The following is a 54,326-nucleotide window of genomic DNA, read 5'->3' on the forward strand; positions in this document are numbered from 1 at the left end:
TTGGGTGCATCCCCTGAACCAGCGAAGGAGACAACAGGGTGATTTTTATCATCTTGTGGCTGAGCTGAGACTGGACAGCCAACGCCATCACCAATACTTCAGAATGAGTGCAGAGCAGATGGAAGAACTGTTGTCCCTTGTTGGCCCTGAACTCACTCGACAGTCAACAAACTACAGAGCTGCAATAGAGCCCAGACAAAGGCTTGCTGTTGGACTGAGGTAAGCAACAAATTTCACAGACAATATGAAGTTAAAGCAAATTAAAGACTGACCAAATGTGAACACATTTTTATTGCACAGCACACAAAAAAATAAAAACACAGGGAATTATAACCACCCCAAAATATATAGATATAAAGTTTGTAGAAAAGTACAAATGTAAAACAAACAAACAAGAAAACAATTTACAAACTTAGATGTCAGCATGGACAGATTCACCAGGGGTCCCCTCCTCCCATTGCTCACCAATGAGCATTTCCATGAACGGCCCCACTGGTCTGCTTTGCGGGGGATGTGCTCTTGATTGTGAATGTGAAGGTCTGGCCTGATGAGATGGTACACTGAAAGTGGGGAGAGGTTGAGCTGTGTGTGTTGGGGGAGGATGATAACTTTGCCAACCAAAAGGAGCTAGTGGGGCAGAAAGTGGCAGCTGTTGTGATTGCTCCAGATTATGTAAGGTATTCAAAAGTTCGAATTTAGCCTGCTGTCGCTTGTTCTTGTCAAGACGGTTGAGCATGGGAACAAGGCTGAGTGCGAAATGATAACATTCATCCAGCTCACCGTCAGGCATGTGAGGTTTGGGGACAGGCTCTTCTAATAGTGATATTAGGCGTTCACTAATGCCTGTATCACCATGCCGCCTTTTGTCCCTTGAGGTTTGCGGGGTGCTTGACGTGGTCTGCTGTCTTGGACTACTGGATCTGGTGGGGATCTCTTTATCCCTGGTGGGGGGCAGTAAAAGGGATGGGGCAGGAGATGGGGTAGATTTTCTTGTTTGAAGACCTGGGTTGCTGGAACGATCCTCTGATCCAGAGGAATATGCAGGGGTTTCCTCTGCAACCTCCAACTGGACCACCTTTGCCAAGTTGCTCTTTGAGCTAAACAAGAGACAAGACCAATATGTTACATTTTTATTGTAGAATCTATAAAAACCTAGACTTCAAATATTAACATGTATAATGTAACGTATTAAAAACAGATGGAATGTTGTGACATCATTATTACTATTAAATATTATAGAGCCGGGACCTCCAGCATGTCCTGGGGCGGTTTGCAGCCAAGTCTGAAGCGGCTGGGATGAGAATCAGCACCTCCAAATCCGAGGCCATGGTTCTCGACCGGAAAAAGGTGGCCTGCTCCCTCCAGGTGGGAGGAGAGTTCCTGCCTCAAGTGGAGGAGTTTAAGTATCTTGGGGTCTTGTTCACGAGTGAGGGAAGGATGGAGCGTGAGATTGACAGACGGATCGGTGCAGCGGCCGCAGTAATGCGGTCTTTGTATCGGTCTGTCGTGGTGAAGAGAGAGCTGAGCCGAAAGGCGAAGCTCTCGATTTACCAGTCAATCTACGTTCCGACCCTCACCTATGGCCATGAACTTTGGGTCATGACCGAAAGAATAAGATCCCGGATACAAGCGGCCGAAATGAGTTTCCTCCGCAGGGTGGCAGAGCGCTCCCTTAGAGATAGGGTGAAGAGCTCTGTCACCCGGGAGGAGCTCAGAGTAGAGCCGCTGGTCCTCCACATCGAGAGGAGCCAGCTGAGGTGGCTCGGGCATCTGTTTCGGATGCCCCCGGGACGCCTCCCTCGGGAGGTGTTCCTGGCATGTCCCTACGGGAGGAGACCCCGAGGAAGACCCAGGACACGCTGGTGTGACTATGTCGCCCAGCTGGCCTGGGAACGCCTTGGGGTCCTCCCGGAAGAGCTGGAGGCAGTATCCGGGGAGAGGGAAGTCTGGGTGTCCCTGCTCAGGCAGCTGCCCCCGCGACCCGGCCCCGGATAAGCGGATGAAAATGGATGGATGGATAGATATTATAGACCATTATTTCATGAAAAGAAATTACTAGTGTATGAAATGTACTTCATACCTTCTTGGCTGGAGGTGGGATAAAAGGTAGGACATAATTTTTTCATATTTCCATTCCTTTGTTGGTCCAGCTCCAGATCCACTTGGCAGATTTAGCTTTTTTTTGTTCTTAACAAAAGCATCCCGGAGAGTTCTCCATCTTGCCTTACACAGGTCAACTGAAAGAAAGCCCACAAATGAATTACTTAATTTTGCACGACACTTATTTTTTTGTTTCTTTCTCTACTTATAGGTACTTGGCCTCTGGGGACTCAATGATCAGCCTGGCTTTCAGCTACCGACTGGGGCACACAACCGTCAGGAATTCTGTCCATATGGTGTGTGCGGCTATTGAAAATGTCATGATGGGGAGGTTTCTACCCAGCCCGACAGAAGAGACATGGAGGGAAGTGGCCAAGGGATTCTTTGAAAAATGGAACTTCCCCAATTGCCTGGGTGCAATAGATGGAAAACATGTGCACATCCAAGCACCGCCACTGTCTGGGAGCCAATACTTCAACTATAAGAAAACATTTTCTATTGTGCTCCTGGCTCTCGTAGATGCAGACTACAGGTTCAGGGTTGTTCAAGTGGGGGACTTTGGGAGAACAAGTGACGGTGGGGTGTATGCTGGATCTGATCTGGGGAGAGGCATGGAGAGCAGAGCACTTCATGTGCCACATGCTGCACCATTGCTCGGTGCTGCTCATCTCGGTGATGTGCCATTTGTCATGGTGGGTGATGCGGCGTTCCCATTAAAACCATACCTCATGCGGCCATACCCAGGACGTAACCTCAATCACAACAAAAGAATTTTCAATTACAGACTGTCCAGGGCAAGAATGGTGGTGGAGAATGCATTCGGCATTCTGGCCTCCAGGTGGAGAATATTTCACCGATGAATTAACCTGCATCCACAAAATGTGGACACTGTGGTTGTCGCCGCCTGCATCCTCCACAACTTCTTGCTTGCACCAAATGACAACCAGAGGATGTTGGATGAAGCCGAGCAACTAGGGAGACACATGGCTCCTGCTGGGAACCTTGGAGGAAACAGAGCTTCAAGGGAGGCCTGTAACGTCAGGGAAATCTTCACCTCCTACTTTAACTCCCCAGAAGGCAGTGTGTCTTGGCAGGATAGAATGGTGTGAGATTGCCAAGACATTGATGACAATGATGTGTAGCTACATACTCACACAGCAGTTTGTAAATAGTTGTTTTGAAGTTCTGTCTGTATGTGTGGTTTGTGTTTGAAAATAAAATATTGCACACAATATTTTGTTGTTTACATACTTTTTAAATAAGTTTGAGACCACCCCATAAAATTACATTAAAAAACATTCCAATAGAAAATTTATGAATTAATGCAGAGATGAAATAGAGATTTGCTTAAAATGTATTCTTTCTTCTCTTCAAATCCCACACAACACAACTTGTGATTGAAAACTACAGGCAGCAATCACAAGAATAGCCTAAGTTTATTTTCCAAATGAGTATGTGCTTTCCAGAGCTATAAAACCAGGGGTGGTCTAGGGGGGCCAACAGGGGCCAGTGCCCCTAGTCCAGACCCCCCTGTGGCACCCCCAAGAGGGAGTCTGCATCAATAATACAATGGCAGATTTCTTGAAATGATTTTTGTTTCAGCAGTTTACTATCCAATCAAAAATGTTGAAATAGTAAACACTGCTTTGTCTGAATAGGGGATTTGTCTTTTTTTCCCGGGTTGTATGAGCCCTCCAACAAAAAAGCCGATCCCAACCTGGCCCCCCTATTAAAACTGGTCTAGAACTGCCACTGTATAAAACAACATCATAATCTCTCTCTAAAGTCAACTGATTTTGAGAAAATCTCTGTAATTGTAATGCATGGGTCCCCAACGGTTTCCTAGACTGAATAACATGTTAACAAGCACTTAATACAATTTGCACTGATTAATATAACAGTCATTCGTGGTAATTTCTTTGTAGGTTAAACTTACCATCCACTCCCAAAACTTCGGCAATTTCATTCCATGCCTTGTCCTTTCTGTTTGTGTCCTTGTAGTGAGGATGTGAGGTGTCATACAAAATGTTGTATTTCTGCACCTCGATAATCAATGTCTCTTCGTCCATCCTCTCGGGACCTGTGGCTTCTGGCATCGGATGTGACGTAATGTTAACAAAGTGGTGTTACACAATCGGGAGTTTGATTATTGTGTTTTATTTTGAAATTTACCGGATGATTTGTACGTTTCACTTCCTTTGTGGTGCGATCTAATCGCTGTCGATTGATGCATGACGGCTCCGTCATCCGGCAAAAATAGACCTCTTGCGTATTTCTGCCTGACGCCGGAGCTATGAAGGAGCTGAGACGGAGCTGAGACGGAGCTGAGACGTGCTGCAATGCACGCGGTGGAATAACTTTAATTGACTTTAATGAGTCCGAATTGCTCCGGCGATTGCAACGGAGTCAGAACGGAGTGGAGACGGATCCAGTGGAAATTTGGGGTTAGAAAGGGAGGGTTTGATCAGAGATGACATTTTGGTGCCTCATCTGATATCAGCTCCATGTCTGCTCCCCTTCAAGCCACAGAGGAGAGATGTGCTTATCACATTTCAAGTGAACTTACAGTTGCTGCTGCCTTGTGGTAAGTGGCTTATTTAGCTTAGGCCATAGTGTGAGACCTTTTGGCTTAAATTGTCCCTGAGACTGTCACATTTGATACCCCTCTTTTTTTTCTCCAAATTTCAGGATAAAAATTAGCTGTTTGTTAGCTCCATGTGAACCATTTCCCTGTTGAGTACAACGTGTGAGAATAGCTAAGTGGGACATTGAGTTAATAACACATTACTTCTTTAATTTTACTAAAATTCCAACACTGCCAACATCTCACTGCACTGGGTTGCTGTCCAACCCATTTTGGCCATTCTGACCTTTGTTTGGGTTCGATAACTGTCATCTGGAGGGTGTTGCCTTTTAGTTTTTTCGTATTTGCCTCTGTGCAGGCACCTCACCGATATCACAGATATTTAATGAGATAATAAGATAATCATTCACTGCAGAGCCTCAATGTCCTGGGCCAAATCTCTTTAAGAGCTGTTTGTGCAGTGTTACACCTCCGCTCTAAATTAAGTACCATGTCCAGAATCGTTAGAGCAATCATTGCTACGATTTGACTTAAGTTTATTCACATATAATCAGTTAATTGGAGTATGTTCTGCATAAACACTTTATTTGAGGCACACAGAGACAGGCAAGCAGGACCATGTAAGGTAGCCAGAAACCTCTTCTGTGGGTCCTAAGAACATCATGGGTTAACTAAAACAAAGTTAGAAACCAGTTTTCACTCAACATCAACTTTACAGTTTCATGCACAGAACTCAACAGCATAAACCTACTATGGTATCAAACATAGTTATCTAGTGCGTCTTTTTTCAGTGGCTAAAACAACAGGCTCTCTAATAAACCTTAAAAACTCTTTTCTTCATTTTCCTGTTACCAGTGTGTAATGTTAATTATCTTAGCTGTGAATGACAAGGGTTATAACAGACATGTTGTTGGAGTTATATGATTGATAAATATGTTCATTTTAAGCTTTTGTGATATAGTGCAGTAATAAACTGTTACCAACCTCACACGTAACCAGTGTGGTGTCCTGTTTTGTACAGGGAAAGCAGAGACAGGAGATCTTTAAATACAGAATTCATCTCTCTCTTTATTCCTTCATATATACAGTTGTACATCTTCCATTTACATTACAACCCAGGTCAATAAAATTAATGACTGGAAAATCAAAACGTCTTGTGAATGTACAAATCCTCTTTTATATTATGCTGTAAAGTCTTCATGCGCACTTTGACTCGCATTCACTGCCAGCTGCTCACCAGCTCTAAAAGTATACCTAACCAATAGCTTTAACGCTGTAGTTAGGCCTACTTATCTCACAGTTTTACTGCCTACATTAAACACCTTTGTAAAAGATAAATACAGTACAATAATTGCATAGATATATTTGGATCTTTCACATTAGCGAAAGATAGCCACAACCCATTTACAGTCTAATATGACATTCTGTGAGTGAGCAACTGACAGAATTCAAGTGACTTTACCCAAACCATTTATTTCACTAATCCATCCACAATTTACCATTCATTAATTCACTTGTTTGAACAACTGGTGTAAGGTACACATGTCTAGGAGCTTTAGTGACAAATAGAACAATATTGAAAGTAAGGCCACCATCATATTACATTGTTGACACTGAAGCCAGGAACACCATTGCTATGGGCAGGAAACTTCTATGTTTATGTTTACCTCACTAAATGTACTATTTATAGCACCAAACTTCATCAAAACAAGACACAGAAGGTTCTTGGTAACGTTTTACGATGAGATAACACACATTACTAACTAATGTTTTGCTCAGGAAAAGCAGAGACAGGAGACGTTAGTTGTGTTCAGTGGGCTGTTCTCTGTCTGAGGAGTGGAAGCCTCATGCAGCCTGACCACAGCTAGCGCTCACTAATGTAGATTGCATGGCACAATTTAGCAACTGCACCTTCAAAAGTAATACTCAGAAGCATTACAACAAGTGGCCTTTTCACATATGAATACATTAATACACATCTTAATGTGTGTATGTATAAGATTAAAGTCATTACAAAGCAGTTATGGGAGAAGTAGGCTATTTCAGACTTGGTTAACTGCCAACTAATAGTATTGTGAAGTACACTTCTTGCATAAAAAATAGGAAAAATAATGCTTTTTTCATGTTTCAGCAGGTACAGGAAGAGTAGTCTTAGCTAAAACTAGAAAGGGCAGCAGTTAGGGGTTGGGTTTCTTGTAGTCAGACCCACTGAGAGCATTCCTTGGCTTGTTTCATCACAGATCAAACACTACTGAGGAGAAGCGTCTCATGATTCTTACAGAAATTTCCCCAGTGTGGCAGATTTTAAACATGACCAATAATTCAACACCACTTGACCTGTTATGAGAAAACACAAGTCTTGCGTAATTCATGGTAGAACTCAGTGGGAGAAGGTGTTTCCACTTTAAAGAGGCACTCTCACACCATCTGGCTTCCATCTATGGTGACTCATGTTTCAAAGACTCCCCAGCAGCCAAGTGGTCAGTAGGGCCCTGAGGACAATTAAAAGACAAAGACATGCAATATGTCCTCAGTCTGACTATGGAACATGCACTGCAGCTTTACTGAAGCTAGAAGTGCACAGATTCATCGACAAATCTGGCTGCAGCAAACTCAATCCATCGAAGAAGACTCGAGGACCTAATAGAACCTCCCCTCAGCTTGGACGGGCTATTGAACCAGAGGAACCAGTCGTGCTCGTGGTAACAAAACTGTGTGTTTTTAATAAGACCTCAGGACATACAGCAGTGTTTGTGACAACCAAGTGGTTTTGTGCTTAGCCTAAACTTAAGCAGGGCAGAGGCACATTTTTGTAAAAAGATAAAAATAGCATCTTTTGTTTTAAGTTAACTTTTGTAAAGACACTACTTTTTCAATGGTCATCTAACTATAACAACCACAACAAAAACACAAACAGAGACCGCTTCACAGACTCGCGTACTGAGAAGTTGATGCGTGTTGATTGGCACTGGACCAAACCACCGTGAGGCATATGAAGGGGGGGGTACATTTTTTAAACTCAATGCATATTATTATATAATTCAGAATTAAATGTTTTCAATGATATAAGTCAGAGGCCACCAATAGGTGGACCGTGATCTGACGCTGTCCCATCCAGACCTATAACCACTACATTATTGAGAATTATTTGATTTTAATGGAGCTGATCACAGCTGGATCAGCTGTCAATCAGCTTTAACAGCTGTACAGACTTCAGATGAATTCATTCCAAATTGCCATTATCTATATATAATTAAATGATAACATAGAACTAAAACTGAATCATAATGCAGTCAGACATTGCAAGGTTCCGGCCCTTCACTTGAGAGCATTTTCTCTAACTGGACCTCTTTGAATTTGAATTGAATACCCCGGATATAGATTATTGAGGGGACAAATTTTCCGCTGGAAGACAGTGGTTGGTGCATTTGCTATCAACCACAAACTGCACCAGAGTTTTAAGCGCCATTGTAAAAAGTCTCAGCGCTAATGACCAATGAGTGTCATCCTTGTCAAAATACAACCAGAAATACTTACATAAAGTGATGCATCGCAGCTAGTGTGGAGCAGCTGAAATCACTGGTCCATCCAAATAAAGAATAGATTCTTTATAAAGCAATGACTGTGACACTTTGCTCATGTAAGGACCCAAAAAAATCACATCACTGGCCTCTTACTCTGGGGTGGCTGTGCTTGAGTTATGTCTAGTTAAGCGTGTAACAGGGTTGTGCAACCTAATTGCTTATATAATAGGTCATTTAAACTGGTTAATTGGTTTGGTTGTACGTGACGGCAGCCAAGTCCAGAGTGTTAGTTTGTGTCAGTGGGTTTCCAGGTCGAGGGGCTGAGAAAGAGGCTCATTAAACCCAGAAATGTCAGGCTCATCTCTTAAGACACCAGCAGTGTTTACCTTCCTCAGCTGATTACTCACTTCAGAGATGTAATTGGTAAGAACTAGCCAGAATTCAATGACAGTTCTGACGTAAAACTGTAGGAGCCAGCATATACACTTATGGCTGCTCAGTATACTGGAATGTAGCTGAATTTGGCTGTTGCAACTAGCTATCATTAGCAAGTAGCTCAGCTAGCTATGTGGCCCTATCTAACAGAAGTCTGGCCACACCACAATCTTGATGAATGGGAGAGTCAGCAAAGGCAATAAGAAGCCACCTGCTGAACAAAGTGGTATATACTAAGTATTCTGAAATGATGTGCTGGTCAAGTGGACAAGGTAGATTACTTTTGTGTCAGCGACCACAGTTTGTGTCCCATGTGGCAGTATAGTTTAGTTTTATGGCTTTTTACCACAAGACTGTCTTTATTGTTTTCCATGTATTTAAAAGAATATTTCCATTATTTCCAATATTTCTGTTTGGTAAGGCTTAGGCATTAAAATGACTTTGTTGGGTTTAGGAAATACTGGTCTGGATTTAAATTAATAAGTCAGTGTTCACTTTTTGTTAGATTGTCCTAGACTGTAATGGGACTGTGATAAAGGGAAGTTCAAAGTTTATTGTAGTATAGTAGTTTTTTTTTATTACATGATTCCCACAGCTCGATGTGTATTTAGTGCAAGGCTGATGCACCGTCTAGTGGCTGACTGAATTAAAACCCCTTGTAGAGAACAGAGCAACTGAGGCTTAGCATCTGGCATGTGGCTGGAGTTTTAGGGAGCTTATCCAGGTGGTGTTGTGCGTTCATGTCCTACAGTAAGTAGTTCTTGTTGTTCTTTGGTCGCTTTGTAACAACTGTCAATGTCTGTCCTTCCCTTTTACTTTCTTATTTATTTATTTGCCCTAATAAATCCCATGCCATGCCATTTGTTTCACACTATGTTAACTACTCCTTCATATGCAATTGAAATAAAAAACAAAATTGTATTTTTTCTTAGCATTTAATGTTACACAAAATACGTAATGGCAAAGATTATGCACACGTTTGTGCAGTTTTTGATGAGAACAGGGCCGACAAAACATGGAGAACAATATTAAAGTTACCAGGGAATCGAGAGGAAACACGCTGATACATAGAGGACTATCATCTCAACAAGGTCTTTTCCATAAAGCAAAGAAGGATGCTGATGCTGCAGTTGAAGCAAGTTATGTGGTGAATCGATTAATGGCCATTCACCTAAGGGCTGTTTCTGGAGGATTGCATGTTGCACGTCACTGCTTTTCTATGTCCAGAACAGAAGACCTTGTTCAACAATATCACTCTATCAGCAAACACAGTGGCATAGCGAATTAATGAGTTATCAAGGCACATTTATGAACAGTTTAACTACATACTCTGTGGTGCTTGAAAGCACAGACTGCACAATGATTTTTCCGTTTTCCTCAAGGGTATTAATGATAAATGAAGAGTTGCTGTGTTTGGGAGGTTAAAACTGAATTCAGAGAAGCACAAGGAAAAGCAGACATGACAGACAGACATTGGTCAATTTACCAAGAGAACTTCCTCTATCCTTCGCAGAGCTGTCCAAAGTGTTGAGTCAGGTAATGTGCCTTTTTGGAAGCACATACCCGTGTGAGAAACAGTTCTCGACAAGGAACTTTAATAAATGCAAGTACAGGTCCAGGCTTACTGATGCCCATCTTGAAGCTGTACTTAGAGTTTCAGCTGTGACCTCCATCAGGGCAAATGCGACCCAGCTATGTGAGCAGTGGTGCTGCAGAGTGTCTGGCAAGAAATAAAGTACCAATCTATTCAGGCATTTTTTGATAGAAATAACACTCAATTTTCAGAAATATAGCACTTTCTTGTAGTACCAGAATGCTAAAGTTACCCTCCTACAAGATAACATTACCAGCAGTTTCCTCCCCAGCTCATTTGAGTTTGACACTCCTGATTCAGGTGAAATGAGATGTGCCCAATGTATTATATGATAATAAAAATGAAGCATGCAAAATTAACACAACCACACACACACACACGCACACACACACACACACACACCCTTGTACCGGTTGATATATGCTATATTGTGGTGAATGTAGCCTACAGTTTTAAGTAGAGATGTCCCAATCAGGTTCTTTTTACCCCAATCCGAGTCCTCTAATAATTAGTATCTGTCGATACCGAGTCCCGATCCGATACTTAGCCTTAACTAATATTTTCCCTGGATAATACATCTGCAATAAGAAACAAAGTACCTGCATCCAAGCTGTTCCTTAATAGGTTTTTATTTTTTATTTTGTTGAAACAAAGTATATACTTTCATATGGCACTTTCTTATTCTGTCTATGCTATTGCATTATTGACCTACCAACTTCCTTGTGTTAGCAGGTGAGTCTGTGACGCTGCACCGTGACAGCAGACCCTCGTGTACAGTCAGCAGAAGTGTGTGTGAGACGCAGCCCACGCTTGGTACCTTCATATCATCCACGTTTTTTTTTCATATTCCTTACATTGTCAAGTAAAATGACGTGGACGCGTTGCTTGCCTATTTCACAGTGTTCAGCATCTCCTCGATTGCCAGTTTTACATGCTCTGCTGTATGAGACCCACGAAACTAGTGCACATACCGGCACGTTGTAACTCGAAAGTGGAGTCAATGTAATGTAATGCCGAGATGGTAGGGCATACCGGGGATTCAAAAACTCCAGGTGACGACGAAAACCCTGATCCTCTATCACGGAGATGAGCTGGTTATCCAGAGCGAATTATTTAATTACCTTCTCCGTAATATTTAAGGCCATGTCGCTGTCTCAAGGATATATTGTCTTTCCTTTTGAAAGTATCTGCGAGTGTTTGTCGCTTCGGTGCCTTTGCCTGTGTTGCTTGAGTGAACTCGCTGTGTAACTTTCAGTGTTTTTTTTGTGTGCCATATCAAATTTTTAGTATTAAATGCAGCTCTTTTGTTACCTCTCCGCGCATCGATCATATTGCAGATGTTACATTGGTATGTTATGTAGCCGTTGGACTGCTTTCGCTTCATAAGTTGTTGTTTTTTTATTCTATTTATAGAAGTTTTTGTACAACAGTGTTAAGGCAAACAGTTGAAAGTAATAGAACAAATGATACCAGACAACAGCAGAGACAAGCACAAAAAACAAAACAGAAAAACGCTCAAAGCAAAATCAAACACACAAAGAACGCTAGCACTTTCAGTACAAAGAGAGGGAAATGTATGTCTACACATGTCGATTCATTTAACAAGGGGCCCCAGAGTGTCCGCTCATAGGGGTAGAGAGTAAATAAAAAATAATTATAAAAAAGGAAGGGAGCAAGATTGAGGACCAGGAGGGTGGGATCAAAGAGGTCCGAGGCAGGCACTCTGGCTGGCAGCCTTTCCCTTTAAATATGTTCAATGAAAGGGCCCCAGATCTTCATGAACTTGGTGTGGGAGCCAGACAGAGTATATCGTAATTCCTCAAGGTATAGACAAGAGACCATGTCGTTCAGCCATTTTTTAAAGCAGGGAGGGAAGACTGACTTCCATTCTCTCAGAATGACCCGTTTTGCAATGACCAGACCAAACATGAGGGCTTGCTGTAAAGCGGAGGGGAGGACTAGAGAACCAGTAGAACAGCCCAATATCACTAGGAGACAGTCTGGGGCCACATGTCTGTTATATACAACACTATATAAATGAAAGATGTCAGCCCAAAAACTTGTGAGCATAGAGCAGGACCAGAAGAGATGTCCGAGCGTCCCGTCCGCTGACTTACATTTATCACAAATGGCAGAGACAGAAGGGAAGATTCTGTTCAGTTTGGTTTTAGAAAAGTGCAATCGGTGAAGTACTTTAAACTGAATGAGCTAAAGTCTAGCATTAATAGAGCATGCCTTTATACTCATTAGCCCTTTCTCCCATAAGTCATCTGAGATATTTTCACCAGTGTCCTTGGTCCAAGCCTCTTTAATCCGAAGAGAGGGGGCTGCCATGTGGAAGAGGTTAACAAGCTGGGTGATCAGGTGTTTGGAGGCAGGAGCTTTGGTCATGGTGTCATAAAAAGCATGTTGTGTTGGGATCGATTCAAGGCGAGGAAAGAAATGCTTAACAAAGTTTCTGATTTGCAAATAACAAAAAAATTGACCAGAAGGTAGGTTGAACTTTGTCTGAAGCTGGGCGAAAGAAGCAAAGTGGTTATCAATGTAGAGATCCCTGATGGTGGTTAGCCCCTTATCTAACCATTGCTTAAAAACTGCATCCATCAGTCCTGGCATGAAACAGGGGTTATGGCAAATGGGGGCATTAATGGACAAATCTGGGAGACCTAGGACGCCCTTAATTTGCCTTAAAATTTTAAGCGAATTGCATAACAAAAAGTCATTATTCAACAATTTGAAATTGATATTGGGTTTAGAAAATAAAACGGCATCCAAGGAGGCTCTAGTAAGCAATATAGCCTTACAGGACTCTATCTCAGGCCATCTGGGGTAGAGTCCGTGCTCCTCACCACACCCAGCCGCAGACCGACTTCAGAAGACCCATGCTCTGGCGTTACAGGCCCAGTAGTAATGACGAAAGACGGGGAGACCTAGGCCACCTTCCTCAGTGGGCTTCTGTAAGTGTGCCTTTGAGTTACGGGGGGGCTTGTAGGCCCAAATGAAGGGCATAATTATAGAGTCTAGAGTCTTGAAAAAGGATGATGTGAGAAAAATGGGCACATTCTGAAAGAGATACTGTAAGTAAATTTAGGGAGCACTACCATTTTAATTATGTTTACTCGACCTATTAATCAAAGTGGAAGAAGTTTCCAATTATCTATCATGGTCTTAAGCCTATCAACCAGATCCAAATAGTTAAGTTTAAAAAGAAGCTTTGGGTTTCTGGGGATGTTAATCCCCAAATAGGTAAAATGGTCATAGGAAATTCTCAAAGGCAAGTTGTTGAGAAAGCTGGAATCGAGACCATCAGACAGAGGCATAAAGACAGATTTTCCCCAGTTTATGGTGAACCCAGACAGTCGCCCAAAGCCATCTATTAGATCAAGAAGGAGGGAGGGATGTCCGAACGTCCGACAGAGTCAGAATCACGTCATCCGCATACAATCCAATGGTACATTCAGATGTTGCATAGCCTATTCCAGAGATTTGGGGGCTGGCCCTGATGGCTATGGCCAGAGGCTCGAGGGCAAGAGCGAAAAGCATTGGAGAGAGGCAGCAGCCCTGCCTGGTACCGCGGTGTAATGAGGATGGGGGGGACCTTTCATGGTTAGTTATAACAGAAGATTGGGGACGAGCGTAAAGCATCTTTAAGATATTCATAAATTTCAAACCAAAACCAAATTTTTCAAGAGCAGCAAAAATGTATTTCCACTCCACTTGGTCAAAAGCCTGCTCGGCGTCTAAGGAGACAACAGCTGCGTGGGGAAGTTTAGTTGAATACATTACGTAATAAAACATCTGGTGTTGGAGAAAGAGTATCTGTCAGGGATGAAGCCCGATTGATCAGGGTGAATTAGCGAGCCAATATATTTGTTTAATCGGTTCATCAGGACTTTTGCAATTATTTTTTGGTCAGAGTTGAGCAAGCTCGAAGGTCGATAGGATGCAACATTTGTTTCATCCCTGTCTTTTTTCAGGAGGACACAAATGTGAGGATCATACAGTGTATGTGGAAAAGTACCAATTTCCACCGAGCAATTAACCATCCGGAGCAGAAGAGGGGCTATGATGTCTATGTGATTCTTATAAAATTCTATTCCAAAGCCATCAGGGCCGCATGCTTTGCCACTGGGAAAGGAACGGATAGCAGTTTTGATCTCCTCTAGCGTAAAGTTAGAATCGAGTTCCTGTCTCGCAGCCTCCGTGAGGACTGGAATATCTAGTGTATGGAGAAATTCTGCAATATCCGAATCGGTGGCAGTGGATTTAGAAGCATACAGCTGACTGTAAAAACTAGAAAATCTATTAATCTGTTTATGGTCTGTAAGTAGGTGACCAGAGGATGAAGAGATTTTATGAATTGCCCTTTCAGCTTGGACACCCCTCAGCTGCCTTGCAAGCAGTTTATCAGCCTTATCACCTAACTCGAAATGCTCCTGCTTTAATTTGCGGATATAGTTCCCGACCTGCTCACCAAGGATATGATTGTACTCATATTTTACTTTCAAAATGGAGCTAAGTGTGTCATCAGAACCTGTGGTATGGTAGGAGTCCTCCAATTCTAATAGCCTTGCCTCGATGTCCATTAAACGCTTCAGCCTGGCCCTTTTACGAGACGACTGGTACGAAATGATGTGTCCTCGTATGACGACTTTAAAGGTCTCCCAGAGAGTAGAATCTGAGACAGCTCCATTGTCATTTATGTGCAAAAAATCTACTATCTTGGCTGAGATGTAGCTACTGAAAGGAACCTCTGAGTATAGACTAGGGTTGAGTTTCCAGTTATACTGAGGAGCACAGAGATTGAAATCGATCGCCATTGAAAGGGGGGCATGATCAGAAATTAAAATGCTGTGGTACGTGATATTTATTACTTTTGAGATTAGTCTAGAGTAGGGCTGTCAAAGTTAACGCGTTAACGCAACATCCTCTTAACGCCGTAAATTTTTTTAACGCGCGATTAACGCTCGGTATTAAAAAAAGAAAGAAACGCGCATTGTTTGATTTACGGCCGTCGGTGGCACCTGTAGTCTTGATCCAGAGGGTCGCAGAATAATAAGAAAGGGAATCAGAAGAAGAAGAAGCAGGGTTGGTGTTCGGGAAAAACACGGACTGAAAAGCGAAAGTGAAAGGAAAAGGAGGAAGGACTTATGAACGGCAAATTCATTTTCAAAACACTGCCAGATGGTTCGGTCGATAGGACAAAAGTTATCTGCCTGTACTGTCGACATGAAATGAGTTACCATTGAAGTACGTCGAGTCTCAAATATCATTTGCAAGCCAAACACATGGCAGATGCAGAGAGCCCCCCGCCCCCTCACCAAAAGCAGACATCACCATGTTTTGATCCCATTTAGGGTGAGGGGATATTTTTTGAGCCTTTTATTATCCTGCATGATTTGAAGTGTTGAACAAACATTTTCATAAAGCAAGCATATTTTCCCTTTCTTATGTTTTAAGAACTAGTATTAAGAACATGAAAAAAATACATCAAGGTACATTTAGAACAGAAAGAAATGTCCCAAAAAAACTGAGATTAATTTGCGATTAATTGCGAGTTAACTATGGACAAAATGCGATTAATCGCGATTTAAAAAATTAATCGTTTGACAGCCCTAGTCTAGAGTCAACCAACAGATAATCAATTCTGGTAAAACTACCATGCACGGGGGAAAAAAAAGAATATTGCCTCTCTAAAGGGTGCTGATGCCTCCAGATGTCCACCAAGCCCAGTGATTTTGCAAGATTATTGAGGACGGGGACAGATTTCAGCAATTGGGCTCCTTTTGAGGAGGATCTGCCAAGCAGAGCATCAAAGTAACAATTAAAATCCCCGCCAGCAATAATATTATGACTACTATGTTCAGAGAGAAGGTTAAATACCTTACAGAAAAACTCGGGGAAGTCAAAATTAGGAGCGTAACTATTTAAGAGAGCTATTGGAAGTGAGTTGACCGTGCCGGTAACAAGGATGAACCTCCCACCTGGATCAGTAGTCTGAGATTTAAGTACAAATGGAATCGATCTGCGAACAAGAATGGCAACCCCCCTCGCCCTGGAGGAAAAGGTGGACTGGTACACCTGGGACACCCACACGGCCCTCAAGCGCCTCTGCTCTGAAGGTCTAATATGGGTCTCCTGAAAAAAAACGATGTCAGATGACAGGGAACTTAAGTGTGAAAATACTTTGCCCCGTTTGAGGGCTTTCCCCATACCCCTACAATTCCACGAGGTAAAAGTGATGTGGCTCATTCCTGGTTAGAGTGAGTGGTTAGCATAAGTTTAAAGAGAGGGACAAAAAGTGAGAAATGACATGTGGCATACAAAGGGCTGGCAGAGCAACAAGTAAAATCAACAACAAGGGAGAAACAAAGGACAACATATACAAACCCCAAAATGCTCAGGTCCACTAAAGGGACCAAGCGGTACATCCCACTGGTTAACAAGGAGGCTGCCGGGTAACAGAGCCAGCCAAACTGCACGCTGAAAAACCCACTTGAACTAAGCGCTGCATGCATCTCCAACATTAACAGTAACTAACATTAACACTGCACAATCAGTATCAAACAGGTAGTAAAGGAAATTTCCAGATCCAACAGTTGGTAGGTTGTCCGGGAAGGTGGCATAGCTGGAGCAGCACATAAACATACAACTTAGAATTAAATTAAATTACTGAACATGAAAATAAATTAACTCACTTAAAGAAAGAAAAGAAAAGAGGATACCCATCAGGCTGGGCGGCCAGTATTGAGTCCAAAAGATAGTAAAGTGTCCTAGCACATAATGTATTTACCTGGGATAAACGCAATATTACCTGATAAACTATACTCCAGCATAAACAGTGTGCTACTTCATACTTAATATACAACAAGGATATAGTATGAAGGTAAGGTAAAAAAAGACAAAAATAAAAATAGTAAAAAATAGAAAGTAAATACATAATCCCAACTTGGCTCATCATGGGTCATGCCAGTTTAAAATAAAGAGAGAAGCTGCCTCACACAGGGCTGTCTGTGTGTGTGCCATGTCCATGATTTAATAACAAGAGTCAGGGTGCATAAAAGGTGCTCCAGTGTAAGTATAAACGGCTGAGTGTCCCCTTCCCGGTACAAAAGCGTTTTGAGAGCAATAACGCTCCACCAATGTAGGTTTGAGTGGTAAACTGTTAGAACTGGTCATTGGTTATGTAGCTGCCTAAAAAGACGGTGAAGCTACGAAGACGATATACCAAGACAGCAAAGATTTGTCCGTTGAGTCTAAAGAGTTAGCATACCGTTTAGCATCCGCAACTGAGGCGAATGTCTTAGATGCGTTGTTATGGTCGACAACTAGCTTAGCTGGGAACGCAGAGCCGTTGGCCACCTGTAGCTCGCTGCATGTAGCTTCCAGACTTGTGATGCGGTTGTCAGTGGCTGACAGGGCCTCATCTATGTCATTAATACGACACTCCGTTTCGTGGTGTTTCTTCTGAAGCGAGGACAAACAGGTTTCGATAGAGTCGAGGCGGGCTTCCAGAGATTTCTTCAAGTTGGTGAGGTGTCTGGATGGCAACACATTCTGATTTTTGAATTTACTTAGTGTAGGTAAAATTATGATTAATTGTTTCTCCCCATGTGAGTTAAAGAGTGCAGACAGTGAGGCTCACAGCCCCAGGGGTCCTAAAGTAGTTTTTCAACTGATGAAGGCTAAAGGTTAGCAGACAGCAGGCCATCATAAAGTACTAAAAAACTTAAGGTTGGCCTCGCCAAATGGTGGGAGATGCCCAAACGTTTATGTTCCCATAGAGGGATGGGGAACCCATTTGGGTCATTTTTGGGACAAGACCTACAGTTGACCGCAGCCAGGTCAGATGAGTTAGGGGAGAAGAGCAGGGAAACAGGTCAACTCCTCTTTTAGGCTATTGGATAATATGCCAAAATGACCAATTAGAAGAAGTGGGTGTTTACTGGGAAAGGGACTCTAAAGGCCGGTGCAGGAAAAGAAACAGGAGGGTGGCACTTGGAAAAACCTCCTAAGAAGCCAAGGCTGAGGTTTTGAGGGAGCAGAGGGCAGAGCTTTTTGGCATTGTTTTGTCCACAGATTTGATAATATCAGAACACGGCCACTTCTGATCAGGACTCAAGGCGCTAGATTTTGTTTCAATAAAGATTGCTTCTTCATTCCACCCACCTTGACTCCGCAGACTACTTTTATGATCAAACTACACGCCGACACCTTAAAGAGGGGAAGCCCAGAAACCACATTGGCAACTCCTTGGTTAGCAATGGCTGCTAAAATAGCTTCATCGGTAGCAGCGGACGCACTCGGCTTCTGACTTTCGTCTTTCTTTGGCATTTTGAAACTGAATCGGGTCCGAGGGATTGTGGCACAGCTTAGGCGACGACTCAGCGGAAAATAAAATGCAAGTGCAGTGTTTTAAAAATAAAATAGAGGAGATGACACGGAGCACTTGGGAAACACGTCTACTCCATCACTGTGCACAAGCGACCCCCCTTTCGCTTTCTTTTTTTAAAGTATTTTTTTGGCCTTTTTATGGCTTTATTGAAAGTACAGCTGAAGATATGACAGGAAACAGGGGGAGAGAGAGGGGGAGTGACACGCAGCAAAGGGACCCTGGCCAGGAGCCGAACCCAGGTCAGCTGCAGAGCATCGGCACATGGGGCGCGCACTCTACCAACTGAGCTAAACGGCGCCCCCCCCCCCTTTCACTTTCTAATTGAACTAATTTCCACACTGCAGACATTTTATCCACAGGTTTGCCAGAGTAATGTTATGCGCGCGTCTGCGTTCTGCAAACAAATCGTGCTGTCATGTAGAAAAAAAAAAATAATCGGGCTTGGGTCCACGCTCAAAATTGGCGATCCCGATAAGTGAACCAATGCCCATATCAGCCCTGATCCCGATCCTGCAGTTTAGCTCAGGACATGCCCAGTTTTAAGCCTAAGCATTCTGTAAGTCTGAAGTAAATACACCCACGGTCATCTCATAGACATCACACAAGGCAACATTTGACACCTTGTTAGCCTTAGCTAGCTTGGTAGCCTCCAGCTAGGTGATTTTGTTTAACTAACTAGGCCCGCTTCAGCTCCACCTATGCTCCACCTGTTTTCCCATTCTTGATTAACCAGGAGCCGAGATGACAATTGCTGGTACCACCCACTTTGAGCTGCTTTCTGGCTCTTCAGAAACTAATGGGTGATGTCACAATTGCTCTGTCCACAGTGTGCCAGTGGCTGCCACAGAGTGTCAGTACCTGATTTCTCATTTTATTTTGTATTTATATGTTTTATTTATTAGGTAGCCTACATGTTTTATTTAAATAGTAATCAATATAAAGATAGAGGATTTGTTTTTTATTACTGTAACTCCTTGTTACAATTTTCTTCATAGCAGTTGTCAGTTATCACTACCTTGTAAAATCTTTACCCAAATGTTAGGGGTAACAGACTATGACACTTCTGGCACTCTGTGACAGCTACTGGCAGTCTTTGGCACCATTTGCCAGCTACAGTGGATAATGACTGAATCTTAGTAAGTAAATAAAGTAAACATTATACTTCAGGTTAGAGAGGGATCAGAAAATGACACTGTCAAAACTGTCAAAACCAAGTCATCAAAAGTAAATCATACAATTTCATCATGCATTAAATGTTTAATCCATAAATTACTGAGAATATAGATGTTGCAGAAATGCAGTGTGTGTGTGTGCGGGTGTGTGTGTTTGTTCAAGGTGTTTCGTTCAACAGCTGAAATTATTTTGGTGCTTCTCTGATTGAACACTTGAGGCAGCTTCTGTGTTTATAGGTGGAGATGTTGTGTCCATATATGTGCTGGAGGTCAAACACAGCGTATAGTCAGAATGTCAGCATATCTTTCAAACAGTAAGTGCGATGGTATGAAACTTTTTGAAATTTTTATTCTGTCATTAATATTCTTTACAATGGTGGCAATCAGCAGACATCATTTTGTTACTGATTTCTCAATTCAGATGATTCATGATGTGTTTTATGTTGAACTGTGTCACCATCAACACTTCACAGCAATTAACCATTTTCATCTCAATTACTTAAAACTGGTTCAACACTTTGCTCCCCTCGTCATTACTTTTAAGGTACATAATCTGATGATTTAATTTCATATCGACTCAAATTAAAATTAACATCAGCTGTTTTTTCCCTGCTGTAAATTTCCAGATGAAACATGGACAGATCCTCAGCTTCATATCTCCATATTCTGTGGAATTGAATTTACAATATTTCAATATTAATTGTGACAAAACAAGGTACTTACTGGGACAAAGTGTCATTATTTGGATTTTGTGGGTGCCTTTCTCGTGGTGTTTCTGTTCTTGTGTGTTTTGCAGAGGTGATCTGGAGAGGCTGGGCGTGGTTTTCCTGATTGGCATGGAGCTGCTGACTCTCACACACTTTAAGCACATTTGTTTCATCAGCATCTGTTTAAGAACCCTGGTCTCCACCTTGCTCGCTGCCAGATTATTTTGTCAACCAGACGTGGTACATGGTCAATCAGCTACACTTATAGCTTCGCTTGTTATCTAGTGTTTTTTGGATAGTCACTAATCTTGCCATCTCTTCCTCCTTGCCAGTGGGAGAAGACCTTCTCTGGATCTAGATCATCCCACACCGTGACTCGGCCTCCAGCGTCTCCACCACCTGTGTCCTCTAATCTCAGAGTTTCCGTGCTTACTCACTTATGTCCGCTTCCTGCGGCACTGTGAGTCTTCCCCTCTACACAGTGGTGGTTCTAGCCCAGTTTTAATAGGGGGGCCAGGTTGGGGCCGGCTTTTTTGTAAGGGGGCACATACAACCCGGAAAAAGGATAAATCCCTAATTCAGACAAAACAGTGTTTACAATTTCAGCAATTTTGATTGGGTAGTAAACTGCTAAGACACTTTATTCCTGCCTTTCCCTTCAGAACAAAATCATTGCAATCTGTCATGGTATTATTAATGCAGACTTCCTGTCAGGGGGGCCACAGGGGGTCCAGACTCAGAGTTACGGGGGCACTGGCCCCTGCTGGGCCCCCCCCAGAACCGCCCCTGCCTCTACACCAGCGGAGACATTTCCTCGGAAACTCAAGCTGCCTCCACCATCACAGAGTGTTTCAACAAAAATCCTTTAACCTTACTCAATCTTGGTGTCCTACTAAACATCTGTTGTCAAGTATAACACTTATATCAGAAAGAAGAACAACAATAAGGGAATGCTTTATTCATTTTAAGGAAAAGCAACCTCTGAACAATTTAATACAATCCCAAAAATAAAGTACAAACATTACGATAAAATAATATCTGTACAACAATACATCAAGATCAAGTTGACATGGTTTCACTCAGCCTTAAGCACTTTAGTTCATTACAAGGTAGAATGGCCAGGTTTAGCTTTGTGGAACATGAATTGTGAGGCTTTCTTGTGCTGGTCGTAGAGTGTGTCAGACTGCCTGGGCTTTTGTTGTGGTATGAGGTACCACATGACAACACCGGAGGGATTGATGGAGACTGTGAACACTGTGGTAGCGTTCAACCCTGTCACTGTTGAGCTAGTAAACACTTCATAAGCCTGAAAGCAAGGGAAGAGCATTGTCAGAGTGACATTTGTTAAATTGAGCCACATTTACCAAATCATGTTTCATCTTGTGTCCTTATCAGACAAAGATTTATAATGGAGTCAGGATATTTTACATAATGCCCTTGTATGTGTTATGCCATTTTTAAGTTAACTGTTATTAACTTAAAAATGGCATAACACATACAAAGGCACCTTTGTACTGAAACAGTGAACTCACTTGGAATTCAAAAATGATAAATGATCCCTTTTTTCATATAAATGCATATTGGGTAACGTATAATATGATACCAATATATTTGGGACAGGCCTATACTGACAAGATGAAATCATCTGTACCTACAGCTATCTAGCAGTACTTTTTTAGATTGGAGTACATGCAACCAGGAAATATTTGACTTGATAAATTAAGCCAAAACAAATAAATTATTATAAAAATTGTTGTCGATGGACTGATCTGTTAACGGTTTCAGTACAAAGAGCTAACCACAGGGTAAGATATTGGGGGTGTACATACCTCATAGCTGCCAGCATCATAGTTGAGTTTAGCCAGAGAGGTGTGGTACAGGTAGGGCATGTCTGTCCGTCGACTCAGGAACACAAGGGCGCTGGCTGAATGAGATAGTGGCCTCCAGTAGACCTCAATTTGACTCTTCTCCTGTGCAACAACATGCATGCACACATGCACAGACACATGCATACACACACACACACACAATAAACAAAGCAAAACATGAGCTTGTTCTTTAAAGACACAGCTTTGATTTGTATAATGCTCAACAAATCCCAATACTTCCTCTGGCGTCGCTGTTGAAATTCAACACCATTCACATTAGTGTACTGTTGTGTATGTTATTTCCTGGCCTTGTTTGTTCACTGTGAATAAACTGATATCTGAAATATGTGAAGAAAACCTGCAACAGGCGTCTTCCCTGGATACCCATGGGGTCCTGGTTGATGGCAATAATCATTTTGTTTTGCAGTATGGCCCTCGCACTGTTGGCCAGGTTTCGAAGATCATTAGACATGATAAGAGGTGCAGCCATGATGGCCCACAAAGCCATTTGAGAGCGAGCCTGGTCCACACTGAGACCGAAGTTCCCAATGATGAGCTGGGGAGAGATGAATGAAGACATAAGAGACAATAATGGAATCAGTATTCTGCAGTGAATATACAGTAAGCCACAGGAGAGCAGAGGGGGTGGGAGGTTCCTTAACATTAGTGTGCATACAGCACCTGATCATCCGTGAAAGCAAACATTCTGTTGTTTCAGACTCATCCAGCACTGTCTTCATATGTGAACAGAGCAGCTTTGTGTCAATGGAAGCCCAAAACAGTGAAAAAGATGTTTTGAAATGTAACTGTAAAGGCAAAATTGGCAGTATTTGTCAGCTGCTGCTGGTAAACGTACCATTCAGTGTTGGCAGCTGTGAAGGTTTGCCTTTACACCTCCTATATTTGTTTACACTGAACCAGGCAGCACCAACATAAAGCCGCTCCAGTGTGTCATTTCATACAGCATGCGGGACTGAGGAACCAAAAGAGACGTAGTGGTACACATCATAATGATCTGTGGGGGTTTGTTAACACGTTTTCACCTGTCAAACTAAACACGTATCCACTGACTGTTCATAATCATATGGATGCTGTTGTAATGTGTTGTGATTGAGGTCCTGATCCACCATGCATCGTGGAAAGTGACAAAGTTAAGTTTTTTGCTCAAAATGACATAATTACATAATCACAATCAGTAAACAGCTGACCCTGTCTGGCTCTCACTCCTGGAGAAGGATGCTGTTTTCTGGAAGAAGTTTACTGAAGACCCAGTCAGGAGGGCTGACCTTCACAGTGACTTATGGTGAGTCACAGTTTTTTCCTCTAAATCATGTCACATAATCACCTCCAGTGACAGCAGAAGCCATCTGGCATTACTTTTTTCTTTCTCTTTCAGTGACTCTCTTTTACAATGACTTGTCTGCTGAAAGTTGTTGCTGTAAAGAACAATATTTCACTCACATGTATGCCAAGGAGTGTACAAGGAGAATGACAATCAAGAACTTGAACTTGATATGACGTCTGTATACATATCAAGATTTGCTTTCATTTGGGGAGTCTGAACCCACACAAACCTAATATGATAATACAAGGAAGCCTGTTAACTAAGGTTCTTTAAACTTTTTTTTACCTGGACAGCTGTTAGAGTTCTGATTTTTCTCTGTGATCAGTTATGCAATATTTTAAGGTAAAGAATCAATGATGTTGTCCAATCAGTCTCACCATGTCAGGGTCATTCCAGCGTCCAGGCCCTGCAGCTGGCTGCAGATCATCCTGGTTGTCGGAGAACCACTCAATGATGCCTTGCACACTGTCCCATGAGTCCTGGATGTCATAGTAATTCCTCCACAAGTGACAAATGTCCCCCAGCAGAGAGTAATTAACCTGGTAGGACCACAGAAAGAGACTTTAAGGGGGCTAGGAAAAATATTACAATATGAACATTCATAGAGACGTGCCACAGCTAAAAATCTTCATCATCACAAGCCATTCTGTCTGTAAGTACAGACAAAGTACAAATGACTTTTTTCAAGAACTTTCAAATTTTAGTGCAATGACTGCCTTTATCCAGGCTTGTTTCGAAATATGGGCACAGTTCAGCCAACAACTTGGTTTGTCAGTGTTGTAGTGATGACACTCACATTAGGTGGAAGTCCTCCTAAGTAGGCAGGCCAACTACAGGAGTAGACAATAGGTCTGCCTGTAGCATTTAATGCCTTGGACATCAGAGGATATCCTGTGGGACAGAGTAAAACACTTATGTTGGTTAGTGTGTGTCTCTTCGGGCTTCTTGTACAAAATGTTTTAGGCTTTTATCAAATTCAATAGGTTGGTAGATGTCTTACCCTGCATTTGTTCTACAGGATTTGAGTAACAACCATCAAACTTCAGATAGTCAACCCCCCAGCTAGCAAAGGTCTGGGCATCAATTTCTATTTTATCCAGTGTGGTTCCAGGGAATCCCATACATGTGTGAGTGCCCATGTCTGCATAGATGCCCAGCTTCAGTCCACGGTCATGGATATACCGCGCCAGTTTTGCAATGCCTCCGGGGAACCTGGAGGGAGACAAGCATGCACAAGCTGGTATCACTGTGTTGGTACTGTTTCTGTAAGACCAGAATTGATTTTGCTCCAAGACTGGAAAATCAGCACATGGAACAAGTTATCCTGTTAAGCCTGTGTTTGACATTTTTAAAGGGCCTTTTTTAACAAAACCTGTTTTCCTAAAACTAACAAAGTATTTTAGTTATTTAAACATAACCTAACTGCAAAAGAAAATTGAGTACACAGCATATCAATATGTTCCAGATGGGACACAAACCCCAGTGCCTTTTGTAAATGTCATTCAGTCATGACAGCTTTCTCTGTAAACTAGTAAACTTTCCCAAGTTGAAATGGTGGTCCTGGAGCATGATGTTCTAGGAGCAAAACCAACACAGCGTTTTTAAATAAACCGGCAAGCACACACTGTTGGTGATGTTCCAGCTACACAGGCCCCATGTTCATGCAAAATAAAATCTATTTCGGTTTTACTGTACTAGATTCATGTCAGGTTAGGCCTAAACCGACACCAATCCAGACGGTTTGCAATGCTTACCATAAAGTTTTAACCATCTTTCCATGAATGTGCATGAATCATTGCAAACTCAGAGTGGCTGAATCTGCTTTTTGGGATTTTTGAAAGTGCTACTTTACTTCAGGTGGTCACCAGCACAAATGATTTAAAAAGTAAGTCTCTACTGCAGTGATGTGATGACCAATAATTGCACAGTCATGAATGTTGACAGAACACAGACATGATGAATCTGCAAAGGGAGGGAAGAAGACCAACCTGGAGGGTTCAGGCTGCAGCTTCTCTTGTTCATCTCTTAGTCTCGACATCCAGCAGTCGTCTATGATTATATACTCATAGCCCAGCTCCCTCCAGCCGTCCTCAGCCAGCCGGTCAGCCATGTCTCTGAACAGACCCTCACTGTAGACAGGATATACAGAGAAAAGGTGGACTGAGTTTGTCAGTTGTGCTGGAAACACATCCATATAGTTTTGGACAAATCTGATTATCTGCATTCTTTGAATGTACAATAAAACATAGAATATACTTAAAGGTTAAGTCATCGGCCAAGGCAGAAGTTCTTTTTTTTTAACACGGGGCTGTGTTGTTTCCACTCATAGCAAAGACAATATTTATTCTGTTCCTAGATTCCTCTGTCCAGCCCGGTTCTACATGCTGCTAATCACCACACCAATTTCTGCACACTAGGTTTGTTGCCATTTAAAAATGTTTGCAAAACCTAATTTTCCACCGCTGCACATACAGTACGTGATCCAATTCCCCAGATTTGGTGGTCATGGGTTATTATTCAGATATGACAAAAAATGTGAACAATGATCATAAAAAAATTCAATAGACTTTGTTATCTTTAAAATAATGAGAAAAGAAAATTCAAGATCTTGAGCTGAAACTGAAACCAGCCAATCTCGGCCTCTGCCCAACTGTTAGCAACCCTAATAAATGTATTGGATTTTCACCTATAGATGGCACCACAAATATCATATTGTTGTAAATCGTCCATAAGTCAGATTTATTTGAAATTTTGCACTCTTCAAGATCATTCTGCAGCTGTTTCTCCCTCAAGGACAGACTCTGTAGCTCAACCGCACAGATTATCCTATAGTGCCTCGAGAGTAGGACATTTAACAATCTCAGCCAATTTAAACACCATCATCAAGATGGGTAACAACACTCAGCATACTGCTACCCTATACAGCAACTCACTGCCACCTCACTCACAAAGTACTGCACTGTACTGTAACAAGCACTACTACAAACTGGATCTGCAACACCTAAAGGAAAACGTACAGTGCAATTGGTTACTAACAAGTTATCCCGACTAAGACAGGCTTACTGCCACAAAGCCAACATCTACAGGACACAAAAAATACCTTGAAACTCAGTTAAGACGAGCCCCTAATTTATGTTACGCCCACCTCACTCCAATGCATGTCACCCTGAGAGCCAGGACACCCTTGAGTGCTTTCACCAGACATTGAAGACCATATTGTGCACTTAATGTCTTGAGTCTGAATAGGACGGGGATGAGGGGGTTTACCTGCATATGTTTGCTATTAGGGAGGTGGTACAGGAGTCTTCTGGATTAAATCCCAGCAGGGGTTGTAGCTGATTCTGTGGTCTGTCCAGGGACCATGGTCTCTGGCACGGACCATTGGTCACTACCACTAGGGGCGCTAGAAACACTGGTCGCGACCAGCTCCTCAGTGGTCGCGACCAGTTGCTCTGTGGCACAGACCAGTGGTCACAACCACTAGGGGCGCTAAAGATACTGGTCCTGACCAGCTCCTCAGTGATCAGCACTGTTAGCTGGATAAATGTCAGAGATCATAATCTTTTGTCTATAAAATACACTATATCAGAAATATCATGATTAATATTGTTATTATCATTGATTATGAAGATCTGTGTGGTCAGGACCAGCTGGTCTGCGGCAGGGACCAGTGGTCACTACCACTAGGGGCGCTAAAAACACTGGTCACGACCAGTGGCACAGTGGTCATGACCAGCTGCTCTGTGGTCATGACCAGTTGCTCTGTGGCACAGACCAGTGGTCACTACCACTAGGGGCGCTAAAGATACTGGTCCTGACCAGCTCCTCAGTGATCTGCCCTGTGGTTTCTGTGGTCTGTGAAGCAGCTTTGGTATTTTCTCTTCTTTCCAGTCATTTGGCAGCACTGTTAGCTGGATAAATGTCAGAGATCATCATCTTTTGTCTGTAAAATACACTATATCGGAATTATTATGATTAATATTGTTATTATCATTGATTATGAAGATATGTGGGGTCAGGACCAGCTGGTCTCTGGCACAGACCAGTGGTCACTACCACTAGGGGCGCTAAAGATACTGGTCCTGACCAGCTCCTCAGTGATCTGCCCTGTGGTTTCTGTGGTCTGTGAAGCAGCTTTGGTATTTTCTCTTCTTTCCGGTCGTTTTGGCAGCACTGTTAGCTGGATAAATGTCAGAGATCATTATCCTTTGTCTATAAAATACACCATATCAGAATTATTATGATTAATATTGTTATTATAATTGATTATGAAGATATGTGTGGTCAGGACCAGTTGGTCTGCGGCAGGGAGCAGTGGTCACTACCACTAGGGGCGCTAAAAACACTGGTCACGACCAGTGGCACAGTGGTCATGACCAGCTGCTCTGTGATCTCTTCCGTTGTTTGGACCAGTTGAGTGATCTGTGGAGTGTTTGTTTCTTTGTATTTATTTTTAATACAACTTTTCCCTTTTATCACTGTATTAGCAGAATAGCCTAAATGTGAGAAGCCATAATTGTTTGTCTATCCAATGTTAATCTTAATTGTCTATCACATTTAATTGTCTATCACATTTAATCTCAAATGTTAACCTACTGGAACTCAAAAACATATACTTATGCTAATATATTTATAGCTTCCCTCAAACCTTAAGTATGAATATGGCAGAATATAATAACCCCTTTGTGTATCTGTGGAAGGAACATTAGTATTCCTATTTAGGCTACATGCAGATAGATTTATAGATTTAATTATGTTAAATATTAGTTTCTAAATTGGCTAAAATCTTTGTCCTGTGTTTTATTATTATCATAATCATGATCAACCAATTAAAGACAAAAGTACAAAATCATTCAATGATCAGGAATCTTCAAGTAAAAAGTATCTGTATCGGTATCGGCAATACTGGCCCTGTAATTACTTGGATTGATACCAAAATTAGCAGTATCACCCACCCCTACCTTTAAACCAATGAAATGAAGGAAACGGTTGGTGATTCAGTTCATGACAAATCAGGAGCAATTTCCAATTTTGAAGCCAGATGTGATCGTATTGATCATATACCTATGTTCATTCTAAATCCACAATTTCTCATCAACACTTGAGAATTCGCTCCCATGAGTCTTTGCGCCATCAGCGCTCACTGTCTGCAAACGGTACTCCTCTGGTCACTACACTTTTCGCTAGGATTCCGAAGGCACATTCCGACAATCCGTCTTAATCTTTGCTTACGTTATTTTTTTTCCTACTAAAATGTTTTCTTTTATGCAGGCTACAATTGACATCCTGGTGAGATTAGAGGGTTTTTTCCAGATTTTATGCAGAGAAAATCCTTGGAACAATCATCGAGTGATCAGCTACATTTATTTGATATTAGTTTCTAGACCAAGATTTGATACAAAGGGTAATGTGACAAGCTTTTAAAATGCAACACATTGGTAAAGTTTAAACCAGTCAGGAAGACATGGACCTGCATAATCGATAGTTCTACTCATATAACTACAACTAATAATAATAATTTAATTATTGTTTCTCTGCTATCAGAAAGAAGACTCCGAGTGCCAAAGTGCAAATCAAACAGACTGAAGTTATTGTTCATCCCGACTTCTATCAAGCTGTTGAACAACAGAACTAAAATTAAGCTGCCACATTGTCAGTGTTAAAATGTATAGTGTCTTCCATGTTTTGAGATGTTTTAATGTTGATTTTATAATTGTTTTTATGTCTGTCTGTTGTTGAGGTATGCTTGTTTCTGTGAAGCAACAAATTGTAGCACTGTGCCCAAGGCAAATGTTCCCTCAGGGAAAATAAAGCTATTTCTGTTCTATTCTATAATGATTTCCATTAATTGTAAAGATCAATAATATTTGACAGACAAAAGATAATTATTTGTATTCATTTATTTTTACATTTATTCAGCACAGTGTTGCCAACACAATGAGAAAAGGGAGAAGGTGTATCAAATGTACAATAACTACTCCAAAGACCACTCAGTAAGACAACAAGCAGATGACGAGGATCACAGGACAGATCAGTGTTTCTAGCGCCCCTAGTGGTAGTGACCACTGGTCTGTGCAAGAGACCATGGTCCCTGGACAGACCACGGAATCAGCTACAATGAAAGTACTACTCATACAACTACGACTAATAATAACAATTTAATCATTGTTATTATGATTTCTATTAATAGTAATCAATAACATTGGATAGACAAACAGCTTCTCACATTTAGGCTATTCTGCTAACACAGTGAGAAAAGGGAAAAGTTGTGTTAAAAATAAATACAAACAAACAAACACTCCACAGATCACTCAGCTGGTCCAAACAATGGAAGAGATCACAGAGCAGCTGGTCATGACCACTGTGCCACTGGTCGCGACCAGTGTTTTTAGCGCCCCTAGTGGTAGTGACCACTGCTCCCTGCCGCAGACCAGCTGGTCCTGACCACACAGATCTTCATACTACTGATACCGATACAGATACAGATGCAGATGCTTTTTACTTGAAAATTCCTGATCTTTGAATGATTTTGTACTTTTGCCTTTAATTAATTGATCATGATTATGATAATAATAAAACACAGGACAAAGATTTTAGCCAATTTAGAAACTAATATTTAACATAATTAAATCTATAAATCTATCTGCATGTAGCCTAAATCGGAATACTAATGTTCCTTCCACAGATACACAAAAGGGTTATTATATTCTGCCATATTCATACTTAAGGTTTGAGGGAAGCTATATATATATATATATTAGCATAAGTATATGTTTTTGAGTCCCAGTAAAACAATTAAGATTAACATTGGATAGACAAACGATTATGGCTTCTCACATTTAGGCTATTCTGCTAACACAGTGATAAAAGGGAAAAGTTGCATTAAAAATAAATACAAAGAAACAAACACTCCACAGATCACTCAACTGGTCCAAACAACGGAAGAGATCACAGAGCAGCTGGTCATGACCACTGTGCCACTGGTCGTGACCAGTGTTTTTAGCGCCCCTAGTGGTAGTGACCACTAGTCCCTGCCGCAGACCAGCTGGTCCTGACCACACAGATCTTCATAATCAATGATAATAGCAATATTAATCATAATAATTCTGATATGGTGTATTTTATAGACAAAGGATAATGATCTCTGACATTTATCCAGCTAACAGTGCTGCCAAAACGACCGGAAAGAAGAGAAAATAATAAAAGCCCTTCACAGACCACAAAAAACCACAGGGCCGATCACTGAGGAGCTGGTCAGGACCAGTATCTTTAGCGCCCCTAGTGGTAGTGACCACTGGTCTGTGCCAGAGACCAGCTGGTCCTGACCCCACATATCTTCATAATCAATGATAATAACAATATTAATCATAATAATTCTGATATAGTGTATTTTATAGACAAAAGATGATGATCTCTGACATTTATCCAGCTAACAGTGCTGCCAAATGACCGGAAAGAAAAGAAAATACCAAAGCTGCTTCACAGACCACAGAAACCACAGGGCAGATCACTGAGGAGCTGGTCAGGACCAGTATCTTTAGCGCCCCTAGTGGTAGTGACCACTGGTCTGTGCCAGAGACCAGCTGGTCATGACCACTGAGGAGCTGGTCATGACCACTGTGCCACTGGTCGCGACCAGTGTTTTTAGCGCCCCTAGTGGTAGTGACCACTGGTCCCTGCCACAGACCAGCTGGTCCTGACCACACATATCTTCATAATCAATGATAATAACAATATTAATCATGATATTTCTGATATAGTGTATTTTATAGACAAAAGATTATGATCTCTGACATTTATCCAGCTAACAGTGCTGATCACTGAGGAGCTGGTCAGGACCAGTATCTTTAGCGCCCCTAGTGGTTGTGACCACTGGTCTGTGCCACAGAGCAACTGGTCGCGACCACTGAGGAGCTGGTCGCGACCAGTGTTTCTAGCGCCCCTAGTGGTAGTGACCACTGGTCCGTGCCAGAGACCATGGTCCCTGGACAGACCACAGAATCAGCTACAACCCCCTCTCTTAAATCCTTCAGAGTTGGTGTTTGCCCATATTTTACGTATTCCCTTGAAGCTTGTTGTATGAAGGGACAGAGCAAAATTTGCCATGTCAGTAACTTCAGGTTTAATCTAGGTCGGGAAGAAGGGATGGTATGATAGAAGTGCTAAAAGTAGAGTGTAAAGTGTTGGTGTTGCTGCTGATTCGTGGCTCTAGCTTGCAGGCTGTGGACAAAGGTTTCTTGTAGCTACTGTAAGAGGCAGAAGGCGCAGCTCAAGTCCAGTTCAGAGGCAGGTGAAGTTACTCTTACTCCTGTGTTCTTCGGTGCAGAAGTACGAAAAGGGAACAACTTTACAAAACCTGTTTGAGATTGTGTGGATCATGTTGGGGATTCTTACAAACTTTGACTTATTAAAAGGAAATTAATGACAGCCTTTGTCACCCCTGATGATTTCCTTCACACAAAATGTTTGGCATGCGTAATGCACCAGCCACTTTTCAGATGTTTGCTGAATATTGTTCTGTCTGGTTTGCTGATCCATGAAACCAATCTTCATTATCTGGTGGTTTGTTCTGAGGCATGGGTTGAACATATAGAGAATCTGCACTCGGGAGTTTTGTCGCTTAGGGGAAGCAGGTCTGGTAGTGAACATGTCCAAGTGTGAGTTCAGACAGGACACAGTGACTTTTCTTTGAAAAGTGATGGGGAGAGGTCATGCCAGCTCAGGCTAAGGTGGAGCGTAGAGGTGGGTGCAATTCATCGATGTGGAGATGCATCGCGATGCCCCACGTGACGATTTGGCATCGATTAATTAACGTCGGTTTGCCGCAAGACCGGAACAAAAAACGCCGGAACCTTATCGCGCGATTGGAAAAATGGGAGAGAGAGGGGATGTGACATGCAGATAATGTACTCCGGCCGGGATTCGATCCGGCGTCTGCTGCGTTTATGACATGCGCTCTCAACAACTCAACTACCTGTGCGCACAGACCAATTTTTTTTTTTTGACAGGATTTGAGGTGACGGTGGACCTCCATTGCATTTCGTTGCCCGTCATATTTTGAATCACACGCCAAAGCTGCAAACCTGAATCTGTCACGTGGTACAGCCAGCTCGCCAGGCTTCGAACGTCACTTCATACGTCATCGTCACAAGCCTCGATACGCGCTTCACAAAAATCTTCCTGGACTACTCGACACACGCTTCGAAGCCTCGACACGGAAGACACATCACTACTGTTTAGTGAGTGGGACCACAACAAACGGAGCAGTAACGTTAGTTTCTTTGCAAAATGGCAACAGCTTTAGCAGCCCCCAAAGAGCGGCTGATTCTCTCGCCACCGGGGTTCACTGCAACCGTGTGGAAGCAATTTGGATTTTATGAGAGAGCAAACAAGACGACTGACAATGCACGGGCTCGGGTCGTGCTTGATATTTTGGGCCAGATCTAAGCTCTAACTGACAAGACCTACGCGATTTGCTGTTTTCAGTGTTTTCCGCCAATAGAGGGGGCTCTCCTGCAAGTGGAGCTTTCCCTGGTCAAAGTTAAGTAGGTCAAAGTGCAAATGTTTACATAGTCAGAAAATAAAATATTTTGTGTCTTTGAAAAATACAAATCAAATGTTCAAAAAACCTTGTAATTTACTTAATGAGTGTAGTTTTAGAGGAACTGAGTTAATTGATAGGCTATTTATTTACAAATGTAGCCACAGATGAAGACAAAATCAATCTTGTATGGAAAGCATTAAAAATCTCAATAATCGAAGAATCGTGGCACCAATAATCAAATCGAATTGCCAATCGTTATAATCAAAGAATCGAAGCTCCCATAATTGAAATCGAAATCGAATCGAATCATGAGGTACCCTTGTTGGAACACCCCTAGTGGAGCGTGTTAAATCTTTCCCTGTTCAGACCATCTGAACTGAGTGCTGTCGTTATTTGACGATGGTTAACACAGAGGCTTTTGTACTCGAATTTCTCTGCTGTAGCCTCCCCTTCAACTGACCTATTAAGTCCAAAGGTGAAATGGAAGTGCCTGCCAGTCACCATTTGAAAGCATGATTGGTTTTCACATCCCCTTTCTGCAGCAAAACATCCACAGCCAGCTTCATAACTCAGGTTTTTCAGCAGAAGCAGAACTACCTCTCTGTGTGGTTTCCTACACTGACACTATGCCCTTTGTTCCCTAACCCCAGCAACTCTTGACCGTATTCTCTTTGTGCTCTCAGTAGTTGGTGGACCCTCACTGGCTTCTACCGCAGCCCCTTCTCTTGTTAGTAATAAAGCTTTTAATGTCTTTTCTCAAAAATATCCAGAGTAAGCTAAATCAGAAAAAATTGCAAATTGATCATACCTGATGCAGTTCTCTGGGTCATCTTGACAGTCAACGTCACAACGAAAACGTTCCCAGGCCATCCATCCCATAGGTGGAATCTTCAGCAATCCATTGTCTAGGGCAACAGTCAGTGAGATCAGGGTGAGGAGCTGAGTTACTGCGAAGGGCCCCATTTCTGAAAGAAGACAATTGCAAATTAAACATTTACTTATACAGGGTTCGTACACATTTTTTAGGGTCAAATTCAAGCACTTTTCAAGCACTTTAAGGGGCCTTTTTCAAACTTTTCCAGTACCTTATCGCTGGGGTAAAATGCATATCTACAAGAATATATATACTCATTATTATTTTTTTTTTTCATTTTTTATCACAATTATGTACATTGTATTATGCTGTAAACATCTAAAATGATGTTTCAAATAGCAAAAACTTTAGAAATTAAAGGAGAACACAAAGTTTTATCCAAAAAAAAGGGAAGCCACTTGGCGTTCTTCAGGCACACTTGCACCGAGACAAGGAGAGACCTGAGAACACCCTGTAATTTTCTTTTTTGACATAAACTTTTTTAAGCTGTTCGCTTATTCATCAAAGTTTATCAATACTGAACATGTCATCTGTCCAAATTGCATCAAATTCACCTTCTCCTCAGCCATCCTTCTCTATTGCTACCAGGCTGCATGTGTGATGATACAAACACATTGAGTTTATTTCTCCTTGTACTAAGCAAACTATCCAGTCTGATCCCTATTTTGCCAAGACACAGAGTTATAATGTCAAGCACTTTCAAGCACTTAAACTAAAATCCAAGTACTTTTCAGACCTTGAAAATGCAACATTAAAATTCAAGCACTTTCAAGGATTTCAAGCACCCGTACGAACCCTGCTTATAGCTCCCATATTCAGGTTCATACTTTTATGTACATACATATATATATATATATATATACATACATATATATGTATATATATATATATATATATATATATATATATATATATATATATATATATATATATATACATACATATATATATATATATATACATATACATATATATATATATATATACATATATATATATATATATATATATATATACATATATACATATACATATATATATATCTATATATATATATATATTATATATATATATATATATATATATATATATATATATATATATACATATATATATACATATACACACATATATATACGTACATATATATATATATACATATATATGTGTGTGTGTGTGTGTGAAACTGCTTGTTAATAATTCAGTATCATTATGAAACTCTGAGGCGTGACTGATGAGACGCATCACCTGCATGATTAAAGGTGCTGTTATCGATACACACAGCATGTTTAATATCACATTTAATATAAACTACAACACAGGGGTCTGTGGGAAGTTTTAACTCTCATGCAACACGATCTGAAAAGCAGCTGTCATTCTGACGTTAATGTACTTAATTAGACCTAATGAGTGGTGTAAAGTATCTGCAGTACATTCATTCAACTCAACTTCCTGCAGAAATTCAACAGTCAGAGGTTTAGTCATCTTACTTTGACATATAAAATGTGACCTGTGAATATGCTGTAAGTTCTGAAATGGTTCCAAAGGAGAGGAGTTTACATGAATAAAGAGAAATTCATGGGAGATTTTGAAGTTTTTTGAACAGCATTAAGATCCCTCTGGGGAATAGAAGTTTGAAAGACTGAAACTATTAAAATGACTTTTTTTAGCAGCTCTTTATTTGGATGCCCCACCACTACCTCCATGCGTCTTCTGATTACCGCATGACTTATTCATGGCCAGATAAAAATAAGACTAAGTGCCTTCAAGGAACCGAGATCCTGTTTACCAAAACCTACACATACACCGCAGTAATTCTGTGATAAATGATGTACATTCCAAATATTATATTAAAAACCATTGTGGAGAAAAAGTTTACCTGGAGCTTCAGCTTATACTGTGCCGATCTAAAGAACCTGTGTCAGTATTGTTCCAGGAGAAACATGACTGTCTTCTCTTCTTCCTGGATTCTTCCCTGTGCTGCACCGTCTGTCTCTTCCTGGTAAGGTAAGCTGAGTGTCACGTGACTGCTCTGTGTCACGTGATGAAACAGGAAACAGGCTGAACAGGCAGTAAAGTGTCAGTGGGTTGCAACACCAGCAGGAAAACAGAAACAGGGGGAGATGGAGACAGTTAATTTTGGAGCAGAAGGAGATCATACAGAAAAAGGAGGAAAATAGATGATATTAAGAATAGAAGAGAAATCCACTTGGCTGAAATAACATTCACTGATGGCAAGGACAGATTTAGAGTTCTTAAGATGATCTTATCTATCAGTCCAGGTGGTATTACACTAAATTTGAGGTGAATCATTCACTTTCACATCAAAGCATGAAACTTGGTACACTACATTTTCAGATATGGAGCCATGGCAAAAGTGCCTCATGGCAGCCATTTTACTTTCTGCCATGACTGAATTATGTATTTTGTAACATATCTCCTGAACCAAGCATGATAACACAGACAAGGTGATGTCTACCCCTATGTTTTGATGGTCAGTGATTACAATGATACCATATACAAGAACACAGCCTCCCCTCCAAGACCGACAGAGGTACAGAGTACAGAGGTGATTTACAGCACCTCTGACAAGGACTACGGGCTCTTCTCATTTCTTTATGTTGTGCCTCCTCAGCCTCTTGCTCCTCCATCCCCCTGCCTGTGGTCTGGAAATCAATCTCAGCTTGCCACATTGAAGGATGTCTCCATTATGTTCCCTGTGTGAACAGAGGAAACTTGCTGGAGGAGCAATTAGCAAGGTTGCACAGGAAGTGACATACAGAGGCCTGACACACACAGCTGGAAGCAGGACTCTACAGATGTTCCTTTGTATTCATAAGTTGTATTGGTTAATTAAGATAATCAAATGAACTGTAGCGACTTGTAGGTTGCTGTTCCAACAGCATTTCTTGATGACATTTCACCTTTATATCATGCCACATTGTGAACTGAATCGAAAGTAAATACACTAGCTGTCGTGAACATTATTCTGCTCATCTGACAGAGACAATAAAATATAGCCCTATATTATAAAACAACAATGGACAGATGATGATGCAGCTGTGCACTCTGTCTTATTTGATTGACTTAAAATCAGAGGGTGTACAGTTGTATTTTTATAATTAGGAAAATGGAAGTAAGAGAAATGATCCTATACTAGCTGGTTAGCATTAACACAGCATATAGACACTGCACTTAACAATGTTAGTTCATTTATTGAATGATTTAAACTAAAATGTAAAATATTATTTGACTCCTTTAAGACTTCTACTCAAGTTCTACTTGTATGGGTGACCACTTTTACAAAGTAATATTTAAACACTATACTTAACTCAAGTATGACTTTTTAGTCCTATTATCAACGCTTATTGTGGGGTTGGGCTAAAACACGGTGAGCAGCCATGCTGGCCAAACAATGACAAAGGTGGAGGTGATGAGGATCAACTACAAATCAGGTAGGAGGCATGTTGAATATGGTTTCTTTTGAACAAGATTAAGTTCTTGGCATTTTTTGCCATGGCAAACGAATTGTGCTACTGAGGTGGACAGGAAATCAGAGAGAACAGAGAACAGTCGTTGATGCTGCGAGAAGAGTTTACTGGTGAACAAGTGCAGGGGCTACTGAATTACAAGTTTTGCCACATTCCATCACATACTACATGCATGGAGATACAGTCATGCATGTATCGCCTGCTTTTCCTGTACATGTTATCTGATCAACAGCCATTTGGCTAAACTAATCACAATCTTGTGGTGATGGCGTCTAATCCACACTGCCTGCATCAGTGGTACGTGTGCAAGGCAGAACGCCTTGCTTTTCATCTTGACATCCATGTTAACAGCTTAGAGCAGCTTGACATCCTGAGTGAGCAGCGTGGCTAACGTGTGCTGCACTGTACCTTCAAATTTATTTTCCAGCTGTAATCCTCACAGAGTAAACTTCCCATGTTATGGAGAGAATCCATCATTGTTCCAGTGGTTTGAAGGTCCCGTCGTCAAAGGTGTTGAATGATTATCATCTGGTGGCACTCACCTCAGTTTACTAGCTGTTTGACATAATGTATTTGACCACTCCAGTTTTTATATCAAGCAAGGGAGGGGGTAGAGGATGCCACAACGGTACTGCTGAATTTAACTGTCTGCCACCTGCAGGGCATGAAGACACACATTTATGCCTCTGACACAAAAGAGATGTTAAGTTATTTTCGTTGAAACTCGCCTGTCACAGCACCGACTTTTACTAATTGCATACCTGTAGAGTCAGTAGGTCAATAAAGTATCCGTGGCTAAAAATCAATCTTGAGGCCAACTTTCAGTGCGTTTACATGCACAACTTAGTTGGATTACAGCCATTGTTCGACTATGCTACTCAATCATACAACTGCAATTGTCCGAGTATACATGCCAGTGAGAAAATCGACTTACTGGCTGGAGCATGTCATACCTCGGTACGATAGGTGGCGCTTTACCCATTTCAACTAGTGGTAACAGAGCCACCTCCAGCTGACCTCTTTAAGTCACAAGCAACAACAAACTCTGCTTCGGCATTCGAGAAAGATGGCGTACGAAGAGCAAGATGAAGCTACATGTTTGTACATTTCGTTTGTATCCTTCATAGCTCAGAACAGTGTAGTTTAAGTTTGCAGCTGATTACTTTTCTTCCCCTTGTTGTGAGTAATTTTCTTTTGTAATTTTCATAGTGAATTTGCATTTTTAGATCAGAGTAGTCTTAAGTGTTTTCCCCTCCTTCGGGAGTGATTTTCTGTTCATTGTTTTCTTGTCTTGTTGCGGTATATTATTTTTAAATTTTTTTATTGTTTGCACTTTAATAAAACATTACAAAAAAAGAGTATATCACATAAAGGAAAAAAATGTATATATACAATAGATAATATATGATAAACTACAATTAATCAGTGCTGGAGAGGTTTGAAACCCTAGGAGGGCTTATTGAGAACCTCACCATTAAAATAAATAAGTAAAATTAAATGTATCTTATCAAAACAAGATAACAAATTAATTAATGAGAGAAAAAAACAAGATTAAAACACAATAACCAAAATTAGTAATTAAACAATGAATCAAGAGATAAACTGAAAGAGAATCAAGAGATAAATTAAAACTGCAAGCAGTGATGAACGGGCCCTCGCAGTCCGCGCGCATGTCGGGGCGTGCTGCCGTCCAAACGCGCCGGGGCTGAATCCCCATTGCTTGATCGTTGTTCACGGAGGCAGCAACCGCCTGCGTTTGGGACAGTGCACGCCGGGGGTGAATATCAGCCTCTTCTCCCAACGTGTGTTTGTAACGCAGTGGGTTGCCACTGCCAGTATCAAGTGCTTTCAGGTGAAGTCAGAACAGCTTCCTGCAATCCACAGACATCCAAATGGACTGCAGGTGAATGACTTCTAAAACATTTAGTAATCGGGTACGTTTTGACAATCTATTCTGCACTGTTACGTTGTGTGAAGTGTTACGGCCTTCTCTTTGCCTTTGTCTGGAATTCAGGCATGGACACCTGTGTTTTTGCAGGGAATAGATTGGAAGTGGGGGGGGGGGGGGGGGTTGTGGCTTGCAGTAAACTTCCTCCGCCCTAAATTCGAACCGGGGCCCACTGCGTATGTGGCATGCACTCCAACCACTCGACTACCGGCGCAGATAAGACACTGCCTTCTGTTGTCACCGTGAAGGCAGGAAGGCAGCGCATCATAGGGGAGGATGGAAGCGTAATGCCACAGATTTCGATAGGTAGTGGAGTGCAGCCAGATGTGATTCTTCCTTTTGGAAAGGGACAGCAGTCAAGTGACCAGGTTTGACGAGCGTCCTGCAGTAGCGGTGTTTAACCAAAGAACTCACTCAGTTGTTTCATATCGCAGGGGAAGCCACTTCGTTCATTGCGGAAAAGTTGGGCAGAATCACAACTACACACATCTTGTTGTGTGCCACATTGACAGGGCAGACACAACACGCAAATGGCATTCTTAGCAAATTGGCTTATTTGAAAATTGTGCGCTGTGGCTTACTACCACTCACTTATCCATTATGTGGCTCTACCCATTACCCTTCAAATATGCCCTGTTGTAACGTGCAATGTAGAAAAAACTACCTGCAAATGCCATGTACATCTAACTATGTTTGTCATTACTGCACATAAATGAGTGTAGAATAATGCTTCACTTGCCTTCTTTCAACAATGTATTTATGGCTGTCTATCAGTGTCAAGCTTTTGATCTAAGTTCTGCTTTGTTTGCTAGTTTTTATTCCAAGAAGTGCGTGCTGCCACCTTTTGAAGTTTCAATAAAATCTGATGAATATGCGGCTGACTTACTGGAATTGAATGGAATTACTCAGAGGTTATTCAGACATGATACATGTGCCTTGAAAGACAACAATGCCATCTAGTGGTGACTTGCATCACGTACACCATAAATTCATGTGCTTCTAAGCAAAATTGACCACTTCCTGTTGGACTGAGAGTGTGGGTGTAAATTAGTAACTTGTGCGTCTTGTCATAACACACATGCGTGCCAAATTTCATTCATGTATATGCATGTAGGGCACCAACATTGACTGAGATAATACTTACCTCATGTTTCCAGTGGGTTTCCAGTGGGTGGCGCTATTGATATGACACAGTATTGATGCACAGATCTATTCAGGGTGACTCCCTCTAGATTCCCTCTAGATTTGGCCGAGATAGAACATTGTATGAAGAAGTTATGAGGACACGATGCTTTACGGCGAAGGATTTGAATTGACAGCTCCACTGTGGACAGCAGGTATGACGTAGGATAAAGATTTCCATAACTTTTCATCTTCAAGGTCAGAGGATGCTACTGAGTGACTTTGAAGTCGGTGGTGTTACATCTGTAGGAGGAGATAATTTAAGTACGAAGATTGTCAATATTTCAAAATGGCGGCCAAAATCAAAATGGCTGACTTAGTATTGATGCTGAGATTTATTTGGGGCGACAGCCTCTACACTAAATAGAAGTTTGGTGTGGATAGGTAATTGTATGTTAAAGTTATAAAGGCTTGATGTTTGACCGCGAGGGGAAAAAAATGGTTTCCACCGCCCCGCCCACTAAAGCATGTCGCAGCTGAAAGATTTTAATAACTTTTGTTCTCCAAGGCATGAAGAAAATTACTGAGTTAATGTGAAGACTGTGGTGTTTAAGCTCTAGGACAAGATAATTTTCAAAGTAGGCATGAATTTGTCAAAAATTCCGCCACACATCAAAATAACTGACTTCCTGTTGGAGTGAGAGTAAGCATCCAAATGGGTTTTTTGTGCGTCTGATCATGATGAATATGCGTACCAATTTTCGTCCTTCTATGTACAAGTAGGAGGCAGGGCATCACAATAGGGGGTGCTACAGAGCCCACGCGTCACCGCCACGCCCCATGACCACACAGATCTCATCAGGGCGACTCCCTCTGCATTCCTGAGAGATTTGGCCGAGATAGGAAATTGTATGAAGAAGTTATGAGGACACGATGCTTTACGGCGAAGGATTCGAATTGCCCGCTCCACTGTGGCCAGCAGGTATGATGTAGGATAAAGATTTTAATAACTTTTCATCTTCAAGGTCACAGGATGCTACTGAGTGACTTTGAAGTCGGTGGTGTTACATCTGTAGGAGGAGATAATTTAAGTATGAAGATTGGCAATATTTCAAAATGGCGACGAAAAGCAAAATGGCAGACTAAGTATTGATGCTGAGATTTGTTCGCGGAGACAGCCTCTACAGGTACGAGCAGTTTGGTGTGGATAGGAAATTGTATGATAAAGTTATAAAGCCTCGATGCTTGACGGCGTGAGGAAAAAATGGTTTCCACCGCACCGCCCACTAAAGTTTGGCGCAGCTGAATGATTTCCATAACTTTTGTTCTTCAAGACATTAAGAAAATTACTGTCCTTCCAATAACAATAGGGACCTCGCAGGTCTACCTGCTCGGGCCCTAATTACAATGGCAACTATTGAAAAAAAGAAAAAAGAAAAAGAAAAAGAAAAAATAAACAAAAAACAACAACAACAACAGAGTATTAAGACAATCCTATAGAGTACAAATGATCTTTTAATTTCCTTTTATAGATGGGTAGGGAGGGTGAGCTGTCTGTCAGGTGAATATACTTGTTCCATAAAGTTACACCTTTATATTTGATGGAAAACTGTGCTCTAGTGGTACAACAGAGTGGAATATGCAGCAGCTTAGATTGCCGAGTTGTTCTGGAGTGAATGTTTGAGTTATTTTGAAAATATTGTTGGAAATGATATGGAAGTGTGTGTCCCAGATACTGGACCTTGAAGACAAAAATACATGTTTCCACAGTGTTAATGTTGTAAATGGACAATATCTTTGATTTGGAAAATAAAAGGGCAGATGTGGCTGTGGACTCTGAACTGGCTATTCTGACAAAACGTTACTGAATTAAATGGAGTTTATGTAAGTATGTAGGAAAAGTACATGCCCAAACAATATTACAATAAGATAGGTATGGATATACAAGACTATAATATAATGTAAACAAACCAGACCTGTTAAGGTATTTATGAACTTTCCTGATAATTCCCACAGATTTAGAAACATTTTTTTGACACATAATCAATATGTTCTTTCCACAAGCATTTTTCATCGACTATTACCCCCAAGAAGCGAGTGAATAAACTCTCTGGATTTCATTTCCTTTAATATAAACTTTGGCATTATCAAATTTCTTCTTGCCAGCAAAAATTATATAATTAGATTTCTTTATGTTTAGTGACAATTTATTTAGTTGAAACCATTTTGAATAAGAGTCCAGAGTTAGCTTCAGAAATGAGGGTTTTAAAGTGCTTATGGGAAAAAAAAGGATTTGTGTCGTCTGCACATAAAGTAGGTGATATAGAACTAGATACAACTGCAAGATCATTTACATAAATCAAAAATAATAAAGGACCAAGAACTGAACCTTGTGCCACACCACAGGTCATAACATTTTTGTTGGACATACAGTTACTGAAATAAACAAATTGACTTCTATTGACAACATAGCTCTTGAACCACTTGTACAAATCAGCTTGAAACCCATATCTAGACAGTTTTGACAAAAGGACGTCATGGTTCACTGTATCAAACGCTTTAGACAGATCAAGGAAAACGCTTAGTGCAAACTCGTTGTTGTCTAGTGCAGAGTAGATTTGGTCGGTGAGATGTAGTAAAGCCATGTATGTTGAATGACTCTTTCGAGAAGCCATATTGATGGTTATACAAAATATTGTTTGAATTCATGTGCCGAAGAGTTCTTCTGTATACAAGTTTTTCAAGGATCTTTGAAAAAAATGGCAATATTGAGATTGGACGATAATTAGAAAGAATACTTTGATCGTCAGCTTTATAAATAGGAATAACTTTGGCTATTTTTAGGTCATTTGGGACAATGCCAATTTCTAATGAAAGTGAAAAGATATAAGTTAGTGGTTTGATAATGGAGAATTTTACCTCTTTAACAAGATTTGCTCTGATGTCATCATGACATGCTGATGAAGGTTTGAGTTGATCTATTATTTCAAGTACTTCATCAGCATCAGGGGGATCAAAGCTGCTAAAAGAAGAAAAACAGCCATCAATATAGTCAAGGGGGCTTCCACTTGGGGTAGGAATTTTCCCTCCAATTGTGGGGCCCACATTCACAAAAAAATCATTAAAGCCACATGCAGTCTCGTAAGGATTGGTGATAATTTTCCCTGCTTCAACAAAGTGACTTGGTGGTTCAAATAATGTGTTTTCCTTATTCAAAAGCTGTTTGATAGTTGCCCATGTTTCTTAAATGTTACTAGAAGATTCTTTAAATTTCTCACTATAATATTTTTTCTTTGCTGCTCTAATAATATGATTAAATTTATTGTTATATACCTTGTAAGTCATTTGGTTCAGGGGGGTGGGGTTTAGCACAAATTCCTTATAGAGACTGTTTTTTTTCCTTGAAGACTTTTGAATCCCACTAGTAAACCAAGGCTTAGACAGGTATTGTTTTCCTGCTTTCTTTGCTGTAATTAATGGAAAGCATTGATAAAAAATGGATGAATGTGCACAATTACTTTATTAAAACATTATCAGAATCTTGTAGGCCAGAAATAATATGCATCCATCATGATACATGAGTATGTAGAAGTGCAGACTATATAGGTAATCATAATGCTTTTGATTATTGTAGTCCTTAGGTCTGTCTATCTTCGGTTTATATTAGCTTGTACTAGGGGTGTAACAATACATGTATTTGTATTGAACCGTTTCGGTACAGGGCTGTGAACGGGTGAGTTCCAGGAACGGAAGTGCCGTGTGTTTATTTTCCGCCTGCAGCTACACGTGCAGCCCGTTTATGTCATGGCTAATGCTAGCGAGAAAACAGAGCTTGAAGACCCTCCCTTTTCGCTTCAGTCTCCTGCTTGGGAACACTTCAGCTTCCTGGTTAAATATTTCCAACGGAGAAAGACATGTTTCTGGTGTGACAGTTTAACTGGTGTTAATTTTACCGGTGAGGGTCCCCGGTGTGCTGGAGGTGTGGTTTGAGAATCCCGTCTCGAGAGGGGTCTCTATTTAATAATAATAATAATTCAATTAATTTATATAGCGCTTTTCAAGGACCCAAAGTCGCTTACAGAGATAGGTACACAGATAGCAAACAAAGATAATACACAAATAGCAAACGAAGATAACAAAAGACAAAGCAGGACAGGGAAACAAAAGCAATGGTGTGGCGTGGAGTAGATAACACTGGTACAGACAAACAGACAAAACAGGTACAACAGTAGTCAAGAGGTGGCAGGGGTGGATTGAAGAGCGGTGGGGGGCTGATGAGTGAGGAAGAGCGGTGGGGGGCTGACGTGGCTTGAACACTACTACTACTATTCCACACGGAGATACCAGGGTCTGCAACCTGCAAACCACTGTTAGACGAGCGCTTCAGAGCACACAGTGACAGTGTAGGTGACTGTGTCCATGCCTGTCGATAAATCGTCCAAAAATGCACATTTTTGTCCTTATATCTTTGTAATGAAAGCCTGTACTCACAAATAACTCATGGGTGTAGTCAATGTGGACAAGTTAATCTATCTGGCAAAGACATGAAGTTTTAGTAAAACTGAACAGGGTTACATGCTGGAACTGTTAGTGCTGCACTTTACTTGTGAAAAAGTTTTGTTAAAAGCCTTTAACAAGCTGTGAGGAATACATTTTTATAATTTTCATATAGTTTTTGTTAGAGAATATTTTATTCATTGGAAAGCTTATTTTATATATATTTTGTTTATTTGAGAATAATTTATTAACTTATTACCAGGCAACACATTACAACAGTATGTATTTTCATATTTTGTATGTTACAATAAATTGTTGGTTTACAAAAGTTCTGAATACACAACAAGCAAATTTATGTTTTGCTTTTGTTCCCATATTATATTAAACTTTTATTACTTGAATATGTTTTAGAAATGTTAATTTTGCACATTCACTCATGTATTATGTAATAAAGAAATACTTGCAGGTTTTTGCATAGTGAGGTTGAATTATGTGGGAAGACAAAACAAACCGAAAAGGTTCAGATATGTCTTACAGATCATAAAAACAAAGTTCAAACATAAAAAACAAGATTTATTTCTTTTTGTTCAGACACTGGTTATGTGTAGCCAAACCTGTTTTCAGCTTCAATACAAGAGCATTTACAAAAATCAATTTTTGTTTGACAAACACTTCACTGCATTCTCATCCACATCACCCAATCTCATCAGCCAAAATATAGAGAAACAGGAAACAGATCAAATGACTTCAGTCGGGATCAGTCTGGTGTAATTCTATATTTTGGTTTTAAATATTTAAACACCTTGCAAATATATAGCTCAGTAATTTCCTAAAACAGCTGGTTGATGTATATTTTGTCAGAAATTAATCAAACAGAATGGAATAGTACAGTTGTAAGGGACTATTTTCAGCGGTGGATTAATCAAAATTTGGTATTAGTGAGTATTTGGTGCAGCAGGATGATGTAAGTGGGGCTGAGTCACACAGTGTGATAGTGTGGCTCACTGATGATTGTTTTTGGACAAAAAATTGAACTCTACCCTTAGTAGTATACTTGAAGTTCATTTTATTACGTATGCTTGAGTATAAGTATAGCAAGTATACTACAGGCCATGTACTTGTTGCGTACTAGAAAGTATACTATTTTAATACTTCTTCGGACTAAATTGGAACATTTTAAGTTTATAAAAGTATACTTTAAGTATACTTTATAAGGTCATTTTAAGTTTACAGAAGTACACTTTCAAGTATACAACAAGTACACTCATCTATAAACTACTAGTGTACTAAGTATATACTTCTAGTCCACATTTTAGTTTATTAACAAGTTTATAATAGGGGTAATACCTCAATGCAAATGTGTATAGCGAAAAACATCTTTATTCTATTAATTTAAATGTAAGCACACGTCAATGACTTGACCTTAATATGCTCTTAAATCAAGATATACTCAGTATTAGTACTTGTAATTTAGCAAGTGCTAACCAGAAATTCACCATTTATTACCACACAGACTAATAGCTTAACAGACGGGAAGTCTCTCCCAGAAAACACCCCTTCACTCACGGTGCCAACATTTTTATCATCTTTGTTAACTCGACACAATTTAACCACAGAACAAGGATGTGAATTAACCCACAACCGTCTTACACATCATCTTATTCACAACCACATTCACGAACCATAATTACACCAACAACAACAGAATACCCAAGAGTCTTTTGCGCCACAGTCCACAAGGGGCTAAAGTATAAGTATAAGCTTTAGTATAAGTGTAAGTCTAAGTATTAATGTACTTAGTCTTAGACTATTCTTTATACTTTTCAGTATAAGCCAAGTATACTTCACTAGACTATTCTTAAGTATATAAAATATAGTATATAAAAAGTAAACTTCAAGTATACTGACTAAGTTTTAGTATAAAATAAGTATACTTGTTGAACACTTGAATAAACTACTTTTTGCTAAGGGTATGGCACAGAGGAAGGAGATATAGGTAATGGATTATACAACACATGAATTTTCGGTTTGTGTCCGCACATGGGATCTGTTCAGAGTTGTAAACAGTAACCAAAAGTCATACTTGGGTAAAATTTGACATAACATTCACATCCTGTTCAAATTGTTACATTTTGCACCTTTCAAAGTCATCTGTGTTGTCTCGTTAAGATCTCCTCTGAAGCTAGCATGCTAATGAGCTAGCCAGGCCCGTCCTGTCTCGTAAGACCACTCCAAGCTCCCAGTCGGGACTGCAAAGCTGTACAGTTAACTGAGCTAACTAGCAAGTGGCAGCTAGAGTTTGCAGCAGTTTGTGGTTACTCTGGTGAAATGCTGCCCCCCTATTTGTTTGAGTATGAATTCAAGAATTGGTCAACTCTTACATGTTGCACTTTCAAAGAATCTGCTGTTAAATGCAAATAAAAGTACAAATTATACCTATATCAACATTATGGGTTAACAGCCCAGTCGATTATGCGATCTGATATTTAGAAATTTTTTGATTATGGCAATCCTTTTTTAAAAATATGATATAATAAATAACAAATTATTTTTGCTACTTTGGCCATGAAGATATATCGTGAAAGTTTTCCTATCTAATAGACACAGCTATTAAAACGTTCAATATTTGCCTTTAAAATGTAGTAGAGTGGAAGTAACAGAAAATAGAAAAACTCCAGTAAAGTCAAATTCACGTAAAATTCTTGTTGGGCACTAGATTGACTTGCATTTAGCTAGTTAAATTACGTAATTGAATTTAATAATTCAATTATGTAATTGACAGCAGTTATCACAATAGCCCAGTGTGATATTATTGTGTGTTAAAATGGATTGGTCATAGCAAAGGCAAAGGCCACCGGCACCTGCAGTCCGATGTTGACAATGTGCCATTTTCCAATCCCTAATGCTCCTATAACTAATCCTGCAATGGTTCCCAAAGTTCCTGGCCATGAGGACCACCTTCCAGACAAAGCTGCTGCTGCACCCACAGACACACCTGCTGATCCCACCACCCCCAGCAATGCACCGGCTTTCCCCCCTTTCCCCAGGACCGGGGCTAAAACCTCCACCCCAACCAGTAAACCAAGCACCACTAAAGCTGCCCCTGCTATGACCTTGACCTCTCCAGCTCCTCGTCTCACTAACGGCCCTCCCACTGCAGCCCCCAATCCCAGCTCACACAGTTTGGCCACAAAGAAAGCTGCATTCAAAGCTTCCAGAGAGGACTGGTGGTTCATACGAGCACTGATGTTTTCTCTGGAGTTATTCTGCCCTGCCGCTCTCATCTTCATGGCAGATGTTACAACCACCTGGCCAGCGTGTAAGGTGAGTATGGAAATGACGAATGTTGCAAACATTCCCATGCACCCAACCAACATCCAAAACTTAAAGTCAGATGATTTCAGGAGTAGATAGGCTATGACTGCAACCAATGTCAGAAGTACTACAAACACAGCCTGGTGGTCTCCATAACCAACCAGCCCAAACCCTGATGTTACTATGGCAATCACTGTCATTGGTATCCCTGAGAAAGCCAAGAAGTCCACATGTTTGATCACCACATTGTTGATCCAGTCTTGGATCGTTCTTTGCTCCATCTCTGCCTCTTCACGCTCCATCTTCTTCCTCTCCATCTCCTCCCTCTGCCTCCGCTCAGTGAGCCATGATGTTCTGGGCTCCATCCTGCTGGTGCTGCCTTCCTGCTCTAGCATCAGGATCCTCTGCTCTATCTGCACTGCCACTCTCTGTCTCTGCTGAGACTCTGTGATCTCAAACTCTTTTCTCTCCTTCTCCCAGGCTAGGCTAGATTTGTGAGTGCAACAGGCCTCTGCCTGCTTCCAGAGGAGCTTAAATACATAGTTCAGGAGCGGTTTAAGCACAGTGAATATGCTCAGTGTCGACAGAAGGCCCATCATGCCATAATTCTTCACAATCAACTCGATAGTAAGTCCGATTGTGGCTCCACTGAGAGTTGTCCCAAAAGCCCCAGCAAGTCCTGCTGCTACCCACAAGCCAACAGAGTCTGTCTGGGATGGACAGCCGCTCGATGTGGTCACAATCACTGAAGTTAACGCTGCTGCCAGAATCACTCCAGCTACTACGGAGGTCATCGCTGTGGTCAGTGCTGTGGCTCCAATAAGGGTCCCCAGCCCCAGAGCACCGACTGTCCTGACTTCCTCCATCACTGGTTTCAGTTGAGCGGCAGCAGTCATCATTGACAGGGTCTGGTCCACTGGGTCTTCTGTAGCTCCCAGTATGCATCCTGCCACTGCTCCCAGTGCAAACCCCATAGCTGCCTCCTTCACAGGGCACCTACCTCCTGAAACATGACAAGAACAAAACAGAATCATAAGTTAAATTGCATATGCGTAACAGTTGCTCCCTCTAGAATAGAAAATATCTCAGCATAGATATGAACAAGATTTTAATGAAACCATGTTTGAATGGAGTCTTTATGTTTTACTTATTTTGGTGCTGCACCAAAATAAGGTGGGGATAACATGAGCTACAACTTTATGTCTTCATTAAATCCCGCAATAAACTCCCCAGTAACATTATAGCAAAGGTTGCAACAATGTCAAACTATATCTACTGGATGTATTGCTTAATATCCATGCTAACATGAAGGACACATGGAAGATGGTGAAGTTATGGTTACATAGTCTGAGGAGAACATATCTACTTTCATACACAAAGGGGACATAAATAAGCCTTTGTGGTGAAGGGAAAGATGGCGCCACTGAGTCTGATGCCGTTTTGCCTGCTCTGGTTGCACTGTGTTCTTCACTATCACAGTCTTGGACCATAGCGATGTAGCATTTTTCAACACACTGTACTTAGATGTTAATGACCAATGAAGTATTATTGATTGCCTTGATTATCTTTTGCATGATGAAGTGAAGGACAATTTATTTTGTAGTTACTCTTCTGGACAAAGGTTGACATTTTTGTATCTTAAGTGATTTAGAATAGCAGAATTCCAATTTCTCGTTCAGATCTCCCCGTTTATGTCAGCATGTGACTGTGATGCAAGAGGAGCCTGCAGTCAGGAATCATGGCATGACATCTCTGTTGGTTGAACCTGATCAACCAGTCTGTTGACAGTCTATCTGTTCTCTCTCTGCATGGGACTTTACGGAAGAAAAAGTAAAGGCCTGAATAGTTTTCATGATATGACCCTCCAAATCATCCAATGATGATTAGGGTGCAGAAAATGAAAGTAGTGAAAGCAATCACAGAACAAGCACAACAACAAACAGCTAATGTTTTTTTCCTGAGTTTACACAAGCAAAGCAGGGAACCATACATTTCAGCTCTCAGTCATTAAGTCTAGACAATTTTTTTTTACCCAGTTTAGTCCGTGCCATGTGGTCCTAGGATGGGTTGTAGGCTGAAAAATCCTCCTCACATGTAGTGAGGCTGTCAGGCTTCTCCACACCTGCCTCAATCCACAGCAGCCTGTGAGTCATGAACTGTGGCTGAAAGTGCCTCTTTATATGCAGCCCATACAAGACACACCCACAACCGGTTTCTTCAACACGTTTCCTGTCTCCAAGAGACTTTGTCCTAATCTGGAGGATCTTCAGTGTCACATGTGAGGCAGCACTTCTGTACATAGTATCTGTCATAGTATCTGTCAGATTGTCTCTTCAATTCTCATCTACCACATTCTGTCTGCCAGACTCACAGTAAAGTGAAGTCTGTAGCAGGGATGTGCACATGATTATAGAGGGGCAGGGGCTCAAAGTCAGAAAAGGGCAGTACGTGCGCGCGCCAACATTTACACAATATGTAGATTAATTAATGTAAAATTAATAAACACAGTACTTATTGAAAGCTAACTACTTAGCTGTGTATCCTGTGTAGCTGTGAGTGATATGCAATTGCCATTTCTTTTGTGTCAACAAATTATTGTCAACATGAGTTTATTCACATTATCATATCATATTTAAGCACGTTGAATAAGTGAAAGGCGACTTGTTAGCCCCCACAAGGAAGTTATGTTCATGGATTTATAACTCACAAAGGTTCAAGTCGCTCCACTGTCACGTCTCATCTACGTGTGTGGTGGAGTTCTGATGAGGCAGCGGCTTCTCTCTCTCTCTTTAATAAGAGCCTTACATTGCACCCTATTGGAGTTTAGAACAGGGTTCTTAGTGGCAATCTCCGTGTCCGTGTCTCATTTCTTAACAGATTTAAACCCAACATTTCTTGGTGCCGTGACCCGGATCTCAACATACCCAACTCTGCCAGAAGGAGGACGACACACCGAAGCCCGTCGACGGCCAGGACCACAACAGGTGGCCTGAAGGAAAGCCCGGAGGAGTGAATTCTCTGCTCGGCCGGTAGTATAGACGTCCCCTCCAACTGAACAGGGTTGGATTGACGGGATCCGGACTTTGAAACTAAGGAGACAGGACCGGAGAACTGAGGAAAAAACATATCACCTTTTCTTGTGAGTAAAAACACTCTACATTTAGAAACAGGATATTGCAAGTTCCTAGGCAAAGTAAAATAGAAACAAAATTAAAATCAGTTTAAATAGTATTTCTCTTTGAAGCAGCAGCATAGACTGAAACCTTATCGGTGTAAACGAACGTCTATGGCCTGTTGAAGTAGAAGAGAACGCATAAAAAACACAATGCAGACCAGGGAAAAGCATTAAAAGAAACGATCACTGAAAAAAAAAAAAAAAGAACAGTTCTTTTTTTCTTCCTTTTCTCCCCCTTACAATGGGTGGGAAGAATTCTCGTAAAACTGTAGAAGAGGACAGTACAGGTGATAAAAACTATATGAAACAATGGAATCCTCAAAGTATCAAATATTTGGATAAATGGAAAGAGAAGTATGGATTTACAGGCCGCCTAAAAGTAAAGGAAAAGTAAAGGTCTCCCGCTTGGAGACCAGTCTCATCACCAAGCGAGGGAAAAAGCATGACGAAAGAGCTGACGAGCTCCGCATAGCGCTAGGATGGTTACAACAGTCTGAAGTTAGACAGAATAACCTTAAGAAGCTAAAAGAAGAGAAAAAGGAAGCTAAGAAAAGCCAAATCCTTTTGTACGCAAAGAAGGCAATGAGACTAACTACAGGCAAACGCCTGACCCTCCCCCATACGTGCCGTCGGCTAGTGCGCCGGTCGAACAAAACATTCCAGAGCAACAAAACATTCCAGAGCCGGTTCCAGGGCCAAAATGGGCATCTGCAGCTAAATCATCCCATTTGTCCCACTGGCCGCCTCAGTACCCAAAGGTGCCAACTCCTGAAACTGAAAAAATGAACGACAGGGGGGGCCCTAGTGATGGGTTGCGACCAGCAGGCCTCCTCCATGCACCCAACAGATACACCCCCTCAAACAGCCCGGCTGGAAGCCCCAGCCTAACAGTCAGACTTAAAAAAAGAGAACCACCAGTGAAAAACTCTTCAAATATGATAGCTTAAGAAGTGTTTCCCCAGATCCAAGTTGCCAATCCTCAGGCGGGGGGTGATGATCAGCCTCCAGTCCTGTACGTTTTCCGTCCTTGGACTCTCGCGGAGGCCGCAAATGCTGTAGCCGGCATTCCTCCACCAGAGGACGATCCAGATGAATGGATAACATGTATGAGAGAATTGATAGACTCCTACCGCTTGAATGGACAGGAAGCAGGGGAAGCTATGCAATCATCGTTGAAAATTAAATGGGGGAGAGTAAAGGGTAATTACACAGGGAGAAATGGTGTAGGGACAGTGTTTGCATATCCAGCCGATGGAGTGCTGGCGGGAGAATATAAAGACGCTCTCGATGCAATAGCAGCTAGAGTGAAGGCCACTTTTGCGCGCGCCGCGAACTACTCTCGCATAGCTGCCATAAAACAGAAAACAGACGAGGATCCTGAGGATTTTAGGGCTCGAATGGAAAACGTGTTTCGTGCTAATAGTGGTATAGCATTCAATTAAAATAAAACTGATGCATACCAACAACAACTCAAACATGCTATTATGCATGGTTTACACCCAGATGTTGCAGGCTGGGTCCGCAAACATTTCATTGAATTTGACAACGCGGACGTTCCTACCACTATGCAGTGGGTCCGCCATGCAACCAAACACTTAGACTCCAAGAATAAGAAAGGGAAAGGAGGAAAAGGAGCGAGCACATTTTTCTATGATGACGAAGACTGTGATGCTTTCCTCAATGACAGCCCAGATTGTCACACAGTGGAAACGAAGGGGGATGATAACCTCAACAGGGAAGCCTGTCCTTGGGATGTTTTGGCAATTCTGACACATACTCAGCAGAGGCAATACACTCTCTTATCACCCTCGATGTCCTCCGTGATATGCAGACCTCTGCTCCTGATAATGAAAAACAGTATTGGGTCAAACAAGGCGCTGAAACAGACAAAACAGGACTGTATACACAGGCTAACAAACCTATTCTCCCTAAAAACTTGTACAAAGCTGCCGCCATTTTGAGTCATGGGCCTTGCCATGTCTCAACAGGAGGGATGACAGAATTCCTACTAAAAAAAACTTTTGCAGATCATGTGTAATTTGCATAAAACACAACCCACAGGGCAATGTAAGACCAAAACGAGGGAAATTCCCAGAACCAACTGAACCTTTTCAGACTATGCACATGGATTTCATAGAACTAAACAGAAGCGGGCCATACAAATACTGTTTAGTACTAGTTGATGCATATTCAAAATGGGTTGAAATAATACCTTCAAAAGCTGCAGACTCACTGACAGTAGCAAAAGCATTGTGCAAAACAATTGTGCCACAGTATGGGATCCCCGAAGTATTGTACAGTGATAATGGTGCACATTTTGTAAACCAAGTTGTAAGTCAAGTTGCAAAACACTTACAAATAAATCCAAAAAATCATTGTGCCTACCACCCTCAAAGTGCAGGTCTGGTAGAAAGAACAAATGGGACTGTCAAATCTCGGTTAAAGAAATGCATGGAAGAAACAAAGAGACCATGGCCTGACTGCTTAGATCTAGTGAAATTGTACATGAGAATCACTCCGACCGATAAAGGGTTAACCCCATTTGAGATAGTTCATGGTAGGGCATTTAGACTCCCTGTTGTCTCAAAAGACCTTGAGGTATCTGAGGAAGAGACAACATTGGCGGAGCACATGAG

At 41.3% G+C, this 54,326-nt stretch overlaps 2 protein-coding genes across 3 annotated transcripts; both read right to left on the bottom strand.

The window, feature by feature from the left end:
* Window positions 1-21,435: 21,435 nt before the first annotated feature.
* On the bottom strand, window positions 21,436-36,179 carry LOC115567015 (alpha-N-acetylgalactosaminidase-like). The gene is made up of 9 exons (XM_030393146.1): window positions 36,022-36,179; window positions 34,077-34,233; window positions 25,713-25,853; window positions 24,725-24,936; window positions 24,521-24,615; window positions 24,102-24,263; window positions 22,738-22,935; window positions 22,341-22,481; window positions 21,436-21,817 (listed from the first exon to the last, which is right to left on the bottom strand). The coding sequence occupies exons 2-9, from the start codon at window positions 34,229-34,231 to the stop codon at window positions 21,614-21,616; spliced, it is 1,308 nt and encodes a 435-aa protein (XP_030249006.1). The 5' UTR covers window positions 34,232-34,233; window positions 36,022-36,179; the 3' UTR covers window positions 21,436-21,613.
* A 10,915-nt stretch (window positions 36,180-47,094) lies between these two features.
* On the bottom strand, window positions 47,095-52,431 carry LOC115567014 (uncharacterized). 2 transcript variants are annotated; one of them, XM_030393144.1, is made up of 2 exons: window positions 51,440-52,431; window positions 47,095-49,518 (listed from the first exon to the last, which is right to left on the bottom strand). In XM_030393144.1, exons 1-2 carry the CDS (start codon window positions 51,639-51,641, stop codon window positions 48,020-48,022), a joined length of 1,701 nt encoding a protein of 566 aa, XP_030249004.1. In that variant the 5' UTR covers window positions 51,642-52,431; the 3' UTR covers window positions 47,095-48,019. The 2 variants fall into 2 exon arrangements, with proteins under 2 accessions (XP_030249004.1, XP_030249005.1); XM_030393145.1 differs by lacking the exon at window positions 51,440-52,431 and adding an exon at window positions 50,548-50,776 and having other exon boundaries at window positions 47,097-49,518.
* Window positions 52,432-54,326: the final 1,895 nt, after the last annotated feature.

The sequence above is a fragment of the Sparus aurata genome, chromosome 17 (genome assembly GCF_900880675.1).
Source record: "Sparus aurata chromosome 17, fSpaAur1.1, whole genome shotgun sequence".
In the NCBI taxonomy this organism is placed as follows: Eukaryota; Metazoa; Chordata; class Actinopteri; order Spariformes; family Sparidae; genus Sparus; species Sparus aurata.

Bases quoted from the DNA above. Each gene is read 5' to 3' on its own strand.
- LOC115567014 (XM_030393144.1), bottom strand. From the start codon at position 51,641: ATGTTTTTTCCTCAGTTCTCCGGTCCTGTCTCCTTAGTTTCAAAGTCC. The intron at 49,519-51,439 runs GTATGTTGAGAT...GTCATGTTTCAG, and splicing joins CCTCCTTCTGGCAGAGTTGG to GAGGTAGGTGCCCTGTGAAG.
- LOC115567015 (XM_030393146.1), bottom strand. From the start codon at position 34,231: ATGGGGCCCTTCGCAGTAACTCAGCTCCTCACCCTGATCTCACTGACT. The intron at 24,264-24,520 runs GTGAGTGTCATC...TGGTCCTACCAG, and splicing joins TAGGAGGACTTCCACCTAAT to GTTAATTACTCTCTGCTGGG. The intron at 22,936-24,101 runs GTGAGACTGATT...ATCTCTCCCCAG, and splicing joins GCTGGAATGACCCTGACATG to CTCATCATTGGGAACTTCGG.